Source organism: Dermacentor variabilis, chromosome 1, assembly GCF_050947875.1.
Source record: "Dermacentor variabilis isolate Ectoservices chromosome 1, ASM5094787v1, whole genome shotgun sequence".
Classification (NCBI taxonomy): Eukaryota; Metazoa; Arthropoda; class Arachnida; order Ixodida; family Ixodidae; genus Dermacentor; species Dermacentor variabilis.
In genome coordinates this window covers 57,720,744-57,792,832 of record NC_134568.1, presented here as the reverse complement: position 1 = coordinate 57,792,832, position 72,089 = coordinate 57,720,744, and the positions used below count along the sequence as shown (strand labels likewise).

The window sequence follows — 72,089 nt, the reverse complement described above, 5'->3', positions numbered from 1 at the left end:
AGCCATTAATTACAGCCCGCTGTATGTGTTCTTGAAGATAACACTTAATACAGTCAAGCAATGAAGGAGAGATACCGAGGGATGATAGCTTATGTAACAGCAAAAGACGGGGAACAGAATCAAATGCCTTTTTTTAGAATCTAGTAATATATATACAGACAGTCCGTACAGCGAGATCAAATGAATGGAAAAAGATCGTCACTGATATCTAGGAGCTGTGTGGAACAAGAACGACCAGACGTAAAACCATGCTGATATTCTGTAAAAATTTTATTTGTTTTATAGATGTTTTATTACGGCGCTGTACACTATGTAGTCCAGTGTTTTACTACACACACTCGTTAGAGAAATTGGCCTGTAGTTGGAGACAATAATTTTTTGGGCCACTTTTATGGATCGGTACCATGTTTGCAACTTTCCACTCTTTAGGTAAAGAAGAAGTACTTAACGATTCCTCAAACATTACAACCAGGTAGTGAACGATTACGTCAGAACAAGCCTTTAACACATAAGAAGGTATACCATCAGGATCACTTGCAGAAGAAGCATTTATGGTGTCAAGTAACTTAAGTATACCACCGCGTGTCCCGGCCAGTTCCGGCATAGGTTCGAACACATTGTCGGGAGTACGCGGTAATTCATTATGACAGGGAGTTGTGAAAGGAGACTGGAAATAAGAAGTTGAAGCAAGACGCTTTTTCGAAGTAATGAGTAAGAAGTACACTGCAGTCGCTTAAGCACGGGATGCCAATTGATTCTGTACTAATTGTTTTTAAACACTTCCACATTTCTTTCGGGTTATTTTGTAACTTCGGGACCAATGCTAAGAAGTATTTTTCCTTAGCAACCTTGTTTCTTTTTTTTTTACTTTTATATCTTTTCCATGGGACTTTAGCATTACAAATACACAACTGTTACGCTGCTTTCTATAAGCATTCAGGAATCTTATGTCTCTTATGAATCAATCGCTTCACCTCCCGGGTAACCCAATGCTTATCACTACGTTTTCTGGCATGCAAATGTTAATATCACATGTGTGTCAGCCAGCTGCTTTAGTGTGGAGCAAAATGTGTCCCATAGTGTATTGCAATCTGCGGCTGAGCTAAGTGACTGAATTCCTGCAGGAATATGGCCAGCTCATTAGATAATTAAACATAATTACCTATTTCAAAACAATATACCTTCCTTCAGTGATCATGTGCACATGAGAAGGGGACAAATATCTGGGAAAAATTAAAGGCATGGTATGGGTAATGTGTATAGGTGGTGTTCCAAATGGGTGGGCTAAATGCGCCTTTTCCAGTAGAATACGCATGCAAGTGGTCCATAGCGTTATTAGTGTGCTTTATGAGTGGTGTAAAACTTCAACTGCTGCGCTGGCAAAATTACACCTGCAACTGAGGTCGAATTTTGCGAACATGCGGAAAAGGATGAGCCAAGTTTATGTGCGATGGTAAATGTGTGTTGATCAAATATAGCTTTAAAAAAAGCGTAAACAAGTATTCGAAAGTATCACGCGGCTGTTATTATCAAGGTTTCCCAATATCCCAAGAGAACTCTGCGTTTCAGGTATATTATGCTTTGAAGGAATATGCAGCATTTGAGGTGCAATGTTTCTTGAAGTTTTAACGTTTCTGGCTTATTTAGAAGCGTTATAAATAATTACTGAGCCGTCATACTTCTTTAGTTACACTTTTGCATGCGTGATATATTAGATTCGCCTGGCGTCCTGACTGAACTATAGGAGGCAGCTTCTTTATGTTTGGTGACTGTAGGGACCAGATAATGGGTGGGGTATAGGTAAATTTCATAATAGATGGGTTAGTGTTGTTTCCGCAATAAATCACGTATGTAAGCGCTCTAAAGCGTTATGAGCGTCTCTAACTAGCGGGGAAGAATAGAGCCCGCTGCCCTTGTCACCACCAAGACCAAATTTAGCGAACATTGGTGGCCTTGGAACTTCTTTGTGCGAATTGAGCTCGCCGCTTTAGTCTGCAATAAGGTTCAATCAAAGTGGCGGTTTTTCCTGGCGATATTTGTTTTTTGGAAACCCAATCACACAGGGCACTTTCGATTGCAATCAATCCCGATCGCGATCGAAATTACCTTGAGTGACGAACATTTCTATGCAGAACATGCAGTTAATTACGATTTCTGTCTCAAAGCAAACGAAGAAAATAAAATTTTCGCTGCTGCAAGAGTGAAAGTTCATCTCTCTGATACGAACACCTCCTAGGACTAAATATGGACTTGTTGCAGATATAAAAAAAGGTCTTAATGTAAGTGTGAAGCTCCCGGTATTATATGCCTGCTCAATTTCCAGCCGGTGGATTCTACTTCCAGCTGGAAAATGCTTTATACAAATCTTTCCAGCTGGAGCTGCAAAAGTTCCAGCTGGAAGACCAGCTGACATGGATTCCGTTTCCAGCTGGAAAGTGCCATTTCCAGCTGGCTCTGCAAAATTTCCAGCTGGAGGCGCTAATATCCAGTAGGAAACCTGGCTGGAAAGACAATTTTCCAGCTGGAAATTCACATCCCATTTTCATGTGGGATTAGTTAAATGCGGTTGGATCAAACACATCCTTCGTAAACAATTTATATTCCAGTGTTAGAGCGGGTGATATGGCCGCTTTCAGCTATGCTTCCCAGTGTAGCGACACAGCTGTAGATTACAACACATTTATATTTCGTGGCAAATGCGAGGGGTTCATGGTAAGTGCAATGCGCGACAAAGTTTTTACGTTCGTCGCCCAAATAGAAGCGCTGCAAATAATTACTGAGCAGTCGTTTCTTTTTTGCCTATATTCCTGCGCCATAAACGTTCTAGTGATGTCCTCGGTGAATTAAACAATTTACTTTGTTTATATTTAGCGAAAATAAAGAGCGCGCTGTGGGCAGCATGTAGGTAAACTTCAAAGTCAGGAGACTAATTATGACAGTTGCAGTAAATTACGCATGGAAACGATCCGGAGATTTATGAATGGGCTTTACGAAGAACGCATAATTTATCTTGCTGGCCTGGGAGAACTGTGAACTTAACCGATACCAAATCGTGCGAAAATTAAGTGAAATGGGGGGAGGGTGGAGGAGAGGGAGGACACCATGGTAAACGTTCTGGCAACATAACATGTGTGTTGATGAAGTACTGCCTCTTTTTTTCTTCTTAATTTCCGAGCGAGAGGCGCTCCAAAGTGTCACTTGCAGGCAAGTTTTCAAACGGAACAGTCATACACAGGCAATATTTTTTTTAAACGTGCAATTACAACGCACTGAAACTTTTTATTGCAAATGCTCGAATGAAACAGGTTGGCTGGAAACCGGGTTGTAATTCTCCAAGGTAGCACACACCTGCTGTCGTTTTTTTTTTTTAAATATTGGAAGTCATTTATGTTGCTTGTACTTTGTTGTGCATAACCTCGACAGCACTATTACCTTAACTAGCAGTACAGGTGTGCTGTAGACTTACACACCAAGTAGAATTATTTGTTTCAACATTAAAATTGTTTGTAGGAATTGCGAATGTATTATGTGCGCTGTACTGCTGCTACTGGGCGAGATCAGGGACCTTTGTCAGGCACTCACTGCCTTTGTAACTATATCATATTGAGATTTTACGTTGCTGTAAGAAATGCCTGCAAATTCAAATAATTTTGCGGGCCCTCATGGTTCCTCATGTGTAATGCATAAACAGGTCTGTGTATTTTAAATAAAAAAAACATAACTGACAGACGCATTTCCAGGCTGTTTCATTTCATTTAATGGAATAGTTAGGCACAATATAATTGCTCAGTGGCTATGGTGTTAAGCTGCTGAGCACCAGGTCGCGGGATCGAATCCCGGCCACGGCGGCCGCATTTCGGTGGGGGCGAAATGAGAAAACATCCGTGTACTTAGATTTAGGTCAACGTTGAAGAACCCCAGGTGGACGAAATTTCCGGAGTCCTCCACTACGGCGTGCCTCATAATCAGAGTGTGAGTGAAAGGAACAAACATAATCAGAAAGAGATTTTGGCACGTAAAACCCCATAATTTAATTTCTTTAGGCACAATATATATATATATATATATATATATATATATATATATATATATATATATATATATATATATATATATATATATATATATATATATATATAGTAAGAGAGCGAAGGGGAGAGCAGATTGTTTGCGGTTTGCACCCCACCTCGAAAAATAGTTGTTACACCACTGGATGCATAGTTCAGTTTGGTCGTTGCGGCCTCATATGTCACCCTGCTTATAAAAAATTTATGCACGAGTCTGAGCGTCCCCGCTTCTTTGAAGCCTGTTCGCTGTTTTGTTAATCTGTAGATGATCCGCGCCACATTCGTAGTGGGTTTCTTTTATGTGTTTAGCTTGTGCGATACCCCACCGTTGTCTGCTGGTATCCACTTGCCTAGTACTCTGTGTTGTCGTACCTCTCTAATCGGCTGCCCGTACGATATTAAGCTGATATCCGGGTGCTGTGTTCTCGAAAGTTTGGCTTTCACTCGTATATATTCCGATTTTTCCGGCGCGCATTTAATGTCTGCCTCTCAAGAAAAGTGTTCCACTTTCTCAATCGCCTTCTGCAATATGTCCTGCTTTTTTTTTTCTTTTCTTATGAGTATGTGTGTGTGCCCGCAGGGTGATGTCGTCTGCGTATATGGCGAGCCCCAGGTGTTGTGCTCCTTCCTGAGAGAGCTAGCGCCAACTTCTTCATTCCTATATTGAAGAGGAGTGGGGGTAGGATGGCGCTTTGTGGAGCTCATTTGTTGGTTAGTGTGATGTGTGCGGATCTCGTTGGCCCTATACCTATCTCTGCCGTTCTGTTCGGTAGCAAATATCTTATGTAATTAATTGTACGTTCGTTTTCAGCATCCAGCATTCTCAAGATCCTCTAGGATAGTGAGATGGGAGATGGTATCAAAAGCTTTTTTGGATGTCTAGTGCTCTGGTTATACTATCATCGCCTCCGTTTGTTGGGTTGAGCGCCTCCTCCTTTCAGAGTATACGAAGACGTCTTGCGCTGAAATATGCGGTGGGAAGCCGTACTTGGATTGGAGAAAGAATCCCGATTCTTCGATATGCCTTCTAAGCCGTGTTTTGACTACCTCCTCGAAAAGTTTTGCTATGCACGACGTGCGTGATATATGTCGTAGATTTCGGATGTTTTGGAGTTTTCCTGGTTTCAGTATGAGGATTATGTTAGCTTCCTTCCATTCCCGTGGCACTGCACGAGGGTCCCATACGTTGTCATTAAAGAAGTCCGTTAGTTTAGCTAACGCGTCGTGATTTAAGCTGCGAATTACCACGTACGTGATTCGATCCCTACTTGGGGCGGTCTTCTTTTTGAATGACTGTGCCGTTGCATAAGCCCCTGCCACCGTTATGGGGCAGAGGCGTTTGGGCAGAGGCGTTTTGGAGATGCCCCTGTATATCCGCGATGCGGCGTCCGTATGTGATGTCTGTTCTGTGTCAAGATAAATCTCCTTGAGGTGTTCTATAAGTTCCGCGTTTGTTGCCTCGAACTTATTGCTTATTTGTTGCAGGACGGTGTTCACTACCATTTTGGCGTTTGAGTGTTCCATCATGCTTCTCAGTATTGCCCATGTTTTTTTCTGGTCTGGAGGTGTCCAGGCAATGTTCGTGGTTTATGGGGATACGACAACGGTCTCATGGAAAGGACAGACGGAGACAGCGAAGCCAGTTCCGATGACCTGACTGGTGTCGCAGCAACATGTATACGACAACGTCGTCTGTAGATAGAGCGTGTCACAGCATCAACTTCGCAGCGGCCGTTAATTTTTCTTCGCTGTTACGTGTGACGACGTTTTACCGAGAATCGCGGCCACTGTTATTAGATAATAATAATAATAATAATAATAATAATAATAATAATAATAATAATAATAATAATAATAATAATAATAATAATAATAATAATAATAATAATAATAATAATAATAATAATAATAATAATAATAATAATAATGCAGCAAATGATGATTATGATGATGATGATGCCGCCTAACACTTTCAGCCCTGAAAATAATTCGTATACATCATGCACAGAATAACACTTGCAAGGGCATGTTGTGTTAATATTTCATGCTGTCACTGCGATAAAAAAAATGCATTCTCTGATAACCGCATATGATAGACCATCGATCCTGTTAACGCGCCTATATATAGCTGATTCTGACGTGTCATATAGTTAAGGTAATTGAACTGAAAGAGCAAAAGAAAGGTAAAGACATATGTGCACAAGCAGCGATGCGGAGCGTGTGTTTTAGCTCGGATGCTCTTGCATAAATATATGTACAAGGAGAATTCGTTTTCCTCTGCAACCACTACACCATATTTGACGAGGTGTGTTGCAATTAAAAGGAAAACTTAAAATTAGTGACTGCTCCTTTCAATTTCTTTTATTTAGGTTGTCATTTTTTTTAATTAAAAATTGGCAAAGATCGCAAATTTCTTAGAAAACGAAGCCATCAAGTTTACAACACTGTAACTCAGCAATGAAAACTGATATCGCAATTCTGTGAATTGCATCTGATAGTACATCTAAAGCAGACAAAACTGACTTGTAACACACGAATCTAAAAAAAATCAGTAATATGGAAATACAACTTTTGCAGAACCCTTGTACACAACGTAACAAATTGACGTAAGGTATAAATTGACATATCGAATTTGTCCGCTTTGGCTGCTCTAATGGATTTAGTTGACACAACTGCGATATCTGCCTTGGTGGAAAGCTACGAGTTTGTAAACTTCATGCTTCTATTTTTTTTTCGCACTTTCGATTTTGTGACATTTTAACAATATCCACGCCCCAGATCAAGATTCCGCTTCCAACAGCCACTAGCACTTAACTTTCTCTCTCAAATGTAACAAATTTCCTTAAAATCGTTCCAGGGGTGATCTCAGAAAGGCGTTTCTGCGTTTTACATGTATTTAAATAGGCCACGTCGGAGTCGGGCCCGAGCTAAAGCTCCCTCTTAATGCATATAAGCAGCATGAATTTGAATAGTAGTTATATTGGCCTTCATATAACGCTGCAAGATCTACAAAAAAAAATTTAAAATGGGGCACTATAGGTAACTGTTAAACAAGGTTAGGCCCGAAACCCTGCAAGCAAAGCCCCCCCCCCCTCCCCCTCTATTTGTACATTTCCGTGCATATCGAGGCACTCTAAAGCAGCGACGGTAACTATCCATAGACAATGTGCGTGTGTGTGTGTGTGTGTGTGTGTGTGTGTGTGTGTGTGTGTGTGTGTGTGTGTGTGTGTGTGTGTGCGTGTGTGTGTGTGTGTGTGTGTGTGTGTGTGTGTGTGTGTGTGTGTGTGTGTGTGTGTGTGTGTGTGTGTGTGTTTTTATCCCAGCATAAACGTATGCAAACACGCCGTCGTTGCTGAGTGGCTATGGTGTTGGACTGCTGAGCACGAGGTCGCGGCATCGAATCCCGACCACAGCGGCCGCATTTCGATGGGGGCGAGATGCGAAAACACCCGTGTGCTTAGATTTAGGTGCACGTTAAAGAACCCCAGGTGGTCGAAATTTCCGGAGTCCTCCACTACGGCGTGCCTCATAATCAGAAAGTGGTTTTGGCACGTAAAACCCCATAATTTAATTTTAATAAACGTATGCAAATATAGTGACAGATACCGTATCTTGCTAGATGGCGCTAAATCATTGAGTATTCACAAGGTGTCGCAGAATTCAGTCATATATGATCGCTCGGCAGGATTGGTTCTCATCGACAGGCGCTCGGTGACCCGCCACCACCACCCTGTCAAAGATGAACTGTTCCAACTCGATCGCCCAAAGCACCACCTATATGGCACCACTCTGTTATCGCAGACTTCCACGCTAAGCCAACGCCCAAATTCCCCACAGCAGCAAAAGTTACCTTAGCAACGACAAATCTCGACCCATATTCACAAAACTTAAGCCGATTGGCTATCGTCGCGGCGGTCGTGTCGGAATTTTGTCAAACGCTATCACCTGGCGAGTTGCCGAGCGCCGGCCAATGAGTAAACGATTTTACGTGAGAGAAGCTTCTTCGATACAAGCCCTATGCAGTAAAGTGTACACGACGGACCACGCATGGCGAGGAAGCGGAAATGTGCGGCTCGCGCCAGCACATCATCAGCTTCGGGGATCCTCTGAAAATAGCGCTTACGCAATGCTCAGCGCGGCGGGATGTGGTCTCCAATGCGTCGTCTGCTACTCAAATGGGAGCTGCTCGGAGTGCGATGAACGATACTTCACTGCGCTTGCGCGCAATGCTCCCCAGTGTGCGCGATCCTCATCGATCACGGATAATACTGGCGCGCCACAAGGAGACAGAAGTCGGGCACTCCCGACTTAACAGCTGACGACATTCTGGACGTGGTCTCCATTGTCGAGCGTATTCTGAAAAGCAGAGACGTGCACGGTCTCGGAGACAAGCGCTCAGCAGCTGAAAAACTTGCGCACGCCCTCTTTTGGAATTCACCGATTGTTACTGCGGTCCCAAAGTCTCATATTTAGAGATGCGCTAATAGTCATTTTAGAAACAGAAACGAATATTGATGACAGCGAGTTGAACACGTATCGCAAGGCGAGTATATAAACCAGGCGAAATTATAACTTAACGGGCCAATTAATAAACAAATCTTGTCGAGACGCAGTCGTTAAGCAATCAAACAGCCTCAGAAAGAAAAATAGGGAAGCATGTTATCTCTTTCACAAGTAAACTACCGCAAGGTCTTTTAGAATTAGAAATTTTAGAATTAGAAAAATTAAACCACAGACAAAAGCTGAAATTTTACGACTGACAACCCCCCCCCCTCACGCACACACACAGGCTGTCCCACATAACTTGAGCCAAACTTTTAAAAATGAAAGGCGCTCCTGACGCGAGTTGAACCGAATTCATAATGTTGGCACTAGCCTAGAGTTACTCAGGTTAGTTTCTATTTTCCCTTTAACTAACACATTAGTTAGGTTTAATTAATGAACTTTTTAAGTATTGGCTGCAGACCCCGAATGTGATACAAAAAGTTGTAGGGAACCTTGAGAAACCTCTCAATAAATTGTTTCCAACACGATATAGCTCACGTGGTCCGTTTTTCGGCGTTCCAAAGAAGGCCCGCGAAATATGAAAAAATACCACGTGACGGGGCGCTTGCGCACTGTTATTATGGCGCTCTCAAGCGTGCGATGGATAAATAAGGTCAGCTGCGCAGAGATTGGCCCGCGACAGGGCGTTATGTCTGGTGTAAGTATCTGGGCATGCGGCTCTTATCACATGACGGTGCAAATGCATGCTGCTGGTCGAGCATTGTTGTGTGAGCTTAGAAAGTGTGACTCTTCTTGCGAGCAGACACCACTTACATAGCGTAACAACGACGGTCTTCCAGCGCGGCCACAACGCACGCGTCCACGGGACGAGGCGTCTACACCACTGCAACGATGTCCTGTACTGTCGTCCAGCTGCTAGCGCGAGTTAACTGCATCAATAACTACACGGCCTTTTCGTTTCTTTCTTTTCTCGATGGAAGTTCGAACGTCCGCTAAAACGCGCGAATTTTTGGCCACTGCTACCGCTGCGCAAGCGAGCAGACAGCAGCTACAGCAGCAATTTCTTTTTACAGCGAAGCTTTCTTTGCCTCTTCCTTCGACTTTCCGACTGCTGCAGCTGCTGTAGGCTGCTGTCGCGCACACCGCGTCGGGGGGGGGGGGGGGGGGGGTTCAGAGCGTGTATATAGATGACAGGGGGGGGGGGGGGTCAGAGCGTGTATATAGATGACGGGCGACGGGAGAAACTCGTTTTCACCCCACCGCATCGAATGTGCACAATACCCACTGGAGCTCCCTGGCCGTCGCCACATTAGCCGCTTGACAGCTGTAATCATACGCGACTCCCCTCAGAAGCAATGCAGAAACTGCAGCGCTTCCCTTTGTACTAACGTGCGAGGCCAGAGGGGACGCAGATAGAACTGTAGACAGGCGGAGAGGGAGAAGAGGCAGTTCCCATACAAGAGGGGGGGGAGCTGACGTGAGAAGGCAAGGAAACCATACGACAATGGTTGCGGGGACACAGGATAAGCTTAATTTCAAGGTACGGTACAGTACGTTGCTGCTATTTCGTAAGCATAAACGCCATGCAAATATAGAAAACGCACTTGCTCTTAGATTTTGGGACACGTTAAAGGACATCACGGCGTCGAAATTAATCCGGAGTCCGCCACTACGGCGTGCCTCGTAATCCGGGTGTGGCTTTGGCACGTACAGCCCCGTAATCCCATTCAAGTTTAATACTTCTGCCACAATGCGATGTGCCATGTGAGGAAATGACAACGCTCGACCCTTTCAGAAGGCAAAATTTCGTGCAAGTAAAGAAAAAAAAAAGAGAGAAAGAACTCCCTGTATATACAGTAGCGTCAAAACATGAGCGTCCACAGGCGTCCGTTTACGCCATCCAGCCGACAGGCGCGGAGAGCGACCAAAACAGTCCCCTGCCGTCGTCTACAGTGCACGCTGACCACATCCAAGGACCACGATCCAGCGTCGTTTCTTACAGAAGCGTGATAAAACCCTAACGGCATTCAAAATGCCGCTAATTAGGACGAGTTCGCTGCTCCTCCTTGCCAAACAAATAGCGTAGAATGAGGTTATAAAAACAGAACACGTGCGCAAGAAGAGTTACTCGCTAACTTGCCTCTGCACGACGGGTGTGACTACGCAATCCCTGCTGTCAACAAGGCTACAGCGTGTTCCACATATTTAATTAATAACATAGCGGCTTGCAACGTAAGTTACAGTTTCAGTTTCGGAGACACTTTGACAACAAACTCAGCTAACACAACGACGTATAACGTAATAAATAGTTCGAAAGATGTAACATGCTAGAACTACTGCACTTTAATCTAGCATAATTTTTTTGTGCAAATCACAACGTATACAATGACGAAAGAACACCAAACGATTGAACAAGCACACAAAAACCAGGCAACAATGTTCATTAGGACAATGCAAAAGTCAGACAACATTGACACTTTTGCATGAATTCTAAAACAACAACAACAAATAATCAAGGCCGTGTTTTAAAATGGTCAGAATCTTTAATTAAATATTGCGATGAATGTGTAAATGATTTGTAATTTGCAAAAGTCTGGCAACACTTCATCATCGTTCAAAGTCTGGCCACAAATCACCAAAGCCTATAGTGTGGGTTACATAAATCATTACGTACGAATGACGCGGTTAGTATTTAGTTTAGTGTTGCTGCATTTATTTTTAAAAAATTGTAATACTGACGTGTTAACTATCCAAACGTACTGCGTAGCATTAACCACAAAAATCGGGAAACATTGATATGTAACACAAAATGCTGGCAACAAAAAACACTCAATTTTGTGCAGTACAACAAAAACAAACTTTTTTTTTTTACTCGCGCAAGGCGAGACACAAAATAAAATATAAAGACGGGGTAATTACAAGATTTATTAAAAAAATTTGGTAACTCCATTCGAACCACAAAGATGTCTACTTTTACAAAGACCTTTTTGCCCGCGTATTCGAACACGCCTCGACGTACCGGCATTATTCGTCACCTAGCGTCAAAATTGCGCAATCTAGCACTGTGTATACGGGGAAAAAAAAGGAAAGAGAATACGAAACGTGTAAAACAGCTGATAACGAGCTTGAAACAGTTTGCAGTGACCCTAGTTGTAAGGTGAGCGCCTATTTGCAAAATCATCAGGAAAAACGAAACCTCCTCGCAGCAGCCTTGTCTCTCCACCCACCGTGGTCTCCACTGAGGAGCGGGCTGTCGTCTGCATTCCGCCACACCAGCGATTGAAACGAAAAAAAGCTTCTTTGTACAGCCGAGAAAACTGGCGCAACGAATGTGCGTTTTTATGCTCATTACGCACAACGCTAACGGTGTGGCGTCTTGCCTAACGAGCACTTATTTCTCGTAGTACCGGGGTGGGGGGACGCGGAGTGTTTGGGTAAGTATCTGCAAACGCGGCGAAATACGTCGACGTCGCTCTGACCTACCGAGGGCTCTCTCTCTTGAATGGACGGCCCTAGCCTTACCGCAAAAGTTTTACGGTGAAGCTTTCGTGAGGCAGCGGCCGCCGACGTGGTCTGCATCGAGGCGGAACAGGCGTTTCGCATACAGAGGAGAGAGTAGAGCGGCGCAGCGTACAGGAACATGAGTCGAACAGGGTGGAGACTGCAGAAGTTATTGTATAGTGATATAGTGATAGAATGCGTTTGGAAAGTCTCGTGTAAGTTTGGGGGTTGTTTCAATTAAACTGTGCACAAGACCTCGGGAATTACGAAGGAGTGCACCGGATATAGTGAATCGTTTCAATACACATCGTGTACAGCGAATGAGTTGCACGGGATATAGTGCGCAATTGAGCAGTCCGCAGCCCGAGCAGCACACAGGAACATGCGTCCCAAGCTCGTATGCAGTAATCAGCATACGAAAAGAGTCGGGTATATATAGCGAAGGAATTGCACCGCATATAGTCAAGTGTTCGCAAAGGCTTGGGTATCTTTCCGGTAGGTTCTTGAAGTGCGCACACGGACTGTGGTATAACGAACGAGTGCATTGGATATAGTGAAACGTTTCAAAATAACCTCGAGTCTAATGAGTACATACAGCGTTTCAAGACGCTTTCAAGTTTCAACGTTTGCAACGGAATTCGTAGAATTCCGCGTATTTTTTCTGGCGATTCGTCGATTTACACAGATTGCAAGAAAGTCATCCTACAGTATCAAACCAGACCCTAGGGTTCACGAAGGACGTGAGAAGTATATACACTTTAAGATATATGTTGCGCCCGACTTTACATGATATGTAAAAGGTGCGCAGTGTTATTCAAATTAGCTGCATATATGAGTTTAGCATAATTTGCACGGCGACCCGGTGAAACCGATCAAAAGGATCACACTCGCATCTATACCGCGTTCGTAAATACGATTAGACATCCACAGCGCTATACGATTTTCTTGCTTCTTCTCTCTCTCTTTGTGTGTACCAACTGAGGGGCCGCATCATATTGCAAACACAGTTTCTCATCGTCCGTCGCAAGCGAGTGGCCGAACCAACGCACGATATACGGCGACACGGCGGGGCGAGTGACTCGCAAGGGTGATATGTGGGCGAGTAGCGCTAAGCAGGCTGCGTAAGCGAACGGGCAGCATTTTCAAGACATCGCAATGAGCGCATTTCAATTAATTGCGCCTCAAGGCAGATGACAGCGCTCGACCGGTTGTGACCCGAGAACACATGCACCCGCACATAACCGTCCATGCCCGCTGCCCGTCCAACGTACCTTCACAGAACACATGCACGTTCTGAAACAGATACATATCGTGTGCCTTCTCAGCGTCTCCCACACAAAACTGTTTTGAAACTGGCGCCCGCACGCTTTGACTTGAACTAAACGCAGAGCTGAGAACTTAACACGAGGTCAATTGATAAATGTTTATTGCGCGCATACCTTCTAATATGCGGTGGCTAGCAAATTTTAAAGACAGGCCATTGAGACAGGCGCATGTATATAAGCAAGATTTTTTTTTTTTCTGCGTGGTGGACATATGCAAGCCAAAGCAATCCATCTTGTAGCGACTTGCCATCCTGAGACGGCAGGTACAGTGTCCCGCAACCTGCAGCGACGGTGAAGTGTCTTTCGCAGACCATCGTGAGTTTTTACGGTGAGTTCTTTACTTGTGTGTGTTTTAACACGGCGTTATTGCATAATCTCATTTCTGCTCCCGCGCTTGCGATAGCTTGATTTCGCATCTCGAGAGCTCAGAGCCTTGGTGCAATGAGAGCGCTTTATCACTAGATCGTTCAACTGTATGTTCAGCATATTTAGTGCAGAATGGAACCATACACCGAGAAAATTGTCCTCTTCGGTTCCAGTTTCGAAGACACAGTGCCGCCAGCACAAAGGAATGGCCAAGGCAGATCGCGTTGGCTGTAGGCACTGCAGTGCATGCTGGTGCGTGGAAATGCTGCAGCCAACCTGACGCAACAGCGGCTTCCCCGTGTTCGTGCACAGAGGACAGGTATGTACTACGCCTTCGCCGCTAGAACTGACCTTGAACGACGTAGCAGGCAAGCAGGTATAGTTTGTATAACTCTGAAAGCTTTGCAACGCTACGAGACAAGAACGTTGCGTTGTCAACGTAGACAGGGACATTCGTTTTTTGCACATGGAGCGATATTGCGCTGCGTTTTTCGGAACTGCGATATCCGCACACGCGGACTTCGCATTCCGTTGTCACATGCATGCAACGATCGCGTTGACTGCGATTTTTGCATTTGGGAGCGCCTAGTGAAAGATGCAATTATTTTTCTGATTCAGTCCACTTCAGTGAAAACAAAATGATACACATACTAGAAACCATCTTCGTGAAACTTTTTCGTGTTTAAATTCATTAATCTGACCAAAAACAAAACAAAAAAGAAAGAAAGAATGCAGGTAGGCTACCATGACGTGTCTGACGATCAGCGTTGTTATTGCTTCACCGTCCAGACCGCATGTGCGATTTCGCGGAGAAGTTCAGCACTTCCGAACGTAAAAAAAAGAAAAAAGAAAAAAGAAGAAAGCGTGCACGAAGGGGTTGATGGCACATCTGCCGGCCTGCGAATTAATTTAAATTTGGGGCTTTTACTTGTCGGCGAATGTCCTATGCAGTTCAAACTGTCTACGTCGAAGCTGTCCGGATGTTAATCAGAGCGCTTTATCCTCCAGCGGTGTTTCCATTTTTGTTTCGGTTTCGAACAATCATTTTTTTTTTTTTTTTTTGGCACGACCACGATCCATCCGAGTGATGCCATCTGTCTGTGCCTCATACATCCTTCCTGTAGTGTCACGGAACTGAAAGTATCTACGAGTTTTCGGCTTTCTCTTTGGTTTGGCGGCTCCTTTCACGTTAGTGCTGATTTCGTGGTGTTGACTTATGCTCCGCTCAGTTTTCGCGTTTCAATTTACGCTTTTGACTTGCGTTGCCCCAGGGCGTTGTTTTAATGCCAGGATCACGGCGCTTGTTTCTCATTGATCGGTCATTGCAGAAATGTAACTTTAGGTGTGTCCTATGTCTAGTGGGAAAATGCGGTGCACGCATGACGTTTGATACCCATTCTTGCAATCGCTCTTGCCGAACTACGTCGCTTCCAAGCCTTGTTTGCTTTCCTCCGCAGGGCCTTATTTCTTTTCTTTGTTTTCGTGTCCGCTTGTTACCAGCACGGCACACGCTCAAACGTTTTTCACAGTGGGAGCAAGCAGACATCTTCCCCAGCAAAAGGATCGCTGTGCGCATCTTCCGCATAGTCAAGGTTCTTACTAGTCATTGTCTCACGTTGGAGAACCGTTCTTATCGCAGACTTTTGCTCGTCGGTCTTCAGTGATTGCATTGTCTTAGAAGTAAACACTGGCGTTTACCTTCGTATGGGAAGGATGGAGTCACTTCAACTGGTTGGTTTGTTTTAGTCAAGGAGGTTTAAATACCTCCTTGGTTTTAGTCTCCTTGGGGGGCACCGTTTATGCACTCTCTCCAAATCTATTGGTCGGCCTTGCATCCTTCTTGCACTCCCAGTGGCTGTTTGATGCATTTCTATGAAATGCTGGACTTCCGCAGGTATTTAGGAACGGCTTCCGTTCAAACTCGCTAATTCGCAACTCATGTCTCGCTTTTGCGTCGCATATCCTACTGGAAGCTACCAGATTCATCCAATTCACTCTCCATTTGGTCAAAATAGTCTCTTCTCCTTGACTCTAAAGGCCAGGCTACATGCTTCCCGGCGCATTTTGCGTGTGCCCAACAGCCGGAGCCACGGAGGAAGGAAACTAAGGAGAGGCCCTGACGTCACTCCTTGTGGAGCAAAAGTGAAGCCGGAAGTTGGCGTTGCTCATGGCGATGCTCCGCCTTTTGGGCCACCCTCCTCTCTTGTTTACATCTTTCGCGTAACCACGCCGCGCTACACGCGCGCTCGCGCAACATCCGGCAGAGCACGGTGCAGGTAACACAGCGCAACAAGACACGGTGACTAACGCAAACCCGCCCACACAGCGCCTTTGCCACGGCACGAAACCTACCAGAGCAACACGTGTGAGCGCTCAAAACCATAACAACGCCGCCATTGTGGCCCAAAAGGCGTGGCCATACAGCAAAAAAATAAAACAGCAGCAAAAAAAATGAGAACCTACTACGTCATTCCGCCACACTTTTCTCCTAGCGCGCGGAGGGGGTAGGGCAGCCGGAGCAGATATCCGTGCTCGCGCCGCGCTTCGACGCGTGCTATCTCTCCTGCACCAGCTGCGCATGCGTAGGTGCGCCGGCGTGAGCTTTCGCGTGCTAACAAGCGCACGGGTGATTTGGCCTTGAGAGTGGGCGGAATAGCTTATACACCTGTGGCGGCGAAGACGCCAGCGCTTGACGAATTTTTGTATTGAGCAGTCGAACTTTCGCACGAACGTTATTCCTTGATATCAATAGCTGCTCGCCGTCTTGGTCTTCAATATTTGCACTCACTGCGTCGTAGTTTCGGCCGGTGTCATGGGGCGTCGCGTAAACTTTTATTGTCACTGTTGATGTTGAATGCTCGTGGCTCGCGCGTTCGATGATTCTGCTGGCGCTCGGTACAGCTGGCAGAGCACAGCATCCCGGCCTCGCGAACCTGGTAATGGTCGTCGCGATGAAGGCGCAAAAGATCAGCAGGCGCACAGGCAGTGGCTTCGACGACTCGGGCGCCATGGCATCAGGCTCCCAATGAGACCCACGCCATCCTGTGGCCTCGCGAGCCCCAAAGCCGTCGTCGTTTCGGTGGCGAGATACGTCCGTATTCGATGCTGTGATCACCTCGGGGCCTACAGTATTTGTGTGGCCGCAGAAATTCGCATCCCTGGCCTAGCGATCTTCGAAGTTATCGCCGAAGTGAAAATCTGGTGGCCGAGCAGACAAATCGTTGGCTGCTCCGAGGTCTGGGCTGACAGGAAGTGCTTCGTGTATCTCTTTGGACATCTCAGCCTGTGGCATGCTGCCATTCACACTTCGCCCTCAACCTTCTTTACGGGGCGTTGCCGTCTCACGCGCAGCGAGACGCGCTCATTCTCGATATTTTCGATATATATATGGGAGTCGATTATGAATATATCGAATTAAGTGCGTATTTCAAGATTTTTAAATGTTGTATGTGCATTAAAATGTGACCGCTTCCAAGTAAGACAGTCTGGAGCTCACGTTATTAGCGCCAAAGTATCTCCACCTTGCCTAGGAACTCGTCTGCAAAAACGCCACGTTCGCTGCGCTCATCACTTCTTAATAAGAAAGCTGTATTGTTTAAAAAAAAAGAAAAAAACACAAACAAAGAATGCATGTGCATAGGAGCGGGCCTTGCATTAGTTCCGAGAAATATAAGCACACAAAATCCACAGCGAAATGCGTTGCCGTTCCAGTAAATAAGTTTCCGTGCTGTGGAAAAAATAAACAGCACGATAAGTTCTACCTTAAACGCATATGCATTTGACGGCACATTTGGAGCCGGTATTCTTTCAGATCTATCCTACGGACACGGTTTCTTTTAAGAGGTTACGCACTCGGTGTTTGCATCTGATGTTACATCTAAAGGGGACAACATTTATATGTTGCACATGAATCTAAAAAAATTAAGTAATATGGAAATGTAGCTTTTTCTGAACCCTTCTACACAACGCAACAAATTTACGTAAGATATAAATTGACGTATCGTATTTGTCCGCTTTGAATGATCTAATGGGTGCCGTGTACAGAACCGCGGTATCTGTTTTTCATGCAGAGCTATTCACTTATAAACTTCGTGCGTCTATTCTTTTTCGAACTTTCGAAGTTTTGAAAATCCTTTTCACGAAATTCAGGCCATAAATTCTAAAGAGGAACTCTAACGCTTCCTCTGAAGAAGAAACTTAGCTCGAGCCCACCTCCGACGCGGCCTATTCAAATACATGTAAAACGCAAATACGCTGTTTTGAGATAACCCCTGGACCGATTTTAATGAAATTTGTTGCATTTGAGAGTGGAAGTTAAATTCGGGCGGCTGTTGGAAGCGCAATTTCAATTTACGGCCTCAATCTTGTTAAAAGGATTTTCAAAAATTCGAAAGTTTGAAAAAAAATAGCACGAACTTTATAAATTAACAGCTCTGCATCAAGAACAGATATCGCGGTTCTGTAAACGGAATCCACTAGATCATTGAAAGCGGACAAATTTGATATCTTACGTGAATTTCTTACGTTGTGTACGAGGGTTCCGCAAAAGCTGTATTTAGATATTACTAAATTTTTACATATTCAAGTGTAACATATCAATTTTGTCCGCTTTAGATGTACTGTTAATTCAACTCACATATTTGTTACGTCATTTCTTTTGCTTAGTTATAGCGTTGTAAACTTCATAGTTTCGTTTTCTAAATATTTTCGATGTTTGCCAGTTTTTGATAAAAAAAAAATTGACCGAAATCGAAAATTCGAAACAAACAGTCACTAGATTTTAAATCTTTCTTTTAAATGCAACAAACCTCGCCAAATTTGGTGCAATGGTTGCCCAGAAAAACGAATTCTCCTTTTACATGTATTTAGATAGGAGCATCCGAGCTAAAGCTTCATTTTAAGGGTTATTGCAGGGTTTGATGATGGACGCTGTTTCGCATTATTTTATTTTCCACCTTATGTAACCCATATCGCAGGTATATGGTTCCGAGGATCTGCCACCGTCGCGGCGAGCAGTCACTCGAGCAAATAATAAACAAAAGGACAAGTTAAACGCATCTGGCGTTTTGTCCGGCCGCAACTTTGCAGCATCCTTTCCTGGCACATGCATGTCGACATTATATGTAGCAATGCCAATCTCATGTTGGGCTATTTGCGCCGAAACTTCTCATCTGCTCCATCGTCACCGAAACTCTCTACGAAACATTAGTTCACTCCAAACTATAATACTCATGCGCCATTTGGGACCCGGCTAACATTACACTCATAAACAGCATAGAATTAAGCCAGTCAAAATCGTGCAGGCCGTTTCGTCTTATCAAACTGCTCCCGATAGGGTAGCGTTAACTCAATGAAAACAACACTTGCCACTTTCTTTCCGTCGTAGATGCTTCCCTCTTTCGCTCTTCCATAAAATCTACCACCACAACCCTTTGTTAAAAGAACAGCTTATCACCCAACCGTCATACATATCATCTCGCTCTGACCACAGTTTCAAAGTTGGTGTGCCGTCTTCACGTACTAAACCTTCTAGTAATGCATTCATCCCTAGCACAAACAAAGATTGTAACTACCTTCCCGCCACCGTTGCAGCCATCCTGGATACCGACACCTTCAAAACCACCATTCATGAAACGCCACGTTGAATATGTATTTGCATCTTGCACAATTTTTTGTTATGCTTACCCACTCCTTTCTGTAATGCCTTCGGGGCTTAAAAGTATTTTAAATAAATAAACAAATAAATAAATAAATAAATAAATAAATAAACTCGTTTCTCGTGCATACAGACCAGCTGACTACGAACCGAATCCCTTTCCTGGTCCCTGGATAAGTCTAAACAAAGAAGGTTGAACTAACGAAGCAACACCAATGCGCGTTACCGTTCAATTAAATATATATATCAAAACGTTTATAGGTGGTGACAACTAAATGCACCTCGGGTTAATCGCGCGGGCACCGAATCTATGAGAAAACAGGTCTTCACACCCCAGAAGATGCCGATAACTACAGCCATCCAAAAGGAGTGAAAAAGGCAGCAAAATGTTGACCGCCACTAGCTGTGAAGTCTCAACATTGATTTGGCGGCGCTTTAGGAATGTGTGTGAGCAGTGTGGCGTGGACGGGGAGGGGGGGGGGGTATGCCGCTTAATTTCGCCCCTCACCCCCGAGTACGTGCCTGTTCACACTATCAATCAGGTGATACAGAAGTGTGCGGAATATATAACCAACCCTTACATACAGCTTTCATTGATTACGAGAAAGCGTTTGAATCCGTCGAAACCTCAGCAGTCATGCAGGCGTTACGGAGTCAGGGTGCAGACGAGCCGTATGTAAAAATACTGAAAGATATCTATAGCGGCTCCACAGTCACCGTAGTCCTCCATAAAGAAAGCAACAAAATCCCAATAAAGAAGGGCGTCAGGCAGGGAGATGCGATCTCTTCAATGCTATTCACAGCGTGTTTACAGGAGGTATTCAGAGACCTGGATTGGGAAGAATTGGGGATAAAAGTTAATGGAGAATACTTTAGCACCTTGCGATTCGCTGATGATATTGCCTTGCTTAGTAAATCAGGGGACCAACTGCAATGCATGCTCACTGACCTGGAGAGGCAAAGTCAGAAGGGCGGGTCTAAAAATTAATTTGCAGAAAACTAAAGTAATGTTTAACAGTCTCGGAAGAAAACAGCAGTTTACGATAGGTAGCGAGGCACTGGAAGTGGTAAGGGAATACATCTACTTAGGGCAGGTAGTGACAGCGGATCCGGATCATGAAACTGAAATAATGAGAAGAATAAGTATGGGCTGGGGTGTGTTTGGCAGGCATTCTCAGATCATGAAGGCAGGTTGCCATTATCCCTCAAGAGAAAAGTGTATAATAGCTGTGTCTTACCAGTACTCACCTACGGGGCAGAAACCTGGAGGCTTACGAAAAGGGTTCTACTTAAATTGAGGACGACGCAACGAGCTATGGAAAGAAGAATGATGGGTGTAACGTTAAGGGGGGATCAGAAGAGAGCAGACCCGCCGTGGTTGCTCAGTGGCTATGGTGTTGGGCTGCTGAGCACGAGGTCGCGGGATCGAATCCCGGCCACGGCGGCCGCATTTCGATGGGGGCGAAATGCGAAAACACCCGTGTGCTTAGATTTAGGTGCACGTTAAAGAACCCCAGATGGTCAAAATTTCCGGAGTCCTCCACTACGGCGTGCCTCATAATCAGAAAGTGGTTTTGGCACGTAAAACCCCAAATATTAAAAAAAAAAAAGAAGAGAGCAGATTGGGTGAGGGAACAAACGCCAGTTAGTGACATCTTAGTTGAAATCAAGAAAAATAAATGGGCATGGGCAGGACACGTAATGAGGAGGGAAGATAACCGATGGTCATTAGGGGTTACGGACTGGATTCCAAGAGAAGGGAAGCGTAGCAGGGGGCGGCAGAAAGTTAGGTGGGCGGATGAGATTAAGAGGTTTGGAGGGACAACATGGCCACAATCAGTACATGACCGGGGTAGTTGGAGAACTATGGGAGAGGCCTTTGCCCTGCAGTGGGCGTAGCCAGGCTGATGATGATGATGTTGATGATGAAAGCGAATAGCATTGCATATCTTGACATGTTTTTCTTATCTAATTGGCAGACAAAAGGCGAGAAGGACGCAGAATTGGAGAGGGTTTCGGGGGGACCGAGCTAGCGCAGTGAAAGCAGATAACCGGATGAGGAGGGTAGTGCCGGCGTCTGCGATTGACTTGCTTCTCCCTGCTTAGCTTGCCATGACTAGTCGAAAATCGCGGCGGAGTGCAACGGAATGTTAAAAATGCCGCTAAAGCGGATCCTTAGCGGAGTTGGCAGAGTGAAGTCGTAACATGCCGAAAGGGATCTGCAACGTTATACTACCCCACAAACATTTATTATACGATAATAAATCCGTTTTTCCCGGCAGTTCGGTATCCAATGGCATATCGATCGCTGGGCAGACATATTCTATTCCTTTCGGGACGGGCCAGTCTCCGGCTATAAAGAAAGAAAATTGTGTTTTGTTCGGCATAATAATGCATGTTTAATGCGTACACGTAGCTTTTACTTGGTGACTTTTCTCAGTTTTGCGACGTCGCGTGACAGGCAGTTGAAGTAGGTGCAGCCCGATTAACATTCTGACGAATCGCGCGGAAGGCTAATTGTGAGAAAGGCGTAGAATCGGAAAAGCACTACTTTTCTTTTGTTCGGTCTAATCATGCATAATAAGCGTGCACACGCCATATCAAACGGAGAATTTTCGCGGTTTTCGAGACGTCACGCGACAGACAGGAGAAGTGATGGGATGGCCCGGAACATTTTAGGCCAATCGTGGAGGGCTGACTGCAGAAATGGAATACAGACATTTTGGAATACATTTAGGTTATAGCGCGCAAGGTTTGTTTCTCCCTCCTTGAATTTTGGCCTTCGGCATCCTTGAAATCATCGAATTGTCCTTGAATTTTCGATCAAATGTTCTGCACGAACCCCGAACCAGGTAATTTATTGACGAGACAAAAGGGGTAATAAGCGAAGCAGCTTTGAGCACTCGAATTTGGCGGGCACTACAGAACACCCATGGTCGCGCAACGCGGTAGCCTCGCGGGTGCGTATTCACCTCATCACCAGATATTGGCCGACGAATTGAACAGGAACTGCTATGGCTCGACATCTATAGCCACATCGGATTGATTCCAGAGAATCACCTACCGACGATTCTTTTTTTCCCCACCGTTTCTCTGGCCCTACCGGGATCGCCTTTTCCGAGCCCGTGCAACAATGAAACACTGAGCTTAATAGAGCACCCAGACTCGAGCATCGCGACATTGGGTAACCACAATTGTGTGCAACGTGTTCGTGCATTACAACACCGCCCTTCGATCTAGCGCGCACATCGAGCGAGTTTTCAGCGTCGGTGATCAATGTCCTCACAAGAAAACGAGGGAAGACGACCGACGCAAATTTCGAAGAGCAATTGTTAGTGGATATAAACAACGTGCGAAGGGCTGCGGAGGGGGAGCCCAAAGAGCCTGCCCAGCTCGTTCTATTTACTGTATATGTGCAATGTTAATAAAAGTAGGAAGGAAGGTAACGTAGAAGTCGTCGACTAATAACCCAATTAATTTCGTGGGGAAGGAATAGGCCACAGTAATTAATTACACTTTCGAACGAGGTAACAGTAATCGATTAATTTGTTTCTTCCCCTGCCACGTGTATGCAAGTCGGTTCACCGGCGCGAGGGCCACCTCAACTTTGTCGTAAGGCACGAAACTATGTCACAAAGGTCGTAAAAGGTCAAGAATAGAAAAAAAGCGAGGAAATAAGAAAAATAAACGTTTTATTATTACAAAGGCAAGATTATTTTTCTCGCGAGAATGATCAGGGCCCGTACTCACAAAAGCGCTTACGCTAGAATAGTTGTAAGAGAAAATTTTAGCCTGTCCTGATGGCGGACATACAGTGTTTATGCTTTTCTTTTACCTCGAACACTTAAAAAAAAAAGCCTGCAATGTTTACTCGAATTACGTCACTACAGGTAAGTTATTGTCATTAGGTTAATTATTTCAATAATTAACCTAATGACAATAATTCACTCTTTAGTAACAAATTTTTTTACGACGTGCGTTTATATCGGAAAGTTGAAGAGAATCTACGTAAAAAGTGTAGTTACGTGTTTCTACACTTCGATATGGCCATGCACCCTCTTAAAACCGCTGCACCATTTGTGGTGTACATTTTTCCCGCAACAATAATCGTCATCTGCCTTGCTTGCGTTTTCTTTCTTGAAAACTCGGCGCTTGCTCCTTTCGTGTCGAGAATGCTGTGTCACACTGATAACGCACACGCCGTTCCTGACTGGGAAGTACCGGGCTCGCAGCGTTATAGGACAGGAAACGCGGGCAAGACAGGACGATTATCGTTGCGGGACAAGACAAGCCCCAAAGGGCGCGCGATTTTCGTCCCACGACGGTAATCGTCATCTGTCTTGCCCGCGTTTCCTTTCTTTAACGCTACGAGCCCGGTACCTCCCAGTCACGAACGGCTTGCGCGTTATCAGTGTGACAGAGCATTCTCGACAGGAAAGTAGCAAGCGCCGACTTTTCAAGAAAGGAAACGCAAGCAAGGCAGATGACGATTATCGTTGCAGGACAAATGTACACCCCAAAGGGTGCAACCGTTGGAAGAGTGTACAAAGAACTGGATCAGTGCCTATAATTCATTGTGCGCTCTCTGTTTTTTTAAATAACTTGGTAAAATGTGCCCGCATTCAAAAATATCTCTGAACTGATGAATTGGTAAAACATATTCATTTGGTTTCCGATAAAGGACGATGGTTCTTTTGAAACGACCCTTCACGAAACCACAATGGCGCCCGGCCCTTTCTTTTCGTACCATACAGTCGCCGTACGTCGTGTACAACCTTGCGGCTCATGCGCAAAACAAGTAAATGCTGCCGCGGGATTAAATTTTGTCTCATTTCTTTGTAAGCACAGTTGGGAAAGCAAGGAAACGTGCTTTCTTTCTCCTTTTCTTTTCGTTTTTCTTGCGTGCCGAAAATCTAACAGGACGCGACGCCATGAAAGCCTAATGTCACTCTGCGGAGACAACATCCTGTTCACTCACAGTTTCAGTAAAGTAGCCATAACGAAAGCCATGAGCATTTTAGGTAATACTGCATCCTTCGCAATTATACATTTGTTTTAGCGCAAACAGTCTTGCAGTGAACACAGTGGCGTTGATGCGTATTTCCTGGTGCGGTTAAACACAATCCAGCAGTTCTGTGAGACTGAGGCTACTTGAGTGTAGGTGTACGCAAGCGCTGAAAGAAACAAGTTAGAACCGGGTTAGAACCGGGTGATAGGCACCGTCGGCACAGGGACGCTGGCGTCCCAAATATCCGCCAAGATTTGCGACCGAGGCCGCGAAAGACGGTGCAAATTCCCAGACCTTGGGAACAGCACTTTAAGACTTTGTTTTCACTTGCCTGAACCGTATCTTTAAATAAATCTTTCTTACTTAAATGATCATGATGTATCGTGTTACCAGGCGCACTTTCTGGCACACATTAGCAGCTGAACTACATCAAAAACCACGGTCCTCCTCCTTCTTCATCTACTTCTTCCTGTTGTTATTATTATTATTATTATTATTGCTAATTCATCGTTATATGCGTGTATATTTATGTGTGTATATACGTAAGAAAATAATTTTCTCGTACAGTATGCAATTTCAACTTTTGATGGAAGGTTTGTTTTCTCTTGAAAAAAAAAATCTCGGAATTTTGTAATTTTGTCCATGTTTTACCGGCTTATCAAAATTGGAAGAGTGGCTACCAGTCACTGAATGCTATTTTAGGCGTAATGCGCCGCTGATCAATGAGAAAGTAAGTGTTGCCCTTGTAAAACGCCCTGTACGTATGACGCATAATTATGGCGTTTTTCACTGGTCGATCTGGAGCGGCCGCCGAAATCCTCGAGCGAGCGCTCGGGTTTCACAAATCCGAATCGGCCAGCGAAGCGCAAAAACGCTCCGCGGCGGATCACACAGGAAGTCTGCGTACACGTCACACGAACCGGTTCCGAAAACCATGCCCTACTTCCGTTCTGTACGTTTCCACGGCAACCAAACTCGCCGTCCCCCGTGTGTAATTTGACCGTGGCAGTCGCATAGTCCATCATTTCCATGTCGCGCCCGCAAGGATTGTGCATGGACAACGTGCATAGAAGTCTTCGTACAGCACCTACGTCACTTCGTAATCGCGGTCGTCCGAGCTCTCATCGCTAAACGCGAGCGCTGCAGCAGCACCGATCGTAGCCATTTTGCGAAGCAACAGAATGTTGTGCGTACCAACCGAGTACCGATTTCGCTTGAAGACGGAAGTGACGCGAGCTATTTCCGCCCGAATCCGCGCCTCGGCGGCGGAGCAAGTGAGAGCGATCCGGCGCGGAGCGAGTTGATCCGAAACGACCAGTGGAACGCGCGAACCCGCTCCAGATCGACCAGTGAAATTCGGATTCGTTGCCGCGGAGCAAGAAATCCTGCTCCGAATCGACCAGTGAAAAACGCCATTAAACAGTTTAATGTAATTCTGGTTAACTTTCGATACATTTTAATTATTAAATTTTGATTAAGTTCTGGTCTAGGGTTTTACGTGCCAAAACCACGACATGATTATGAGGCACGCTGTAGTGCGGGACTCCGGATTAATCTGGGCCACTAAGACGAAGCTTTAGCTTGGGACAAGTACACGGAGAATTCGTTTTTCTCGGCAACCGCTGCACGAAATTTGAGGAGGTTTGTTGCATTTAAAAGAAAATCTTAAAACCTAGTGACTGTTTGTCTCGAATTTTCGATTTAGGTCTTAAATTAAAAAAAAAAAAAATTGGCAACAATCGCAAATTTTGAGAAAATGAAACTATGAAGTTTACAACTAGTAAAAATTATGTCGCAATTCTGTGAATTGCGTCTGATAGTACATCTAAAGCAGACAAAATTGACCTGTTACACATGAACCTAAAAAATTCAGTAATATGAAAATACAGCTTTTGCAGAACCCTTGTACACAACGTAATAAATTCACGTAAGATATAAATTGACATATCGAATTTGTCCGTTTTGAACCGTTTATGCCGTTTACAGAACCGCGATATCTGTTCTTGATGCAGAGCTATTAATTTGTAAACTTCATGCGTCTATATTTTTCGAACTTTCCCATTTTTGAAAATTCTTTTCGCAAAATACAGGCCCTAAATCAATATTCCGCTTCCAACAATCACTAGAATTTAACTTTCTCAAATGCCACACATTTCACTAAAATCGTTCCAGGGGTCATCTGAGCCAGGAGTTTGGGCCTGAGCTAAAGCTTCCTCTTAACGTGCAACGAATGCGCTGTGCACGGGCATTTTCACATTTCGCCCATCCATCCATTCCATCCCGCACCCTTGGGCTTAGCGGCGCATCGCCATCGCCACTTCGCCACCACGGCGGGTGGCGCATAGTTCTATGCCTTACGACTAAAGTTCAGCTGGTGGACGCGCTGGTGAAAATTTTTATTCGTAAAAAGACTTGCAAAAAGAGCCTTTGTGTTGTACTGTTAGGCTTCAAGTTATAAGAAATTGCAGTTGGTCGAGCGCCGAGCCTCGAACAGTTGGCGCAAAATAGAATTACCATGCACCGCCTTTCTCCCCGCGCACGCACGCACGCAGGAGGGGGGGGGGTGTACGTGCATTTGTGCGTGCGTGCGTGTGTGTGATAACACGGTTTGTTGGACAGTTCTGCGTCGGGAAGGGGCCTTAAATGACAACGGCTGGTCCTCGGCAATGTTCAGTACACCATGTCATGTTTTTAATGTCTTCTAGATTTCATAACATAATCATTTTTGCCAGTTATTTATATATTTATTCACTTATTTTAAGTACTCTCAAGGCCCGAACACGTTACAAAGGGAGGGGTGATTAAAAAAACAAATGCACATGCAGTCAATTTAACAAAAAGCATGGCAAACAGCAGATTTGAACTTGTTACAATCCTAAGTGAGAACCATGGAAGCAGGAACATGGTTGCAATAGATGCTTGCCCTAGGGGTGAAATATTCGCTAAACAAGTTTGTACGACAAGCAGGCATTCCTTCCTTCAATGCTGTGGTCTGACCTAGTAATGTAGGGGGAGAAAAAAAAATCTCCCCTTTCAAAAGAGGTTACAATGATAAACTTTATGAAAGAAACAGAGGCAGGAGCGCTTACGATGCGTTGAACAATCTGGCAGGTTTAAACTGGTCTTCATCGATATGACACTGGCAAACGCAAATAACTGGAAAGAATGAAATGAGTGGCTCGATTTTGAATATGCTCAAGTGTGTTAACAATGGTAAGCTGGCCGGGCACCCAAATGGCAGAGGCATATTCGAGCTTTAACATAACAATAGTGTTTTGTAAAGGGTTAGCTTAAGGGAAGTCAGTGCACAGTAGAAGTTGCAGCACAGGTAGTCAAGCATGGGGGGCGGGTGGCACATGCTTTCATAAATGTAGTGGATGTGAGCGTGCCATATGAGAGCTAGGTTGTTACTTTGTATGTAACGTACAGTATGTATGTCTTACATGGTTATATCTTATATATATACGCTCTGTAGAGGACAGAATGATGCAATATAATTAGCATTTTATGTCTTCTGAGCTAAACTGCTCAGAAAGTTGGTGTGGCGTTGTGCCAGGCCGCTAGCCTACAGGCACAGACACACGCACTTTCAAACGCATATATTCAGGCAACAGTGAGCACCATGGAATCAACAAAGTGGAATGTGGACCTATGTGACACCAGCAATAAACAAAATGCATTCAAGCTCTGACCCCATGGTAGCAGCAGTGGTCATCTGAGAGTCTCTTGTTTGACTTTATCAAAACAACAGCAACAATTACATTAAAAACATATAGTAATAATTTTTCACAGAAAAGCACAATATCATGTTTTGCCATATGTTCTAAAAAAAGAAAAGCCACGTCCCCAATGTGGAAACGTTGGCAGCAGGCTGATGCTACGCAGGTTCGGCCAGAGTTAAGTGATCTCGGTCATTCTGTTTACACTGTGTCTTGGTTGGATGCTGTGTTCATTCGATAACTGTAGTAGGCACAAAGAGTGAATGGGCTCGGTCAGCATAAATATGCATAAGTATGCTCACTAGCTTGTAACGATAGAAAATAGTGACACGTACAACTACCTCAGCGTAAACTTTCAGTTCCAAGTGCTTTCATTAAGTGCGAGTGATGCTATCATACTTTCCTGTAGACTTATTCGCTAAAGGCTCCCATTTCCACCTCGTACTTATTTCTTCTTCTTTTTTTTTTTTTCAGAACCTATGACTTGGCCCAAGGGTTCTTCATCAATCTACCACTGACTTGATGTCAACTACAAGCACCCGGTTCTTCCCACCTTGCTTCTGCAATGTGGAATACCTTGATCGGCTGACTTTGGAGGAGCACAGCACAGCAAACTGGCGTGTTTAACCACTGTCACCACCCTGGTTAGATCAGTTTTCCTGTATAATAAGGTAAGTGCTGGTACTGGCTGCTTTATGTTATCGAGTGCAAAAGGGTACACATTTCTGGGTTGGCCGGGATAATGTAATTCCAACCCTATTTCTTTTCAAGCTCCTTTGGGGATTTCAGCGGCCTCTGCCCATATTATCACTGGGAGGCAAAGGAATCCTTGCGTCATACCTGTGCTGCTCGAACTTCAATACTGCTAAGGACTAGTACTTCTGATGACAAAGAGGCTACTCTGGGTCAAAAGGACTGTTGCCTTTTGACCCAGAGTAGCGTATCCACTTGTAAATATACTTGTATATAGCTTCTTGTCTGCATCTTCTCGTACAACATATTTGGTAGAAGTGGACTTTCCCTCTACTCGTCACGGGGCTTCGCAGTGGACAGTACGCCGAGCCTTCCATCGTGGCTCTAGGAGATGACAGCTCTAGCCAACCAGCTCCAAGAGTTGCTGCCGCCCCAACGACCTGCATCGTCACTCTTCACTCCCCATGATTCTGATATATTCTTGGGAAAAGATGGGGAAGACCTCGAGGACTGAATCAGCCCATACGAACGCATCAGCACCAATAAGCGTTGCGACCCTACAGTCATGCTCGCAAACTTATTTTACCTCGGTGGCATACCTTGAGTATGGTTTCGGGCACATGAAGATGAGTGCACCAATTGGGATACGCTTAAACAAAAGCTGCAAGACTTGTTTGGCAACCTTTGCCGTCACCAAGTTGCTGCGAACAAGGCGTTATTCAGCCGCGTGCAGACGTAAAGAGTGCCCTGCGTCACATACTACATTCTGACATCCTGGCTGTGCGCCACAGAGCTGAGGCACACATACTGAGCCAGACAAGACGATGAGCAAAACGAGAACAAGCTAAAAGCAGGTAAAAATGAGGCCTGCAAACAACTGAGCAACCTCACCCATAGTAGAAAACTAAACTCTAACCCAACTTCAGAATATATACAGCAACCTTGTGCAAGGCACAACAGCGAAGCTCCTGCAAGGGAACTAATGCAATCTGAATATTGTTTCGTGATGCTCAAGAACAAAGAATCAGGCTGCTTATCTTCTTCCTAAAATACATAAGGTTAATCCCATAGAAGAAATATTTACAGCAGAAATCGCAGGTCGGCCTACAGTGTATAATAACAACATCCACTGAGTCAGTATCTAAATTCTTAAATTGTCACACTTATCAAACAACCCGCGGAAAACCCTCCCATCTTTTCTTCAAGACACGCCACACTTCCTTCGAATTATCGACGGCATTAACACCAACTAAATGCGTTCAAACCACGCTATTTTAGTCAATTCATATGTTTCCGCCCTTTACACTAACATACCCATGAGTACAGGAATTGAAGCCATGTCGAAGCCCCTTCGCAGTCGATCCTCAAATGCACGCTCCTGAAGTTTATATCTGTCACTCCTTAAGTTAGTTCTCATCATCATTATCAGCAGGAGCAGCAGGAGCAGCAGGAGCAGCAGCAGCCTATTTTATGTCCACTGCAGGATGAAGGCCACCCCCTGCAATCTCCAATTACCCTCCCCCCCCCCCCCCCCTAGTGAAGATCCTGAACTGGGAACTCAAGTGGTTACATTTGGTATTAAGTGGTTTCATCTGGTAATCAACTGGTCCCAGTTGAAATCCAACTAGTGCTCTACTGGGTGCCTACTGGGAAGCAAGTGGTCCCAGTTGGAGGCAAAGTGGTCACCAACTGGTTCCAGTTGGAGGTTAAGTGGAAACCAACTGGTTCACATTGGAAGTGGAAGTTGGAGTTAAGTGGAAGTGAACTGGTTCCAGCTATGAGCCAACTGGGCATGCTATTTCCAGGTATAGACCACTTAGCCAGCAACTGGTCCCAGTTGGAGGCTGAGTAGAAACCAACTGGTCCATGTACAGGCCATGAAATTTTCAGGTACAGGCCAGGTGGGCAGTAAATGGTCCCAGTTGGGAGCTAAATGCGCGTATCATATCACAGTTTACATCAAGCAGTTGGCCTGTAAATTCATTTTATAAATCTCAAAATGGATAGTTCTTGTTCCTAAGTGAAAGTAGTATTTCACATGCATCTAGATGGAACTGATACGTGCACTATAAAAGTTGCCATTGAATGATCTTAGCATATTTGAATTTTAATTCCGGCTGCAGAGTCGAAACTCGGCGGAACAACGTGCTAGTGTACTGTGTTCTACTTTAGTCTTTAGATTTGTCCTGTTGCTCTTCCTTTCCTCTTTCCTCCCTTCCTTCCTATCTTCCATTTCTGTGTTGCTGTCACCTCCCTTCAGAAGAGTAGGCAGGCGTTGTGCCCCTTCCGGTGGCAGTTGCCAGCCTGCTCCTCGCTTTCCCTTTCCTGTTAACTGTATATATGTGTATATGTGTTCAAATTGAGGAAAAGTGCATATTATTTTATTGTGCAACATTAACCGCCGCATTCAATGATGCAATTGAAACTTAAGTTGGAGCCCATGCTTGACTTTATTTAAATGGTGCCTCGTGCTCAGGACGCTCATTGCGTTTCCTGTGGTGCATTCACGACAGGTATGATTTAAATCAAGTCAAGCATGGGCTTAAACTTAAGTTGCGTTCTTGAATACAGCTAGGGGTAAGAGGGTGTGAGGTGATGTTTCTAACATTTGCTAACGAACCCACATTGTCAAGGCTACATGTCTATGCAGTTTTTCTTCTGCAGGAGCGAGTAAAAAAGTTGTACAGGGGCGCAAATATTTTTTCAGTTTAACCGAAGGCTAGGTATTTTAGAAGGCGCCAGCCCACTGTCTAGACATTATGCGTGTATGTCTGGTCTTGTATATGTGTGCCAACATATCCATGATTTGTACAATAATTACAATTTATATATGAAATTCATAAATATAGCAACTCCTCTACTGATTTGGCGAAAATGTTTCATTAGATAATTTTGTGAGGTTTATATGGAACCTCCTGCACCAACTGATTCCAACTTGAGCCCCCGAATTTCCTAATTTCATCGTCCCATCTAGTCTTCTGCCGTCCTCGACTGCACTTCCCTTCTCTTGGTACCCATTCTGTAACCCTAATGGTCCAATCACTATCTAACCTCTGCATTACATGACCTGCACAGCTCCATTTTTTTCTCTAAATGTTAATTACAGTAGAATATCGGCTATCACCATTTGCTCTCTGATCCAAGCTGCTCTCTGTCTCTTAATGTTATGCCTAGCAATCTTTGTTCCATCGCTCTTTGCACGGCCCTAAAATTGTTCTCAAGCTTTTTTTGTCAGTCTCCAAGTCTCTGCCCCATACATCAGCACTGGTAAAATGCACTGATTGTACACCTTCCTTTTCAATGCTAATGGTAATTAAGCTAACAGTCAGGAGCTGACAGTGTTGGCTGTATGCGCTCCAAACCATTTCTATTCTTCTATGAATTTTTTTCTCATGATCAGGGTTCCCAGTGATTAATTGACCTAGGTAAACAATTAAACTCTTCACAGACTCTAGAGGCTGACTGGCGACCCTGAACTCTTCTTCCTTTGCCCGGCTGTTCATCATTATCTTTGTCTTCTGCATATTAATCTTCAACCCCACTCACACACTCTTTCTGTTAAGGTCTTCAATAATTTGTAGTAACTCAATTGCATTGTTACTGAATAGAACAATGTCATCGGCAAACCGAAGGTTGCTGAAATATTCGCTGTCGATCCTTACTCCTAAGCCTTCCCAGTTTAATAGCTTGAATACTTCTACCAAGCATGCAGTGAATAGCATTGGAGAGATTGTATCTCCTTGTCTGACTTTTTTCTTTATAGGTATCTTCCTACTTGTGTATAATTAAGGTAGCCGTGGAATCTGTAGATATTTTCTACTATATTTATGTAAGCGGTCTGTACTCCTTGATTACGTAATGCATATATGACTGCTGGTATCTCTACTGAATCAAATGCCTTTTTTGATCTATGAAAGTCATATAGAAAGGCTGATTGTACTCTGTGGATTTCTCAATTATCTGATTAATGACATGGATGTAACCCATTATAGTGTGTCCCTTCCTAAAGCCAGCCTGTTCCATTGGTTGACTAAAGTCCCGTGTTGCCCTTACTCTATTGAAAATTTTATATAATACTGGAAGTAAGCTAATGGGCCTATATAAATTTTCAATTCTCTAACGTCTCCCTTTTTGTGGATTAGTATAATATTTGCATTCTTCCAGTTTTCGGGTATCCTTCAAGTCGTGAGACATTTTGTATAAAGGGCCACAAGCTTTTCAAGCATGATGTCTCCACCATCTTTGGTTAAATTGTGTATTACTCCGTGCTCTGCTGCTTTTCCTCATTTCATGTCTTTTAATGCCCTTCTAACTTCATTGCAAGTTATAGAAGAAGCCTCTGTAGCCTGTTCATTACTGCTTCCAATAGAGGAATTCTAGCTGCTTCCAGTATTGTACAGGTCGGTATAGAATTCTTCTGCTGCTTTTACTATATCTTTGAAATTGTTGATGATATTACCCTGCTTATCTTTCAGTGCATACATATTGGCTTGTCCTATGCCAAGTTTTCTTCTCACTGATCTCAGGCTGAGTCCATTCTTTATGGCTTCTTCAGTCTTTCTCACGTTATAGTTTCGAATATCACTTATATTCACCTTGTTGATCAGTTTTGACAGTTGTGCAAATTCTGTCTTATCTCTTGAGCTGGACACTTTCATTTTTTGTTCTTTCTTTATTACCTAGGTCCTTCATTGCTTGAGAGAGTTTGCCTACTGGTGGCTTTGTTGCCTTGCCTCACACATCAACTGCTGCCTCTGAAGCCAGCCCAGTTACGGTTTCATTCATTACTTCCATGTCATCTTCATCTCTCTGTTCTAAGGCTGCATATTTGTTTGCAAGTACCAACCTGAATTTGTCTGCTTTTACCCTTACTACCTCTAGGTTGGCCTGTTTTTTCGTGACCAATTTTACTCTGTCTATTTTCAAATTGTGGTCAACCCTAGCCCCTCACTAACCTACGATCACTCCACTATGCTGGGATTGGCAGAAAGTATAAAATCAATTTAGCCCCTTGTTTCACCATTAGGGCTTTTCCAGGTCTACTTTCTGTTGCTACGCTTCCTGAAAAAAGGTGTTCACTATTCGTAGCTGATTGCTTGCTGCGAATTCTACCAGCATCGCACCTCTAGCGTTCCTAGAATCAACACCATAATTGCTGCCAACTGCTTGTTCACCCACCTGCTTTTTCCCCACTTTTGCATTGAAGTCACCCATTACTACCGTATACTAAGTTTGCACTTTTCTCATCGCTAATTCAACATCTTCATAAAACTCATCTACTTCCTCATCATCGTGACAGGATGTTGGAGCGTAGGCTGGTACAACCTTTAATCCATACCTCTTATTAAGTTTGATTACGACTACTGCTACCCTCTCATTAATGCTGTAGAATTAATCAGTATTGCCCACTATGTCATTATGGATTAGGAATCCTACCCCATATTGCCTCTTTCTGGGAGACTTCTGTAGCAGAGGACATGGCCGTTAGTCAGCACTGTATAATAATCACCAGTTCTAATCTCACTAAGGCCACTGATATCCCAAACAATGTCTGATAGTTCTTCAAAGAGTCCTTCTAAGCTAGCCTCAATTGACAGAGTTCAGGTGTTAAAGGTTTCCAGGGTCAATTTCCATTGGCGGCCTGTCTGGGTCCAGAGATTCTTAGCACCCTCTGCTGCATTACAGGTTTGACTGCCGCCTTTGTCAGGTCCTCCGCCGCTGCCGGGCACTGAGGGTCATGGATTAATTGTAGGAACCATGAGGGAGGGAGTGGCTGAATACTGCACCAGGAAGGCCAATTCCTGTTCTGGTTAGGCAGTGTCTTTGTTGAAGCTTAATGGGCCTTTCTAATTTGGTTGTACCTGGATAATGTATAGCCCCACTCACTCTCGGCATCTTTTGCCGGTGTCAGGCATCACTCCAAGCCTGGAAGTTAGTTCTCATGCTCAACTATTTCGAATTCAATTTTACTCATATACCTTCAAACTTTCGGCACAAGCATAAGAACACCATTAGCTCCCACGTATGCAAACATTTTCATAAGACAGCTGAAGCAAACCTGATCAAATCATACCCTTTAAAACCCCACACCTATTTATAATAGTATTGGAACACGGCACAAGCGCATTAACCGACTTGACTAGCAACTTCAACCTCCTTGACCCGAGCATTAAATTTACTGCTCACCACTCTCCAGGTCAGATCAACTTCCTCGACATGATGGTCTACATAGAAAACGACACTTTATCAGAAGCCTACTGATAGCCAGCAATATTTAGACTATACCAGTCATCACCTGTGGCACTGCAAGCGAGGAATTTTTGTCACACAAGCGAAATGAATATGAATAATCTGTAGCAAAGACAATGATTATATCCACCACCCTAATGACCTTAAAACAACGCTCGCAGAAAGAAACTATTCACAAGTTCCTTTCGACTGGGCTTACGACATTGTGTCAAGATGGGAGAGGCACTCAGAATTCGCTAAGAAACAGCGTACACCAGAATCTGAGAGACCACTAGCTTTTATAACAAAACATTCTAGTGCCCTCTCAAACATAAACAACATCCTACGAAAATACCACCCAACATTATAGACGGAGGGAAAATTAGCTTGCACTAGTTCCGATGTAATTTATATGCGTCAATGTTCCTTCTGTCATCATCATCATCAGCCTGGTGACGCCCACTGCAGGGCAAAGGCCTCTCCCATACTTCTCCAGCTACCCCGGTCATGTGCTAATTGTGGCAGTGATGTCCCTGCAAACTTCTGAATCTCGTCCGCTCACCTAACTTTCTGCTGCCCCCTGCAATGCTTCCCTTCCCTTGGAATCAAGTCCGTAGCCCTTAATGACCATTGGTTATCTTCCCTCCTCATTACATGTCCTGCCCATGCCCATTTCTTTATTTTGATTTCCACTAAGATGTCATTAACTCGCGCTTGTTCCCTCACCCAATCTGCTCCTTTCTTATCGCTTAACATTACACCCACCATTCTTCTTTCTATAGCTCGTTGCATCGTCCTCAATTTAAGTAGAACCCTTTTCGTAAGCCCCCAGGTTTCTGCCCTAGTGAGTACTAGTAAGACACAGCTGTTATACACTTTTCTCTTGAGGCATAATGGCAACCTGCTGTTCATGATCTGAGAATGCCTGTCAAACGCACCCCAGCCCATTCTTATTCTTCTGATTATTCCAGTCTCATGATCCGGATCAGCGGTCACTACCTGACCTAAGTAGATGTATTCCCTTACCACTTCCAGTGCCTCGCTACCTATCATAAACTGCTGTTCTCTTCAGAGACTGTTAAACATTATTTTAGTTTTCTGCAGATTAATTTTTAGACCCCCCCTTCTGCTTTGCTTCTCCAGGTCAGTGAGCATGCATTGCAATTGGTCCTCTGAGCTACTAAGCAAGGCAATATCATCAGCGAATCGCAAGGTACTAAGGTATTATCCATTAACTCTTATCCCCAATTTTTCCCAATCCAGGTCTCTGAATACCTCCTATAAACATGCTGTGAATAGCATTGGAGAGATCGTATCTCCCTGCCTGACGCCTTTCTTTATTGGAATTTTGTTGCTTTCTTTATGGAGGACTACAGTGGCTAGCCGCTGTAGATATCTTTCAGTATTTTTACATACGGCTCGTCTACACCCTGATTCCGTAATGCTTGCATGACTGCCGAGCTTTTGAATGAAACAAACGCTTTCTCATAATCAATGAAAGCTATATATAAGGGTTGGTTATATTCTGCACATTTCTCTATCACCTGATGGATAGTGTGAATATGGTCTATTGTTGAGTAGCCTTTACGGAATCCTGCCTGGTCCTTTGATTGGCAGAAGTCTGAGGTGTTCCTGATTCTATTTGCGATTACCTTAGTAAATATTTTGTAGGCAACGGACAGTAAGCTGATCGGTCTATAATTTTTCAAGTTCTCGGCGTCCCCTTTCTTATAGATTAGGATTACGTTAGTGTTCTTCCAAGATTCCGGTACGCTCGAGGTCATGAGGCATTGCGTATACAGGGCGGCCAGTTTTTCTAGGACAATCTGTTCACCATCCTTCAACAAATATGCTGTTACCTGATCCTCCCCAGCTGCCTTCCCCCTTTGCATAGCTACCAAGGCTTCCTTTATTTCCTCCGGCGTTACTTGTGGGATTTCAAATTCCTCTAGACTGTTCTCTCTCCCATTATTGTCGTGGGTGCCACTGGTACTGTATAAATCTCTATAGAACTGCTCAGCCACTTGAACTATCTCATCCATATTAGTGATGATATTGCCGGATTTGTCTCTTAACGCATACATCTGATTCTTGCCAATTCCTAGTTTCTTCGTCACTGCTTTTAGGCCTCCTCCATTCCTGAGAGCATGCTCAATTCTATACATATTATACTTCCTTATGTCAGCTATATTACGCTTGTTAAGCTGGAAAGTTCTGCCATTTCTATTCTACCTGTAGGGTTAGAAGCTTTCATACATTGGCATTTATTAATCAGATCCGTCATCTCCTTCGATAGCTTACTGGTATCCTGTCTAACGGAGTTACCACCGACTTCTATTGCACACTCCTCAATGATGCCCATAAGATTACCGTTCATTGCTTCAACACTAAGGTCCTTTCCTAAGTGTTAGGTCCTCTTTCTATTTGCTTTAAGAGCACACAAAAGTGAGCTGCTATAAAAGAGAAGAGCATTTGAGTGGGCGGTTCAAACAATGCTGCGGGTCACCGCCGAATACTTGCGTCGCCCGGGCCGTTACATAAATTTGACGTGAGGAAATTGCAATTGGAGTAGTATTACGTTATAAGGCCCCTTATTCGGACCCTTATTCGTGCTCGTAAAATGAAAAATAGTGAAATATCCTTCTGCTTAGCTGCAATTTCTTACAGCTGAGCAGCTGCCGAGTTGGACACACGCCTCAAGCTCTTTAAAGGGCTTTTCGAAGTTGAATGTTCTATTATAATGATGCCAATCGCCTTCCAGCAAAATAGCTAGTGGTGTCCAGCTTCAGCCAAAGGTTAAAGCCAAATTGCTGAAACATACTTTTTGCCAGAAAATTCTAGAGCCCAGGGCTCGAAAATGGAGCCATGATGTTAACCAACCAGCAAAACAACAAAACTAGTGGTACAGCCCGATGTCTAGCTCCACAAACGCAATGGCAATTTAGCGAACCCAGTCGTTGGATGTGGGCACATCACACTGCATCGCTTAGCGACACTGAAAAGAAGTACCCACCCTGGTGACGTAGTGGCTTTGGCGTTGCACTGCTAAGGACGAGGTCGCGGGATCGAATCCCGGCCACGGCGACCGAATTTTGGTAGGGACGAAAAGCCAAAACCTTGTGTACCGTACATTGGGTGCACGTTAGAGAACCCCAAGTGGTCCAAATTAATCCGGAGTTCCCCACTATGGCGTGCCTCTTAATCAGGTCGTGGTTTTGGCTCGTATACGTGAAACAATCTTCGATATTTTCTTTTCAGTGTTAAAAAATTCTGGGGTATTATACCCCAGAATTTTTTAACACTGAAAAGAAAATGTTGATCTTTTCATGGTAGACAGCATCCATGGCATAGCCCCGATGTAGATTTTATTGCTTTGAAGGTTCAAAAGTCGCCCGCCATTCCAGTTTTCGAGGCATTGAAAGGAACACATTTATTTCCAAGGTGATTCAAGAGCACCTGAATATTTCTTTTTCTAAATTCAAGAACTTTCCAGGATTTTAAGGTGGCGTACGAACCCTGTGATTACATGTAATTGATGACTGAATAAAGTAATTTTATTTAGCTGAGTACTTATTAAAAATGCAAACTATCAATTACAAAACTGAGAAAAATGTGATTTATTAAGAGTAAATAATGACATGTAATTCGTTACTTGCAAGCCAGCGGTGAACAATCTTCTTTTGGCAAAAAATATTTTGTGAAAAGACCTTCTGCGTTATACTGAAAGGCCTCAGCAGTTTTTCTCTTTTCTCCTTTTAAATGCAGATGGTCTAGCGCCAAGGTTGGGACAGTTGGCATCAAAGAATCCATTTGTCATTATATGTCCCAAGGGCCTAAGCGGGCAGCGGAGAGCCTCCTGTCACAACTAAAGGAGGCAACTGCATCTCCGTCACCTGCCGCCGTCTTGATTGCCGCTTAGGCTTCTCACCCTTGTCCTCCTCAGACGCAAAGGCAGGTCGCACAGGTACGGTATCGCTATGCAAGACTGTTCTTAATTACCGACTGGCATGATGCAACTTGTTGAAAATTATTATCTATTTATTTATTTTTATTTTATATACCCCTGCTACATTCTGAAGGCAGCGTTTCCATGCATATGTGAAGAAAAGAAGTGTATCTTCACATTTCTTGACGTAAAAACCGCTTTATGTTAAAGAACAATACGCAACAGCTTGTGGTATAGAGGGTGTCCGAGCTGACTTTAGCCAGAGTTTAAATATATGCGAATGCCACGTAGCTGGACAGAGCCATATTGTTTGTCGTCGCTTGGAGATACTTAAATTAATGTTTTTCATTCTGCCTAATTAAATAATTAATATTAATTAATTAATCAACTTCTCAAACATTATAGTTAGATGAAAAGTGTCAATGAGAAAAGTGCAGAGTGAGATGAAAAACACCCGATACAGCATTCTGCTGCTCAATACATGCTACATAAAAGTATTCTTGAGCGTGAAAGAAGCCCGCGAATATGCACAAAGTGCCTGAGCGGCCAGTCGCGTGGCAATTTTGCGTGCATCTGCAGGCTTCTTTCACATTTGGAAAAACACTTATGTTGCATGTATTGAGCAGCAGAATGCTGCATAGGGTGTTTTTCATGTCGCTCTACACTTTTCTCATTGACACTTTTCATCCAACTATAATGTTTGAGAAGTTGATTAATTAATTACGATTAATTATCTAATTAGGTAGAAGTAAAAATATAATTTGAGTATCTCCAAGCGACGACAAACAACATTACCATGGTTCTGTCCAGCTACATAGCATTCGCATGTATTTAAACTCTTTCTAAAGTTAGTTAGGACACCCTGTATAGGTTGGCACGTTTCTGTCAGCTGGCGGTATTCGAAACGCACACGACGAGGGCTTTTCGTCGTGTCATCTTTCAAGAAACCTCACAACATAACATGCAGTGCCGCGTCCATCCGACTTTATGTGGGATGAATATTTTGAGTAATCACTGCCGTGCTTAATTTGAAAATTTATATATATATATATATATATATATATATATATATATATATATATATATATATATATATATACCGGGTGATAAGTTTGAAGTTTTTAGGAATGTTTAAAAATCGTCTCTTGCAAGTAACACAATTCTAGACCTTGAGCTCGATTATACAGAGGCGGACGTTATACTTGCACGAGATATCGAAATGCGTATACAACAAATGAAAAAAAAATGCACTCATTAACTTTACCGTTAACTTTATTAATGCACATTAACTACATTACGGCACATATTGCAATTTACAAACTGTAGCTGGTGAGTTTACAAGGCATATTCTTTTGGAATGAATTTACAAAATGATATCAGCTTGTAGATATGTGCCATCAACCTCGCCGTAAAATTGTACTGTTGTTCCACTTACTTGTTTTAACGAAACGCTCTTTTATGCATTGAAGCTCTAAAGTAACTGGGATGCCCATGTATTTCGTCCCACACTTTGGGAAATAATTGTCTGTAAACTGGTGTCATCTTGGGGATTCATTTTAAGCGGATGCCTCTAGCAAGCTCACCAGCTACAATTCGGAAATTGCAATATGTGCCGTAAAGTAATTAACTAAGACGTCAATTAGTGCATTCTTCTTAATTAGTTGACTATGTGTTTCGATTTTTCAAGCTAGTAATGTCCGCCTCTGCGAATAATCCAGCTGAAGGACAACAATGGTGCTATAAACTACACGCGAGTCTCGAAAATTACGGTAAACTTAAGGATGATCACCCTGTATATAGGCAATGCTCATTACACAAAGGGTTGCACGAAGATATATAGTGCGTGTTTTTGCGGCGACTTTATCAGAAGAAATAGGGCAGGATTCCAGACAAAATGATAATCTATATTGTCCAAGCTTCGTATTAGCGGCGGACGTCTGCATTTTGCCCAGTAAACACAGACATGATTATAAGTATTTACAAAATTCTGCTCATTAACTTTTTAAATAGCGACGCTGAGTGCTGCAATGTAAGTACCTACAGAATTGAAGTCAGCAAACACTGAGTGCGTAACCTCTTAAAAGAAGCTGTGTCCGTAGGATAAATCTGGAAGAATACCGACTCCAAATGTGCCGTCAAATGCATCTGCGTTTAAGGTAGAACTTATCGTGCTGTTTTTTTTTTCCGCAGCACGGAAACTTATTAACTGGAACGGCAACACATTTCGCTGTAGATTTTGTGTGCTTATATTTCTCGGAACTAACGCAAGGCTCGCTCCTATGCATGCATGCATTCTTTGTTTGTTTTTCTTTCTTTTTTTAAACAATACAGCTTTCTTATTAAGAAGTGATGAGCGCAGCGAACGTGGCGTTTTTGCAGACGAGTTCCTAGGCGAGGTAGACATACTTTGGCGCTAATAACGTGAGCTTCAGACTAACTTGGAGGCGGTCACATTTTAATGCACATACAACATTTAAAAATCTTGAAATACGCACTTAATTCAATATATTCATAATCGACTCCCATATATATCGAGAATATCGAGAATGAGCGCGTCTCGCTGCGCGTGAGACGGCAACGCCCCGTTAAGAAGGTTGAGGGCGAAGTGTGAATGGCAGCATGCCACAGTGAAATACCGACCCGACGCACAGATGCACACGCTTGCCTGGCAAAACGTGACGTGTATCAGTAGCTGCCACGACCAGGCCGAGACGTTCGGTTTCCAACTTCCTCGTGCTTCTGTTCACGCTCGTTGTTTCGGTCTGATATGATAGCGGGGCCGCCTTTTCCGCGCTGCCGTTGCGCACGGTTTCGATATAGCGCGGATTTGCCATTGAAATTCGATGATAAATATATCGAATTAGGTGCGACTTTAAAACATTTTTAAAAAATGAGAGCGCATAAATATACGAGTGCCTTCAATCTTTCCCTTTAATCAGCTGCCCCTAAGGCAATAATAAATTGGTAACAAAGTTTGTTAATTAGTCTTCTGAAGCTCACATTATTAGCGCTAAGTCCGCCTCGCCTAGGAACTCGTTTGCAAAAATGCCCTGTTCGCTGTGCTTATGGCCTTTTTATAAAAAAAATATACTCGTATTGATGATTATATAAACGCGCAGCCACTGATGTCCGCTGCTGCTGTGGAGCTTTCTCGCTAAAAAATTTATTGCTTTATCTTGAATGAGATAGTTGTCGTCAGAAAACTGCGTTATGAACTCTGCCAAGAAAAACACCTGTTACCCTTTGTCGCAACACTGACCCCGGGGTGATACTTCTACCCAACCGGGGGAGTGGTGGCATTGCATATGCCATCACCACCTTTTGTTGTCGTTGGTGAGTGAAACCCTCCCGACAGATGGCACTACCGAGTCAAGACAGAGCCATGAAGCTCTGGTGAAAGCAGTAGAAAAAAGCTTAAGAGATAGAAGAATACCATGACAGTTGGCGACAAAGCAGAATGAATTTAATTTATAAAGGTAAGGGGGAGAAAGCTAGAATTAACTTGTATAGACCGTTGACCATTACATCGGTAATATATAGCAATGCAGGCAATCAAATTAAAGCTGCAAGCATGGGCAGAGAATAATGGCATTTTGGGAGAACTTCAGAATGGCGCGGCATTTTCAAGAAAGGAAACACAAGCACGGCAGATGACGATTATTGTTGTGTGGCAGATATACACCCCAAAGGGTGTACCTTTGTCTAAGAGTGTAATATCGGGTTCTCATACAAACAGGCAGGTACAGTAGAAGAGCAGCAGCTTCGAGGTTTATTTTATGTGGACGACATTGTGTTGCTAGCTAACAAGCAGAGTGATTTGCAACGTCTGGCTAATATCTGTTGAGAAGAAGGCGAGAATCTAGGTTTGAAATTTAGCATTAAAAAAATCAGGTGTTATGGTATTCAATGAAAGCAGTGAACACAGTGGCAATACAGGGCCAGAAAATATCGGGGTATGTGGAAAAGTGTAATAGTTCCAGGACTTACTTTCGGAAATGCGGTTGTTTGCTTGAAATCAGGGGTAGAATCGGGACTCGATCGCAATCAAAAGTCAGTGAGACGCCTCGCATTTGGCGCTCACGGGAAGACTACAAATGAAGCTGTGTAGGGCGATATCGATAGGGGCTGGACACGTTATGAAGTGAGGGAAGCTCACAGTAAAATTGATCATAAAGAACGACTGAGAAATATGGAAGAAAGTAAATGGGCTGGGAGAGTGTTGAGGTATTTGTGCAGGAAAAACATTGATTCACAATGGAGAAAAAGAATCAGGAAGCTTACCAGCAAGTATGCGGCTTGTAGGGTGAGCAACACAGCAACAAAGAACGTCAAGTGGAAAGTCAGAGAGGCTGAAATAATCTCATGGATGGCGGCAATGGAGAAGAAACCTGCCATGAGTAACTATAGAGGAAAAAATGAAAGAAGGAAAGATACTTTATTATAACTCAAAGGGAAGCTCATTACTTTACGAAACGAGGTCAGGATGCCTTAGAACACGCACCTCTAAAGCGAGATATAAGAATGAAGAAGAAGCACGTGCTTGCTGCGGTAAAGCTAGGGAAATGATGGAGCATGTTTTATTAGAATGTGAAGGTATCTGCCCAGCGGTCATTTAGGCACCACTGGACTCCTTGAAGCCCTTGGGTTCAGCGAGAGCAGGGGGATAGTAAACATGTCTGCAATAGAGATTAGTAAGAGGCGATTGGAAGATTAGTGGAAGTAGGAAAACGACAAAAGACAGAGACGTACAAAAACAAAGTTCACTATAGGGGGTCAGAAAATTTGGTAATGGGAATTCATTGTGCATTTTTCTTCCTTTTTCTCTTTTTCCTTTTTTAACCTAGGTATAGATTAGGCCGTATAATAGCAAGAGCTTGGTGGCGCAACCTGCCGTCCCATTCCAAAGGGTACGCGTATAACATCCCTCCATCCATCCAGATCTCGAGCGGTGGATTTGCCACTGAAGTTGCTTTTTAATCAAGTGGCGTAGACCATTTGGGCATCCCGCAACATCACATGGAAATTGACTTCTCTGCTACTTGCAAGGTGTGCGAGTTTCGCAAGCCAGCAAAACCATCACTGTACTATGTGATAGCGAATCTAGTGAAACGCGATAGCGTGGCCGGCGTGGAGTTGACCGAAAATGAAACCTTTCGACCGCCCTTGTTGTCATCCAGGGTAATTTCAGTGAGTTCTTTCTTCTAACAAATGAAGTAGAACTTGACAAGTAGCACTTTATTTCGTCTTATAGTACAATACAAGGATGTTTTTTGCTACGAATCGTTGAGTACTAGTGACAAAATTTAATTCAGGAGTGCTTTTGTCATCGAGCAAGTGCTTTAATGTCCTGGGGCAGTCGCTAACCGTGTCCTACATTTACCTCAATTTCTCAATTATTAAGGCTCTGTTCGTGTTAATATTGATGCCTTAGAGATTCTCGAGCACTAATCTATCACTTCACCTTGACTTCATATTTGCTTTAGTGTCCCTTCAACAGAGTTACAAAAAAAGAATGTGTATCCTGCACCTCGCATTGATGACCTTATTTTCCATCTATTGACCTATGCTTCGCTGTAATTGGTAAACACCCGACAGTGCTTATCAATTCAAAATGATGACGTTTGGTTATGTTACGCTCCGGCTACATTTGAGCACATGATGGAATCCCTTCTTCAAGGTTTTAAGTGATCTACTTACCTGTGCTACTTGGACGACCTTACAGTATTCTCCACAACTATCGCAACACACCTCGAGCGCCTGTCAACAGTCCTGGATGTTTTTCGGTGAGCGGTCTACAACTCCACGCTCCAAAATGCCACTTTGGCTGTTGCCACATAATCATGCTTGCACATCTCGTTGATGTGAACTAAGTGCAAGCGAACCAAGGCACAAATGAATGCAGTTACAAACTTCCCTGTTCCGAAGTGTGCCAAGGATGTGTGCAGCTTCATCTGCCTTCGTACTTCCGCCGCTTCGCGAAACATTTCGTGGCTATAGCACAACGGCTAACCGAGCTTTTGAAGAAAGATGCCCCTTTTACATGGGGCGATAACGCAGCCTCTGTCTTATTCTCTCACTTGATCGGCCTTCTCACAATGTCACCCGTGCTTGCCCACTTTGATCCTTGTGCACATACCAAAGTCCGTACCTATGCCAACGGCCATGGAATGGGCGCAGTAGTAGCGTGACGCCATTGTGGCAACGACCGTGTTATTGCTTACACCAGCAGGCTTCTCTCGACTTCCAAGTGTAACTAGTCCATCACTGAATATGAGCATCTATACCTCATTTTGGTGGTTGCAAAGTTCTGCCCATACTTAAATTACAGGCCCTTATGAGTCATCAAAGGCCATCACGTGTTCTCCTTGTTGTCCTCACTGAAAGATCCTTCAGGACGACTTGGCTGCTAGGCATTACATCTACAAGAATATCAGGATGTCAATAACAAGCTGACATTTCCAAATTCCTTGAGTTTTGCAGGCTTTCCCTGAGTGCCTTTGCAAAATTCCCTGAGTGACACAGAACTTTGTTTTACTTCAAGACAGGCTCACACCATGTCGCCCGATGCAGTCACTCTCTAGTAAGCATGGTAAAGAACAACCTAATCCAGTTTGAATAGTATATTAAGGAGTGTCATTTATTTTATTAAAGAAAAAATCAAAAGGCAGGGGTTAGTAAGACGAATAGCCAATAAAATATCTTTGAAAAAACTGGCAAGACTCATGGCAAATCGAGTAGAACATTATAAAATATGAATAAAAAGGAGATGCATACAGAAACAAATATGTTTTCGAATATAAGCTATTTTTATCAATTTATAGCAAGCTCATTGGTATGAGGCCCAAACTTCGTCACAAGCGAGATTCTCAACAGCTGTTGTGTCAACCACAACTGTCCTGCATTACTCTCAACCTGCACACACCACCTCAGTGTTGCGTTTCACTGCTTTAAAGTGTTTAATTTTGGTTTGGATGAGGGTTACCTCCATCTCAGCGTCAGCCAACGCTTTGTTCTTTGAGCTAAGGCTCCATGAAAGAAGCAGCAGCAGGCTTCCTTTCCCATTCATTCTTAATGCGTAGGTCCTTTCTGTTCTCGTCCTCCTTCCACTGCACGTTCGCCCCACGGACCATTTGAAGCATCCTCTTCATCAATTGTACAGTCAGTGTCCAATTTTTCGGACTTCCTAGGGGCCGCGAAAACATTTAAAAAAATTGGGCATTCTGAAAAAATGAATGCATGTGTTTTACTACCATTAAAGGCTCAAATTACCACAAGCACATCCAAAAAGGCCTACCAGAACACTTACTATAGGCATATCGGCGCTCATACTGTGTCAGGAGATGGCGGATGGACGTGTGTATAATCTGCAGGCTTGTAGTGATGTCTGACACCGGCAAAAGATGCCAAGAGTGAGTGGGGCTATACTTATCCAGGTACAACCAAATTAGAAAGGCCCATTAAGCTTCAAAAAAGACACTCCATCCCAAGAACAGGAATTGGCCTTCCTGGTGCAGTATTCGGCCACTCCCTCCCTCCTGATTCCTACAATTAATCCATGACCCTCAGTGCCCGGCAGCGGCAGAGGACCTGACCAAGGTGGCAGTCAAACCTGTAACGCAGCAGAGGATTCTAAAAATCTCTGGACCCAGACAGGCCGCCAATGGAAATTGACCCTGGAAACCTTTAACACTTGAACTCTGTCGATTGAGGCTAGCTTAGAAGGACTCTTTGAAGAACTATCAGACATTGTTTGGGATATCAGTGGCCTTAGTGAGATTAGAACTGGTGATTCTTATACAGTGCTGACTAACGGCCATGTCCTCTGCTATAGAAGTCTCCCAGAAAGAGGCAATACGGGGTAGGATTCCTAATCCATGAGGGCATAGCGGGCAATATTGATGAATTCTACAGCATTAATGAGAGGGTAGCAGTAGTCGTAATCAAACTTAATAAGAGGTATAGATTAAAGGTAGTATAAGCCTACACTCCAACATCCAGTCACAATGATGAGGAAGTAGATCAGTTTTATGAAGATGTTGAATTAGTGATGAGAAAAGTTCAAACTCAGTATACTGTAGTAATGGGCGACTTCAGTGCAAAAGTGGGGAAAAAGCAGGCTCGTGAACAAGCAGTTGGCAATTATGGTGTTGATTCTAGGAAAGCTAGAGGAGCGATGCTGGTAGAATTCGCAGCAAGCAATCAGCTACGAATAGTGAACACCTCTTTTAGGAAGCGTAGCAACAGAAAGTAGATGTGGAAAAGCCCTAATGGTGAAACAAGAAATGAAATTGACTTCATACTTTCTGCTAATCCCAGCATAGTGCAGGATGTAGAAGTGATACGTAGGATAAAGTGCAGTAATCGTAGGTTAGTGAGGGCTAGGATTCACCTCAATAGGAAGAGAGAAAGAGCAAAATTGGTCTAGAAGAAACAGGTCAACCTAGAGGCAGTAAGGGTAAAAGCAGACACATTCAGGCTGGTACTTGCAAAGAACTATGCAGCCTTAGAACAGAGAGATGATATAGATATAGAGTTAATTAATGAAACCGTAACTAGGCTGCAATTTAAGTGGGAGGCAAGGCACCAAGGCTACCAGTAGACAAGCTCTCCCAAGTAACAAAGGACCTAATAAAGAAACGACAAAGAATGAAAGTGTCCATGCAACTCGAGAGATAAGATAGAATTCGCAAATGTCAAAACCAATCAACAAGGCGAAAATAAGTGATATTCGAAACTATAACATGAGAAAGACCGAAGAAGCCATAAAAAATGAGCGCAGCCTGAAATCAGTCAGAAAGATACTTATAGGACAAACCAAGATGTATGCACTGAAAGATAAGCAGGGTAATATCATCAGCAATCTCGAAGATATAGTAAAATAAGCAGAAGTCTATACTGACTTGTACAACAGCCAGAGGAGTCGGGATACCTCGATTAGAAACAGTAATGAACAGTATACAGAAACTCCTGTGATGAGGTCAGAAGGGCCTTGCAAAACATGAAACGAGGAAGAGTGGCAGCAGAGCATAGAGTAATGCATAATTTAACCAAAGATGGAGGAGACATCATGCTTGAAAAGCTTGTGGTCCTTTATACAAAACGTCTCCTGACTTCAAGGATCCCAGAGAACTGGAAGAATGCAAATATTATACTAATCCACAAAAAGGGAGAGGTTAAAGAATTGAAAAATTATAGGCCCATTAGCTTACTCCCAGTATTCTATAAAATATTTATTAAATAATCTCGAATAGAATAAGGGCAACACTGAACTTTAGTCAACCAAGGGAACAGGCTGCCTCAAAGGGATACTCTACTATGGATCACGTCGATGTCATAAATCAGGTTATCGAGAAATCCGCAGAGTACAATAAGCCTCTCTATATGGCTTTCATAGATCACGAAAAGGCATTTGATTCAGTAGAGATACCAGCAGTCATAGAGGCTGGCATTACGTAATCAAGTACAGACCACTTACATAAATATAGTGGAAAATATGTATAGAGATTCTACAGCTACCTTAATTCTACACGAGAAAAGCAGGAAGATACCTATAAAGGAGTCAGACAGGGAGACACAATCTCTCCAATTCTATTCACTGCTTGCTTGGAAGCAGTATTGAAGCTATTAAACTGGCAAGGCTTAAGAGTAAAGATCAACCGCAAATATCTCAGCAACCTTCGGTTTGCCGATAACATTCTTCTATCTATTCAGCAACAATGCAGATGAGTTAGAACAAATGATTGAGAACCTTAACAAAGAGAGTGTATGATTGGGGTTGAAGATCGATATGCAGAAGACAAAGATAATGATGAATAGCCTGGCAAAGGAAGAAGAGTTCAGGATCGGCAGTCAGCCTCTAGAGTCTGTGAAGGAGTTCGTTTACCTAGGTCATTTAATCACAGGTAACCCTGATCATGAGGAAATTCATAGAAGATTGAATAAAAATGGGTTGGAGCACATACGGCAGACATTGTCAGCGCCTGACTGGAAGCTTACCATTACCATTGAAAGGAAGGTGTACAATCAGTGCATTTTACCAGTGCTGACATGGAGCAGAGACTTGGAGACTGGCAAAGAAGTTTGAGAACAAGTTAAGGACCACGCAAAGAGCGATGGAACGAAGATTGCTAAGCATATCGTTAAGAGACTGAAAGATAGCGGCTTCGATCAGAGAGCAAATGGATGCAGACTAGAAAAAAGTGGTGCTGGGCAGGTCATGTAATGCGCCAGTTATATAAGTGCATGTTGCACCATTAGGCTTGCAGAATGGGTACCAAGAAAAGGGAATTACGCAGTCGAGGACGGCAGAAGACTAGATGTAGCAATGAAATTAGGAAATTCGCGGGCTCTAGTTGGAATCGGTTGGCGCAGGACAAGGGTAATTGTGGATCGCAAGGAGAGGCCTTCGTCCTGCAGTGGATGATGATGATGACTGTGTCCCGTGACAATTGCCCCTTCCTACGCTTGTTCTCCACCGGAGAACTCCACCGGAATTCTCCACCAGAAAATACAAAAAAAAAAACGTGTGTTGAGAAAATTGCACAAACAGGCCTGGAGTGCGGCCTGATCCCGGTGACCAGAACCGGTAACGCACTCTCTCACCAGAGCAGGATTGGCCACCCTGGTGCAGTACTGGGCCACAACCTCCTATATGAATACAACAATCAAACCCCGGCCCTCAGTCCCCAGCAGCCGCGAAGCAACTGACCACGGCGGCGGTCAGATCTGTGACGCTGCAGAGGGTGCTAAGAATACGTGGCTCCGGACAGGCCGCCATTGGAATCTGAACCTGGCAACGTTTAACGTTAGAACGCTATCTAGCGAGGCGAGTCTAGCAGTGTTATTGGAGGAATTAGAGGGTAGTAAATGGGATATAATAGGGCTCAGTGAGGTTAGGAGGACAAAAGAAGCATATACAGTGCTAAAAAGCGGGCATGTACTGTGTTACCGGGGCTTAGCAGAGAGACGAGAACTAGGAGTCGGATTCCTGATTAATAAGGAAATAGCTGGTAACATACAGGAATTCTATAGCATTAATGAGAGTGTGGCAGGTCTTGTTGTGAAGCTTAATAAAAGGTACAAATTGAAGGTGGTACAAGTCTATGCCCCTACATGCAGTCATGATGACCAGGAAGTCGAAAGCTTTTATGAAGACGTGGAATCGGCGATGGGTAAAGTCAAAACAAAATACACTATACTGATGGGCGACTTCAATGCCAGGGTAGGCAAGAAGCAGGCTGGAGACAAGTCAGTGGGGGAATATGGCATAGGCTCTAGGAATAGCAGAGGAGAATTATTAGTAGAGTTTGCAGAACAGAATAATATGCGGATAATGAACACCTTTTTCCGCAAGCGGGTTAGTCGAAAGTGGACGTGGAGGAGCCCGAATGGTGAGACTAGAAATGAAATCGACTTCATACTCTGCGCGAACCCTGGCATCATACAAGATGTAGACGTGCTCGGCAAGGTACGCTGCAGTGACCATGGAATGGTAAGAACTCGAATTAGCCTAGACTTGAGGAGGGAACGGAAGAAATTGGTACACAAGAAGCCAATCAATGAGTTAGCGGTAAGAAGGAAACTAGAGGAATTCCGGATCAAGCTACAGAACAGGTACTCGGCTTTAACTCAGGAAGAGGACCTTAGTGTTGCAGCAATGAACGACAATCTCATGGGCATCATTAAGGAGTGCGCAATAGAAGTCGGTGGTAACGCCGTTATACAGGAAACCAGTAAGCTATCGCAGGAGACGAAAGATCTGATCAAGAAACGCCAATGTATGAAAGCCTCTAACCCTACAGCTAGAATAGAACTGGCAGAACTTTCTAAGTTAATCAACAAGCGTAAGACAGCGGACATCAGAAACTATAATATGGATAGAATTGAACAGGCTCTCAGGAACGGAGGAAGCCTAAAAACAGTGAAGAAGAAACTAGGAATAGGCAAGAATCAGACGTGTGCGTTAAGAGACAAAGCCGGAAATATCGTTACTAATATGGATGAGATAGTTCAAGTGGCTGAGGAGTTCTATAGAGATTTATACAGTACCAGTGGTACCCACGACGATAGTGGAAGAGAGAATAGCCTAGAGGAATTCGAAATCCCACAGGTAACGCCAGAAGAAGTAAAGAAAGCCTTAGGAGCTATGCAAAGGGGGAAGGCAGCTGGGGAGGATCAGGTAACAGCAGATTTGTTGAAGGATGGTGGTCAGATTGTTCTAGAGAAACTGGCCACCCTGTATATGCAATGCCTCATAACCTCGAGCGTACCGGAATCTTGGAAGAACGCTAACATAATCCTAATCCATAAGAAAGGGGACGCCAAAGACTTGAAAAATTATAGACCGATCAGCTTACTGTCCGTTGCCTACAATGTATTTACTAAGGTAATCGCAAATAGAATCAGGAACACCTTAGACTTCTGTCAACCAAAGGACCAGGCAGGATTCCGTAAAGGCTACTCAACAATAGACCATATTCACACTGTCAATCAAGTGATAGAGAAATGTGCAGAATATAACCAACCCTTATATATAGCTTTCATTGATTACGAGAAAGCGTTTGATTCAGTCGAAACCTCAGCAGTCATGGAGGCATTACGGAATCAGGGTGTAGATGAGCCATATGTAAAAATACTGGAAGATATCTATAGCGGCTCCACAGCCACCGTAGTCCTCCACAAAGAAAGTAACAAAATCCCTATAAAGAAAGGCGTCAGACAGGGAGATACGATATCTCCAATGCTATTCACAGCATGTTTACAGGAGGTATTCAGAGGCCTGGAGTGGGAAGAATTGGGGATAAAAGTTGATGGAGAATACCTTAGCAACTTGCGATTCGCTGATGATATTGCCTTGCTTAGTAACTCAGGAGACCAATTGCAATGCATGCTCACTGACCTGGAGAGGCAAAGCAGAAGGGTGGGCCTGAAAATTAATTTGCAGAAAACTAAAGTATTGTTTAACAGTCTCGGAAGAGAACAGCAGTTTACGATAGGTAGCGAAGCACTGGGAGTGGTAAGGGAATACATCTACTTAGGGCAGGTAGTGACCACGGATCCGGATCATGAGACTGAAATAACCAGAAGAATAAGAATGGGCTGGAGTGCGTTTGGCAGGCATTCTCAAATCATGAACAGCAGGTTACCACTATCCCTCAAAAGGAAAGTATATAACAGCTGTGTGTTACCAGTACTCACATATGGGGCAGAAACCTGGAGGCTTACGAAAAGGGTTCTGCTGAAATTGAGGACGACGCAACGAGCTATGGAAAGAAGAATGATGGGTGTAACGTTAAGGGATAAGAAAAGAGCAGATTGGGTGAGGCAACAAACGCGGGTAAACGACATCTTAGTTGAAATCAAGAAAAAGAAATGGGCATGGGCAGGACATGTAATGAGGAGGGAAGATAACCGATGGTCATTAAGGGTTACGGACTGGATTCCAAGGGAAGGGAAGCGTAGCAGGGGGCGGCAGAAAGTTAGGTGGGCGGATGAAATTAAGACGTTTGCAGGGACAACATGGCCACAATTAGTACATGACCGGGGTAGTTGGAGAAGTATGGGAGAGGCCTTTGCCCTGCAGTGGGCGTAACTAGGCTGATGATGATGATGATGATGATGATGACGCTTGTTATGCTTCACCGCAATACTTTTGCGTATGCTTCACCGCGTAACATTTCTGCATTAAGGCGAAGCTGACTTTTGGGAACTGGCATTATGCAACGCGCCATGCTTTCAGAGCTTCGAAGCCAATCCCGAGGACCACAAGGACGGAGTCGGTGCCATTGCTTACAGCGGCGAATTATTTCAATGAAAAACGCGGCGCCGAACGACAAGAAGCTTGCTGAACACCTAGGCCTAGCGTTTACCACGGTGGCGAGGTAATAAAAATGGCGGCAGTGGTGGTTTTGATTAATGCCGTTTCAGAACTGCGGTCACGGCAAACAAAAAGTTCGGAAAATCGGACAGCGAAGGTCTCTTGCGTTCGAAATTTCAGACGTTCTTATACATTGACTCTGCGGGGTATGTGGTGGTGCCGCGGAGTCGTCCGAGTTATCGGGCGTCCGGAAAGTCGGTCATTAACTTCTTACTGGCAACTCCTCCAGCCGAGGACACGGTGTCAAAAAAACGATTCGTTACGATCCCTCTGTGTTACGCGAGCCAGCATTACCGCGACTTTCGTTCCCTTTCAATAAAATTACGGCTAATTTTCCCTGATAGAAGCGCAAATTCCCTGAGCTTTCCCTGAGTATTTCCAGACTATTCAAAATCCCCCAGAATTCCCGGTTTTCCCGGTTGGTAGACACCCTGAATTACATTCGTATTTTGCCATCTACAAGTCTGGCCGTCTCCACAGAAACCCTGACTGCCTGTTTCGCTACCCAAATGACGAGCTTGACGACAGCGACGACGTACAGCACCAACAACTGCGTTTTCTCTGCGTCTGCCTTCACTAACATGGCGGACGAGCAGTACCGGGACTTGTTGGCTGCGAGTACTTATCAAGCGTCAGCACTCTCCAACTACTGACGCTTCTGATCGCCGATACGTTTTCCAGGACGGCATTATATATACTTCAGGAACTTCCACCGTGACGGAGCTGATCTTGTCGTTCCGACACCTACGACGGACTGTGCTCTTTGCAATCCATGATGCGCTGTTATGATAGGCCAGCTGGGGCAGTGACCTTCCAGCCTCTCCTGCACCAGTGCGACGAAATGTTTAGTGAAGCTAACAAGGCGTCTCCTCGGCCAGACCTGCGGCGACAGCAGTGCGAGACACGTTTGGCGGATCGAGTGTTGTTTGATGATTCACTGTCGCCGTCACGGACGATGGGAGCAAGAAGCTCCTGGAAAAGGGCGTTCTACGCCGTTTCCTCACGAACTCCGGTAACCTTATTCTTGATCGTTTGACAGACGCTCCAGCTAATTGCTGGGTCATCCCATGAATCAAGACGCGCCGGTTTGAGTCAAGGGTGACAATCCCGAGCTGTCTACTAAACTCTCCTCCTTTCTTAGTGTTCAGGGAACCAAGGTGCCGGTGTGCTTATGCGTACCCTCGGTCTCAAGGCCGAGAAGAGAAGTGGCGACTTTGGACGCGCCGGTTGGGGGAAGGTGTGACTGCAGATTTCCCTGACCTAGGGACATAGTGAGGACCAAAGGGGTTTAAGCGGACTGCTCGAGTGTGCCAGCGTGTTCTGATGTGTGCTCCTCAGAAATATCTCTGCTGACCTGTAGCTCGGGCTTCGAGAACGAGGTACTGCGTCCCATGCTCTGGCCAGTACGATACCCCTTGTTCTGTGTAAATAAGTTTGCAGATCCAATTTAAATAAACCCTCTGTTCCGTTCCTCATCCGCTCGACCGCGTAATCTTCACGAAAGAAGCAACCATCGACAAGTAAACTCGACGGCGTGGGCCTGCTTAGCCTCCGTGTGACGCCGCAGAAGCGTAGGCCAACTACTGTGAGGATTGGGGGGGGGGGGGGGGGGAGTCAATCCCATCGCTCGTAATCAGTTGTCAAGATTGGAGTCGGGCTGAATTAGATGGTAGCTGGCCCATGCCGTCGTCCAACTTATCCACGCTGAGGACGTTGTTGAAGGGAAGGACTGCTTCTAATCGAGAACGAGGAATATGGGTTTATCTACAGTATCTACATAAGGACGTTGCAGTTCATCAGTCTAGCATGACTGCGAGAGAAAGTACACTGAGCAGGAGCACAACAGCGGTTTATAAACACTCGGTCCTCCTCCGATCTCCAGGTGAGAGAAACGGCCGACCACTCATCGTAAACGAGCCGACTGTCTGCCGGAGGGACACACACACACTTCCGCACAGGTTCACGGCCCCCAACGACGTCAGACGGTCTTCGCAGAGCTCGGGGCTTACGTCAGGAAAGGCGCATTTTATTCCCCGAGCTGACCCCCGCAGTACGGCCGCCGGTGCTCCATTGTCTTGCATCTTGAAAGGCGCGTGGGAAGGGGCCTCGTACTACGTTCCCTCGGGGACTCCCTTGTTCACCGCAGACCGGGTCGGCGGTGGCGTGTTTAGTTATAAAGCCTGGTTCGTCGAACTCATCTCGGCTGCCGCGACGGAGAGGCGAGGACGCGGCATTGTCCTCCGTACACAGTAGATTTAGTGACGCCGTTTGGCTAGAGCGTAACGGTGACTTACGAAGAAAAGTTGTCGCCACTGTCGCAACTGGCTGGCAAAACTTGCACCTCAGCGGGCCGTTCTTAACACTACCCGTTACGAGACGCACCGGCGGCGTAGATTAGAGAGCGACCCTCTGTGTGACGCCTGGCTCCTAGGCCACGACCCCCGGCTTCTACAGCGCCCACTGCAGGACAGCCTAGGTTATCTCGCATGAACGACCGCGTCCGCCGCCGCCGCTTCTATTAGCCCGGTGTTGCTTGCTCCTATAGGCGCCGACTACAGGGGGGGGGGGGGGAGGTGCTCCGGGGCTCGAACCCCCTCAGGAGTTTTCCAGGGGTGAGTGCACCCCCTCCCCCAGGCGATGCCGAAGCCCTCCCCTACCCCCACACACCTAAAGTGCCATTACCAGAGCTTTGTCACCCACTTCATTTGAGGTTTCTTTTGACTTTCCTCCACGTTTTCACTTGAAAGTTTACTGGGGCTAATAGGTTACTTATTGTTGGCGTGGGCGTGCACGGCTATTAATTCATTGTTTTGCTTTATTTCTGCAAATCCTGACAATAGGAGGATACGCGCATTAGAAGCACTAGCGGCGGCTGCCTCATCTGTATTTTTTCACTCCAACATTGTTTTAAAATTGCACTGTAAACAGCATGTACACCCACAATATATTTAAATATACAAACAAGCCAAAGTTTATTATATTTTTGGAAGAGATGGAGGTAGCCAATTAAAAATTATTTCTAAAGGTATGGATAGCCTATGCCTAGGAAAGAATATCTTGCTGTATTTTCACCCCGTCTTAAATTACTTTGTGTGCTTCTTTTACCACGAAAAAAGACCCAAATACTTCAGTGACCCCATCAGCAGTCTTTTATCAATGGTGTATAAAATGCACGTGAATGTTGTGTGTCTCAGTATTGCTTCCATTTCCAGTAAGCCATGCTAACGACTGAAGAAAAAAAGATTTCTAATAATTTACAACATTTATTAGGGATAGAAACATCGTCAGTAGCATGCAAAGGTCATAAATATATGCAGGGTGTCCCAATTAGCTATCATGTACCAAGAATAAAAAGAAAGAGCAGTGCATTACTAGAATAAAACCTATTGCATATTGTTTACAGTACAGTGCAGCAGCTGCCAGTAATTGTTTAGTTACTGAGATTTAATTAGGTAATTGCAATTAATTGTGTACTTCGATACGTACTATACTAATTTAAAAGTGTCATTGAGGAATTTCACGCTACAGCCAAGGGACATCTAAATGCGGTATGTTCAGCGACGTACTAATTGCGCACTTATTTTTTTTCCCGACTGATAAATAAACTCCGCGATCGAAATATAGAGAATACCACGTGAATGCGATCCCACCCGTATCATAAAGCAGCGCCCTCGAACAGGCTCCCTCCGAGTTATCTAGAACGAAATAAAGGAAAACATCGTGATCGAGCTGGTACCATATGTGCCGCGCCCTGGCCGAAGTAACACGTCGCGTTTGGTGTCAGTCGGAAACAAGCTGTAATAGCTGTTGTCTTAGCATACATAAAGTGCACGGATGTTTTTTTTTTTTCACAAAATATATCACTACAAAAGCGAATTGACCACGTCGGTGCAAAGGTTTAAAGGTGCGTTTTGTTTCGTCCCAGTCAGCATGTGTTTCTCTAATGAGCAGAAGGTAAACATGATCCTTGCCTAGGAATCTGCAAATGGCAACAAGAGGAAGGCCGCAGATATATATATATATATATATATATATATATCAGTCATGGAAGCGTGGCGGTAGACCAAACGCATCGACGATCATCAGAAATTATGAAAACCTAAGACAAATCGGCAGCTTCGAGAAACAGCGGAGGAGGACTCCATCTTTGAGACCTAGCGTATACGCACGGATGTTCTAGCATTTATGGCTCCAAACATTCATGCTAGCGTGCGGGGACGTGGCCACCCAGGTATACCAATTTCAACGTCATCAGTTTGGACGATTCCAAATGACGGCCTTTCACCCGTACTGCCTAACTTGCACCGATGCTTAGAAGATAGGAACCTCTAGAATCGTCTAGGTTTCTCTAATTGGGTCGTCACAAAAGCCGATGAGTCACCAGACTTTTTGAGCGACATCATCTGCCCAGATGAACCCAGTTTTCGCATAAACGCCTAGGCAAATTTGCATAATTCACGCTATTAGAGTGACTCCAATCCACTCTGGGTAAAGCGCACTCGGCACCAGTACCAGTGGTCGCTCAATGTGTGATTCGGAATTTACGCCGGTGCTATAATCGATCCCATCTTCTTCGATCACACACTGACTGGACAGCGTTACGTGAACGAAAACCTTGAAGGTGTGGTGGATGAGTTTCTCAGCGAAGTTCCGCTGTCACGTCTTCCACTTCTGTGGTATCAGCAAGACTGGGCGCCAGCACACATCAGCCGACCACGAAACCGGCTGGATGCAACTTTTCATGAGCAAAAGATTGGAAGGCGCAGGCCTGTAAATTGGCCGGCTAGGTCACCTGACTTCTCTCCACTCGATTTCTTTCTTTGGGGTTATGTGAAAGATCGTGCTTACATGGTCGAGACGGACGTCAGATTAGTTCAAGGCAAGGATAACGGATGTCTGCCGTAGGATTCCGGCGTCGGTCATCAAGAAAGCCACTGAAGATGTGATAAAACGGACACAGTACTGCGTAGCTGCAAAAGGAGACATATTCGAACGCGTCCATTAGGCTGGTGTTCAACGGAGCTTACGAATTCATAGATAATAAGGGCACACTGAAATCGGTCGTTTTTTCTTCCTTTTTTTTTTTTTTTTGTGCAGACATCCTGATTGCCAATTCGGCTCATTGAGGAGTGGTACGTATATTTGCTTTCTTGAACGCATCGGTTTTGTCTACATGTTGATCGCTTCCCGGTCTATTTATTTCGCTTTTATTTTTTGACACAAACCTGTTTTTGCAGCACGCATACACTTTCATGAAAAATAAAACGGCCACTTTAATTTGGTCCGAAGCAAGTTTCTGGCCCGAAATGTAGCTTAGCCCACACTCTTCCGATGCGGTGCGAGCAATGCCCGGATTTTGAAACATTCTACATGCCTACTACATTCCTTTTCTCATTTCGTGCGTGGTCAGAGCGGCGCTCCGGCCGCGTTATCAAGGGGCTTTTGTTATCATCGTGATCAGTCGACCTCGAGAGACGGATAATAAGTGTGACGTGGAAATGAGAGGGAGGAATAGCTGCGAAGCCGCGAAACCTGCCGTTGGTGCTCCTTCCGTACCAGTATCAAGGTGATGCGCTGTCTCTACGGGTTTGCGACATGCAATGCAGTTGCTTTCAATCAGTTTTATTTGAGCGCGCTGCTTTATGATGATGGTGGGAGTACACTGACGTGGTATTTTTCATGTTTCCTGATGTTTCTTTTTTTGGCAGTTAGAAAAAAATTGTACGCAATTAGTGCGTCGCTGAAAACACCACATATACAAATCATTGTGCGACGATTACAAATGCCTCAGTGACAATTTGAAAATTAGGACAGCACTTCTCGAGTTAGACACTTAATTGCAATTACTGAATTAAATCTCAAATAACGAAATAATTACTGGCGGCTACTCCACTGTACTGGAAACAATCTAAACATAGGCCAAACGTCTAATTATAGGCCGAAATAGCGTTTTTGCGAAATTCAGGCTTTTATTTTGGAGCCTGTGAGCAGCACATAGGCGAAAATAATATTTTACAAGATAGCACGTTTTTATAGCAAGTTCTATAAAAGTGATTCGACGTTTTCTATCATGACCGTTTTCTGCTAAAAATTTCGCAAAAACGCTAGGATTTTCGCGTTTTCACCTCGGTGCTAAGCAGTAAAAAATATCAAGTTATTTTATGAAACTGTTTTCTAATGAAAGAACAACGTTCAGACAATGCAAAGCTCCAAACTTTGAAATAATGCGAAAAACGGTCGATTTTTGGCGAACTTGTTTTTTGCACCTGGTTTTCCATCATTTCTGGAATTCAAATGGCGCTCACGTGGGCAAATTTTTTTTTCCGTTCGAAATATTTTGGGAAAATACTGTGCAAGTAACGCTTATATACTTGTAATTTTTTCCGTAATTTTTTGAGAGAAATGATTTTTCTCAAGCGTCACGGGACATTTGGCGTGGAATGACGCAGCTAATCAACCCACATACTGCAGTGGGGAGAACACTATATCGTCGAGAGAGAGAAGAGAGACAACTTTATTTGACCAAGGGGTTCGGGCTCGTAGTCGATGTGTCCGCGGGGCTCAGCGTGTGTGCATAAATTACAGCGTTTGTAAAATTTTACTTCATCGAGTACTCGAAAGTGTTACAGGGCCGTTATTCGCTGTTTCCCAGTGTGCCATGAGAATTCTAGATCAAACCGAGTGCACACGTGGTTAAAATGGAGGAATTTGTACTGAATGCCGGGGTTTCAATAAATACTGTTTTTGCAATGAACGGTAAAAGAAAAAAGAGAGAAAAAGAAAAAAAACATTTGTTCTCTTGGTGGCATGTCAAGCTGCAAGATAAGGTCATTTGAACAATTTTTGATCGGGCGTTCGAGTTGCAATCACAGATCCTTCTTTAGTCTAATCGATTTGGGTCCCTCTAAGATATTAAACTCTACCCATTTACAGAAGGGCTTTACTTACCCCTCATTTCTTCTTTCTTAAAAACTGCTAAATTTTAAAAGGAAAAGAAAGGAATAAGCCAATATAGTTGCAGGACAAAGTGCACCCACTAGGATATTCAGAGTGGACAAACAAGCGATATATTCGAAGTGAAAGCTGGACAACTGTAAAAGTTATGCACAATGTTTAACGTTCTGACCGGGGGGGAAGGGGGGGGTGCAGCGAGAAGCTCCTTTCTGGCCTGTGGTGCCAAAGTGCAAAGGCATGCGCAGCAGCGTCTGTAATGCTTTTGCGCGGAGACACAGAATTGACGCAACATTTGCACCACAATAATAACCAATACGTCAGCAATGGCTGTTCGTGGTAGAAACATTTGCCTTCTCACGCAGTATTTGATGTGTGCCATATGGTTGCACACTACTAAAAGTGGTTTATTTCCGCGAAGAAATATTCCACTATTCCAGCTACCTGTCCTTGAATTTCGCGACTTTCAGTGTGCTTTTGTAGGCCCGTTATGTTAATTTTACTCATGTTTGCTTTGCGATAGCGCTTGTCAGGTTGTCGTTCACATTGTTGTCACCTGAGCCATTATCAGTCTTCCTGCTCTTGGTTACGTCATCTTGTATAACGTCAAGCCCTCTTGCTTTCCCAATTATTTCTATTGGTGATGGGAAAGTGTTAGTATTAAATAAGTATTTTATTGTGGATCAAAAAGCTCGATTGGTGCTTTCGCAACGCCCTTGCAGCGGCAGTATTCTCGGTAGATCACCTTCGTGAGTATCGCTTTCAGTGAGCATTCATTTGGACAAATGCGCAGACAGTATGTATCTCGATTCAGTGAGGGTATACCGCGTGGGACGTTACGTCATGAAAAATTCTAAATTATCGCCGAAAGTGAACAATTTGATAATGCGGCACCCACCAGTGTTAAGACTCGAAACCAAACCATTTAAACCAACTAAACCGGAGGTTTTGCTGCGGCCTTCCAAAGCTGGCGCATCAAATCATGCGGTCCCCCAGAAACAGTAACTACCGATGCATGTGTGCACGGTCGGCACAACCTTACACATAAAGAAAAAAGTAAATAAGTAAGAAAGAAAGACAGAAAGAAACAAACAAACAAACAAAGAATGCCAGCTCGCGTCCTGCAAGCGCCAGGTTGCCTTATATAATCGAAACACCTATGCACACTCGCGAACACGACACTGAGACAGGCCGCGATGGTGCTAGAGAATAGGAGAAACAAAAACAGAGCTACGCTGCCTGCAAAACGAAAAAGGCGCGAGGACGGCGGCGGAGCGATGACGTCCACAATCCTTCGTTCGCAGGCAGCTTCAGTCGAGGAACTGCGGTCTTCAGTGACCACTCTCTGCGTTTTGCCAGTCGGTTAGGGGCTCCTCAGGTGGCACTTCAATACCAACCTCGTATTATTTAAAGCACTCTAAATTATCTGCAAGGGACAGCCGCGTTATCTCTACATTGGACATGCTCTACGTCAACTGCATGCTGATAACTATTCCTTGCTTCCTCACAGATCAGTATCCCTGCATAAAGAAAGCGAAAAAAAAAGTAAGAGGAAAGTTAGATGTTTCCGCGTGCCAGCTTCTCTTTGTCACACGTCTGTCTACATTTCTTTTTTTTTATGCAGGAAAACGGCGCTTCTCACCACGAGGAATGTAATGCATTCGGACACTTACGTGGTCGGATTATATAGCAGCTGGAACAAGTGCTCCAGAGGCGAAGCATCTACAAGACAAGACAACATGGCTTTGCGTGCCGTAGCATCTGACCTTCCAGCAGTACAAGCATGCTGCTTTAAGACTGGTACATTTTCCTCTGTTATAGGCTGCCTCCTAGCCTGTACTAAAGCGACATAATAAACGCCCATTAACTCACTGTGTCGATGTGCATGCCCATTCTATTGTTCTCTACCACCACACGAGCGACCTTGTTGCGCTTGTTTCTGGTTGTGTGTTGAAATGCATACTGTATCCAACGCTTTTACTATATGTAGCTCAACTGGGTAAGCCACTTGACTCATTAAAGAAGGTTTTAAAAAGTATCAATCGAAAGTCAATATGTAATTGAGCATATAGATCCTTAGGTGAATTTTCAACACCAGGCATTTAGCAACAGCTGTTGTGAAGTAGGATTCCTGAAAGTTAGTACTATAGGGTATAGTAAAAGTATGCTAACAGATATTTGCATGCCCATTGTGCACATGGCGATACGAAATTTACTGAAGTTGTCCACTTGAGCACGCAGCACGTTTCAGCTGCATTATAGCTCATGTATGAGAACAGCGCTTCATTACACCTGCGGAAATAGTATTGCATTTCGCATAGCGGGCCACGGCTCCGTCTTTAGCAAATTTCTGAATGTCCGCTTCTGTTTGTCATAGGCACGTCCTGTACACGTGTCTTACATATCGTACTTCAAAAGACAACTGAAATATGACTTTCGAAGGCAAATGGATGTCTTTCAGACGTCCATTCAAGCGAGATTAAAAGCCAATTTCTGCAGTTTTACGCGACAAAACCAGATCTCATTATGAGGCACGCCGTAGTGTGTGTGTGTGGGGAGGGGGGGGGGGGTGCTCCCGATCAATTCTGACCACTTGGGCATCTTTAACGTGCCCCCGATGCACGGTACACGGGTGTTTGTGCTTTTCGCCTCCATCGAATAGCGGCAGCCGCAGCCGGTATTCTATCGCGCGAACTCGTGCTCAGGAGCGCGACGCCGTGGCCACTAAGCAACCACGGCGCGTTATCTGAAGCGAGATGAATAAGCGAATCCGAGCGGCTCGATTTATTAGGTATAATCACAGGAAGAACAAGACAATGAAGCCCGAGAAATCGTCCGGGAAGTTAATTATGTTTAATTGAATTGTAGAAATATTAAGGTAAATGGGAATTAAAGTGGATGAAAAGATAACTTGCCGCATATCTCCTAAGAATACTACATCTACAGATGGCCATCTATATATAATAATACGTGTGCACTTGTGTGATGTGTACTCACGATTGTAATGTTCTTTGATAATGGTCAGTAACATATTAAGTATATCAGTAGAATTTGTATTAAGGGTACTTGTTCATACCCCTTAAGCCGGGTATGACAACGTACCAGGAAAGATAGGAAAATAACAGCAATTAAAAAAAAAACGTCACACTAACAATTATCAGACGTCAGGCACAGCTCGCGACGAAATGCGCAAACCGCGGACGGCGACCTACCACCGAAGCCTCATGCAACTTAACTCCGTTGTTTTCCGCGTTGTTATTATGCGGGAGCCTGCCGAAGTTCACTGGCTCGCTTGTGCTTAGCCTTGTGGACAGAAACGCTAGCACCAAGTTGGTTGCTTTCTTAAGAGGATGCTTTAGCTCAGATCCAGCTCAAATTTATGCGTTCAAGTGCGTATAAAATGCAGCTGTTTTACGAGACATCCACTGGACCGATCGAAACGTCGGTCAGCCCGTTTGAGGCACCTTACTTCTGCTCGTCCAACTTTCATCCCACAGTGTGGTGCGCTTCCATCTGTCGGCCACCACTTTCACTTTGGAAGTCCGCCTCGAGACCCATGCGCACGCCGAGTCAGCAGCCTTGAAGAGTCCTTTTCAACATCGCAGGACACAACGTCGTCCCATGTTCCTTGTTTTAAAACCAACGTTTATTATTTTTTTTTTACTCTTCTCTTCGAAAGCCCACCTTCACGAAGTGTTGTGTCGCGTGTCTCGTCGAGTAGACGTATCGGGGTACATTTTACGCAGCCGCGGCTCACGAGCGCGAGGAACATCTGTGACGTAAGTGTGCAGGAGTTTGGAGGCGACGGGCCTATAGTGGCGCTGGTTTGTACGTCGCGAATGATGTTCCTACAGCCGCATCAGTAACGGTGTACACACGGAGTGTACGCGTGCACGTAACTTGTTTCTGGCAGTTTTGTCCAGTAGTGAGAAGGAAAAAAACAACTTCGGACATTGAGCGGTGGGTCACGTGAATTTCAATGCGGCTCCAATTCGCTTGAGTGCGCTGACCGTTGCCACACGCTAACACTTTGGGTATAAGGCACTATATCATGTTTGACGCGATGTCCGACGTGCCACTTTACGTACGTTTAGCAACGACGAGGGTATCGTTTCACCTTTGTTGTGTTACCTGCTGCCAAGCGCTAACTTGTTAGTGTTTTTCGAGCTGATGATTAATTTCTTGTTCATGAAGAAACGTGGCATAAATGACTGTATATTACCACGACATTTAACTATTCTGTAATTATGAAGACTTGCCAGAAAACACCGGAGCGGCTTCCTTTAATACAGTCTGCAGCACTATGGTATAAAATCATAAAGGTTTGGCGCATTATAGACACTCCGTCATAATTCGTGACTAAGGGGGATAGTTCAGTGCATAACTTCTAAGAACGCTTACACCTCTCGAGTGGGAGCTGCAATTGATCACGTCTATGCAAGGCCGTGTAGAGGCGTTAACCGTCTAGCGTATAGATATGCGCCTGTGCTTGCAATTCTACCTGCACCTCGAGACCAAAGCCATGATAATGGAACGTGTCTAATAGTTCTAACGGCGCTCCGCTTACTTACGTCATCACCACGATCAGCCAGTCGTGAGCGGTAGATGAGGGAAAAAAAGAAAATCGAGCAAAAGGAACCGCTGCATTATACGGGTCCAACAGTGTTGGAAGTCGCCGAGAAGCTTCGTGTCCACCGCTTCCGACAGGGTGTTGGACATATACAGGTTGTCTCAACTATCACGCACCAAGGTAAATGTGCGAGATAATCGGAGTATGTTTTGAGCTAAGCCTAAGTGCATAATTACTCTTAATTGATCAACTTCTCAAGTACTATAATTCGATGAAAAGTGTAAATGAGAACACTGGTGAGCAACATGAAAAACTCCCGGTACAGCTTTCTGTTGCTCAATGCGTGCATCGTAAAAGTCTTTCCGAGCGTGAAAGAAGCCCTCGAATACACGCAAAGTGCCTGGAGCGGCCAGTCGCGCGAGGAAAGCAAATCAATCAATCAATCAATCAATCAATCAATCAATCAATCAATCAATCAATCAATCAATCAATCAATCAATCAATCCTTTACTTAACGTAGCCAGGTAGAACCTTAAGGTTGAGTGCTGGCGCACGCATACATAAAAAGAAGGAAGACTACAGGGGAATATATGTTTTAAAAATATGAATAAAAAGAACATATATGAAAAAGAAGTGTACATACGTAAAACAAACGCAAGATAACGACAAAAGAAAAAGGAGGTGAAAGGCACTTCAACAATGTGTGAAACTGTGAAACATGAACGTAAAGCTCGGTAAAAAAATAATGACAGTGAGCTATGAAAAAATATCTAGATCATGAAAATAAGCGTTACAATTAAAGGCCCGGTATTCTGTTTACGGTTGAGTGTCCTTGCCAGGCAAGACGTGGAAAGGTCTTTCTCTGGTGGTCTTGGGCGGGATACACTAAATGATACAACAGAGGAGTTCGGGGCAGGCGAGGATACCATGAAGGAGTTTGAAAAAAGAAATAAAGAAAACAGAAAAACAGGTCAGCGCGATTATGTAGGCAGCAAAGTAAGGACAATGAGAATAATCCAACAGTGCTAGAACGAGCTCCAGTGTCCGCCTAAGCACCGCTACTGAACATGACACAATGCTATCTGGGGATTTGAGCAATTTCATTTTCCCTGTAGATGTGCAGCGTTGCTATGTGGGACGTTAGTACAGAAATTCGAGCATGTTGGTTTTGCTTCTTTGGGTAAAAGATGCAGCCGCACGGCGGCTGTGATTCCTGTGAGCTACTGTGTAAACTACTTGACGCTGTCGCTGCAACGTCGCTTTGAAGTTGTGGGCGCTGTGTCGGCCTGGTTTGCCACCAACCACCCCACTCCCGGCGCATCCCCATTGTGGGCATGTGCCGTGTTTGCGGCTTATAATAATCATTGCCATGTAGGCCATCTCTGTGCCGCAAGCACTTTCATGAGCACGACAACAGAGAAGTGCACGCAAACATGCCGCCATCTTTTTAAGAACAATTTATATGCGATGCACGGAATCCACTACAGTCCACTACAGTACTGCTCGTTCTGGCCTTAGAAATACACGCACAGACGCCACCGCTCTAGGAGTCAGTGTAAAGCGTAAGGCCTCGCACTAATTACCGAGCACTGGCGAGGGATAGTTCAGTGGTTCGCGCCCTGGACTCCCAAAATCACATTCGCCTTAAATGCCGGTAGATGGTGTTGCGGAGTTTTCTTTTTCTTAGCGCTGTGGCATTGGTGAAGCCGGGTATGACGCGATAGCCTTAACGACGACAAAAATCGTCGTTGTGCGTCGTCGATGACAACGGTCGTCGTCAGCGTCAACGGAATGCGCGGACTGAGGCGACGGGCGGGACAGACGAACAAGGCAAAGCTAATTTCGAGCACTTAACTGCCGTCGTAGCAAAGTGAGTCAGTGGAAGTTTATATTTATAATTAACAGACCTATCATCCATCCCAAGTGGTGAACAATTAGGGACCGCTAAATTATAATACATTATCTGGACCCGTACCGCCACCTCTATGCAAAAAAAAAAAAAGCAGCTTCTGTGTTTTCAAAGGTGCTTGGATGGCCCCCAGGAACTCGTGATGATGAAAGCGGTGGATAGCGAAACTTGTTTTGGCGGGAACTGCCCAGCGGCAGTTCAGGCGGCCTGCAAGGCACTTTCCGCAGACGGCTCGCACTGCGGAGAAGCGTTGAGTGCTTAGTGATTCCGGCCACGCGTCATCCGCTACCATGCATTGTAGCGAGGCACGAAAGACAATCCTCGCTTCCCAAGCAAGAGATGCGTGACAAAGAAAGCAATACTTACGTGGCCGCTATTCTGAAAGAAAACTAGGACTCGGATGCTGTTTTGTCGAATTTCCCAGTGTGCAGCCGACATTGCCCGCTTTCAAAAGTAGGTGGGGGAGGCAGAGGGGGGTGGCATGACATACTTTGCCCTCCCCCCCCCCCCCCCCCCCGCCTGCGGTAAACACGCCTATTGCACGTGAACGAATAACCGCGGCCGCAATTGCACCTTTAACGTGTACCCGTTACTTGCCTTCGGCCTCGGGCCCAGACAACTTTCATAATGAACTTGTACGCTCTACGTCAAACGAAAGCGGATTCGGGTTACACAGTGGACGCGCGCAGAGCGCGTAACGGCAAAATTTATTTGCATAGAAACAAAACATCAATCAGCTGTGTAGTTTGAGTGAGCAGATCAGGACGCGGAGCTACACCATGCAGTAGAAGTTTCTCTGACGTGCACGTGAACCTCGAAAGTAACCATTCAATGTACTCCCTGCGTTGCCTCAACACTCAAGTTTTGCTAGTGAAAGTACTTGGCCAGCATGCTAGCTCGGCAGTTTAAACTTGGTACTTGCGACATCTGCTAGCTTGCTCGTGTATCCGCGTGCGCTTTGCAAGAATAGCCCGCATCCGCGAACTTAGTCTGAATTTTTAAGGAGACTCATGCATGCCTTGGGAAATGCATATGTAAGTATGGCTTCTCCTCAAGAAGAGACATAGTGTGGAGAAGCCTGCTTCGGCAACTGGCAGTGTTTCTGTGTCGCTGGTATGTGTAACCTAAAACGCTACCAAAGAAATGCTAACCGAATGAATGAACGATTTACAGTGGAGAAGATCACTGTGGAGCAGCGCATGCACGGAGACAAAGAATCAGCTTTTTTTTTTTGCAAAAGAAGCGCGCTTGCAACGCCAACAGCTCGGTCAACAGCAGCTACAACAGTACATTCGTCGCGCTGCCATTTCGCCACACACTCTGCCAGACGGCACCCCTGATCTCCAATTAAGTTTTTATTCAAGCATGAAAAACGAATGCACGAGCCAAGGCGACACCTCGTCCTTTTTTTATTCTCAGACTGGCGCGCTCAACCAATACCGGTCTATCAAGACATCAGTTTGTTTCAGTTTATTATTCTTTAAATACAATGAGACAAGAGATAAGATAATAGATGATAATAATAAGATGAGATAAGAGACAATACACAGACGAGGGTCCCAAAGTTAAAGACTGCAACGGGACCCTCGGTTAATAATAACAATGTAGAGATGTATTAAAGAGGAGCAAGCTAACTAAAAGAAACATCGGCTATCTTCTGCATGTGCGAGGGTCCTGTGCAAGGAAAAGAAGAAAAAAAATAACTATGATATGTCAGATCTCGCAACTTCTTACCAGCAGTGGTGAAGCCGTCATCATCCTACACACGATTCCTTCGTCGCATATACATATACTGCGAGTAAATTGCCCGCGGCTAACTCTTGCGGAAACGCCTGGCATACAGTGACGCCCGTTTGAGCAGACGATGCCTTTGAGTAGACGACACCAATTTTCGAAGGTTTAATGGCAGAACCTGTAGGTTTCAACGAGGGATTTGGTAGGGTGAAACACGTACGACGAGTCAATTATGTGCCCAGAAATAATATTGAATTGACCACTTTCGCCGAAATTTGCGTATGCTCAACAGCTCTCCTCGCGTCGGTCGCGTCCACCCCTTCTCTTGCGCGGCTGAGTCAGTAATAATAATAATAATAATATTTGGGGTTTTACGTGCCAAAACCACTTTCTGATTATGAGGCACGCCGTAGTGGAGGACTCCGGAAATTTTGACCACCTGGGGTTCTTTAACGTGCATATAAATCTAAGCACACGGGTGTTTTCGCATTTCGCCCCCATCGAAATGCGGCCGCCGTGGCCGGGATTCGATCCCGCGACCTCGTGCTCAGCAGCCCAACACCATATCCACTGAGCAACCACGGCGGGTGCTGAGTCAGTAGACACCACGCTCTGCGTCATATATCGGAGGCCGTGACGAGAAGTTGGTCATCGCCCCCGTGGTGGCAACTAGGCACGTTTTCCTCGAGCCAGTGAATTTGCACACGAATTCATTCTCCAGTCTATTACCGGTCTCGGGCTCGGGAAGAGGGCCTACGACTTCGTCCGATCCTTCCTTAGCCAGAGAACTGCCAAGCTCAAGATACCTCTCGCAAGGGATCATCCTCGGTTCACGCGGCACGCCTCAGGGCTCAGTCATCTCGCCAACATTATTTAACATCGCAATGATCGGGCTTTCTAAGGAGCTCGCGAAGATTCAAGGAATCAACCATACCATCTACGCAGATGACATCACCATGTGGTGCGTCGGCGGGAGCGACGGCCAAGTTGAAGCCGCCATGCAGAGCGCCATCGATGCGACCGAGCGCTTCCTCCGCCCCACTGGGCTCAGATGTTCTCCATCGAAATCTGAGCTACTTCTCTACAAGAAAAGACCCAGAGGCGGCGGCCATCGTGATTGGAAACCGGCGTCCGAAAGCGAAATACGGCTTTTCACTGGTGACGGGTCTCCGGTGCCCAGAGTGGACTCGCTCCTAATATTGGGGATGTATATCGAGTCTAACGGTGCCAATGGAACCGCACTCACAAAGATCACCGCCAAGACGGAGAGTGTGCTCTCGGCCTCATTCGGAGGATCGCCAACAGGCACCGGGAAATCAAGACAATCGCATCGGCATTATACATGCTTTTGTTCTCTGCCACCTTTCATACTCGGCGGCCATGCATAATTGGCATGTTGCAGAGAAGAACAAGCTCAATTCACTCATCAGAAAGGTCTTTAAGCTTGCCCTCGGCTTACCTGCAAGCACCCACACCGAAAACATATTGAAGCTCATAGACCACAACACGCTCGAAAAAATTATCGAGGCACAAGAGCACTCACAGCTGCTCAGGCTGTGAGTGCTCTGTGAGTGCTGTGAGTGCAGACGGGCCGCAAGATACTCGACGAGATGGGCCTCAATCCTGTCGACCAGTGTCCCGACGCCGTGCGGATTCCCAGCGACATCAGGTCTTAACTGCAGATCGCGCCCCTCCCCCGCAATATGCATCCCGCAAACAACGTCGGCACACGTCGGGCCAGGGGTACAGCTCTACTCGAGCATGTCCGCAATAACCACATTGAGGCAAGCTTCGTGGATGCCGCGGCATATGTCCAACAAGACGCACTCGCCGTCTCCATCGTCGACACCAATTCAAGGCTCACTTGCTGCGCTACGGTACGCACTTCGAGGCCCGTGGTAGCCGAACAGGTTGCAATCGCGCTGGCTGTGCTCGATGGTCGCAGAGAGGCAATATATAGTGATTCCAAGGCAGCCATTAAAGCCTACCAAATCGGTATGGTCTCCCCTCAGGCCCTCCGCATTCTCCAAAGCGCCAAAAGTATCTCTCCGCATTCTCTCATTTGGTTTCCCGCTCACTTGGGGTCGATTGAGGGTTCTCCCTCTAACTCTAACGAGGGCGCGCACGAGGCCGCGCGAGGACTCACTCACCGCGCCGCCTCAGCAGTCCCCCTGCCCCGCGGGGAACCTTTGCTCATGTTTAATGAAATCACCACACACTACTATCTGTCAAGACGGGTATTCCCCCTCCCGCACCCCGCCTTATGCAGGGGGCGGGCGGTTACCCTTCGACTTTTACAAGCACGTGCGTACCCTAACCTCGCGGTTCTTCATGCCATATACCCCGAAAGATATCCCAGTGCGCACTGCCCTGCCTGTGGACTAAGGGCAACATTAGACCATGTGTTGTGGGAGTGTGAAGCCATCGGCTCCTCCTTCAGCGAGGATAGGTGGGCTGCGCTCTTGGGCAGCCCCGAACTCAACGACCAAACCCTGGCCGTCCAGAGTGCTCGCGATCGGGCCATCAAGCTCGGCTTGGCGGTCCCTACGTGGGACTAGCCGGGTGGCGCGGGGTCTACACTGCGTCTTCTGTGGACCGAAATAAAGTTACTTTACCCACTCACTCACCTGCTGTGCCACGTGCACGCGCATAAGCACGTGCAAAAGCAAAAAGTGGTTATTATTCTCATTCTTATTATTATTATTATTATTATTATACTCCGTACGTTGTTCAGACTCGGGTCACGTAGCGAACCGGTACAGACTGCACTCACAAGCACCCGATGACTAGAGGCGTGAAAACAGTGAAACGCTAATAAGAGTCCCTTCACGCACATGACAGCAACCCAGATTCGCTAAAACGCCGCGATGGTTTCACCTCTGAACTAGGCAAGAAATGACTAGTGGTACCTGCGGGTGGAAAGCACCGCAACTTTGCCACCGCGCTGGAAGTGACGTCACCCCCCCCCCCCCCCCCACACACACACACACCTCCCATACGACGTACGCTGAGCCTGCGAAGAACGCGCTACCAGCGAGAGCAAAGTTTTAACAACTAGTGGCGTCCGGAACGTTTTTTTTTTTAATTTATTTACTGAGCGCTGACTCGTGGTTTGGCGCCACGTTTGCGCCCCCTGTGCAGAGTTCGCGCGAGCCCGTGCGCTGCCTCGCAGATTTCAACGCCCCGCCATCTCTGAAGCCACTGTTCAGCAGGTAGGGTGTTTCTCGAGAAGAGTTACACAAAGTTACACGACAGTTCTCATTTCCAAGAGACACACCTCTGGCACTTCTGCGGTTTGTGCGACACGAACTCAGTAGAGCTGCGTTCCGACAGGCGCGTAAAGTTCATTAAAGAAAGAGAGAGAGAGAGAGAAGAAAGATATGTAATGCACTAACAGAAAGGCGATATACTCTGAACTGGTGCAGAAGGACCAGGAAGAAAATGAGTGACAAACCTACTAGGATTATGTAATCACGGCTGGGCTGTAATGCGCGGAGTCAGACCCAAAATAAACTCATCAGGCAGTGGTCTGCTAGCGATTGTGCGATCGAACAGACCAGATTCTGCCGTCTTCACGAGGACGCGGGACAAAAGCAAGACAGCCGTGCAAGTGTTTCTGGCATGATGTAGAGTTCATAACTTGGACCAGTGTCATGCAACCTATGAGGCGTCTATAGCTCCTCGCGAACGCGACACCTTACTCACTAAGCAGAGCACGCCCAGGTGTTTGTAGGACAGGAAGAGCGAACAAAATCATCCCGACCGAGGAATCTATGTCTCACTGGGCAGTGCCGTAAATTTAGCAAATGCTAGAAAATAAATAAATAAATGAATAAAATAAATAAATAAATAAAGTTAACGTATAAAGTCAAGGTGAACCAGGCGTTGGGACATGTAAGCTCTGAACAGGAATCCTTTCACACAGGCACGTACCCAGGATTTTTTCTGGGGGGGGGGGAACAATACACGCATCCAATACGGAACAATATGCGCATCCTCCACTCTCCGTCGCTTCAGCTAGGATGCGTTTGACA

General features: G+C 44.9%; 1 long non-coding RNA gene across 1 annotated transcript; it reads left to right on the top strand.

Annotated features, from left to right (window-relative positions):
• The first annotated feature begins 13,600 nt into the window (after positions 1 to 13,600).
• Positions 13,601 to 61,714, top strand: LOC142571286 (uncharacterized). Its single transcript, XR_012825836.1, has 5 exons — positions 13,601 to 13,727; positions 13,939 to 14,084; positions 28,623 to 28,819; positions 38,835 to 39,033; positions 61,467 to 61,714. It is a non-coding gene; the product is annotated as an uncharacterized LOC142571286 (long non-coding RNA).
• Positions 61,715 to 72,089: the final 10,375 nt, after the last annotated feature.